Source organism: Dasypus novemcinctus, chromosome 9, assembly GCF_030445035.2.
Source record: "Dasypus novemcinctus isolate mDasNov1 chromosome 9, mDasNov1.1.hap2, whole genome shotgun sequence".
Lineage (NCBI taxonomy): Eukaryota > Metazoa > Chordata > Mammalia > Cingulata > Dasypodidae > Dasypus > Dasypus novemcinctus.
In genome coordinates this window covers 37,733,698-37,805,786 of record NC_080681.1, presented here as the reverse complement: position 1 = coordinate 37,805,786, position 72,089 = coordinate 37,733,698, and the positions used below count along the sequence as shown (strand labels likewise).

The following is a 72,089-nucleotide window of genomic DNA, read 5'->3' as shown; positions in this document are numbered from 1 at the left end:
GTGGTAAGCACCGCAGCTGAGATAATGAGCAAAGTTAAGATGAACAGTGCAACCCCTTTCCATTTTCCAAACTAATTTTCTAGCCATCCTGCGAGTGAATTTTTAATGCCAGAATTCTGTTAATTCCTCAGATAGGGCTGTTAGGCCTTGTAAAGCTTTAGTGATAGTTCCATCAGGGGCAGTGTTATTGGGGATGAATATACAGCAACTACCTCCAATCATAACACAGACTCCCCCTTTCTCAGCAGGTATCATATCTAAGGCTATTCTCTTCTCCCATGCCATTCTGCTAGTAGCATTTAATTGTCTTGCAATTTCCTTAACTGCATTCTTGGTGTAATTAATAAATCTCTGTTGATTATCCAACAGACATTAATCTGTTGGTTAATCAATGTAATCCAATTTACATTTTTATTAATGGTGGCCCACCAGAACAAGAATGACTCAAACCCAGCTGCTACCTGATTTCTAGCCATAAATTCCTCTGGGATTGCTTAGGGAACTCCTATATTGTCTAGAAAGATTAACTCATCAAAAGAACTAAGTAGACTTCTCTTTTCTCTCCTTCTCTGGGATGTTATTTTCACTTCATTTTCAAATACCAAGGTGAATGGGATAGCCAATTGGGCCAGAGCACAGGTTCTGCCCCACCTCTCAGGCAGTATTGGTTGGAGAACACCCTTTCCACAGTACCACCCAGGTCTGCTCAAGGTATGACCAAATTGGAGAAATTGTCAGTACTATCATTGCTCACATTCTACATTCGTGTACACGAGGCCATGGTTCCAACATCTCGGAACCCTTTCCCCTGTCTAGAGAGACAGAGTGATTCCCCAGGCCTAAATAGAAGGCTAGAAAAGCGTTTCTGACTCGTGGGAAGAGAGAGGACAACGCACTACAATTTTTACCAGGTGTAGCCTTCTGAAAGAGGAGTATCATGCACTTAAACTCTCTTTCATGCTTTTTCATACCTAGCAAAAAGGGTATAATATGAGCTGTGGGTTGTCCTGTTGCACAAGTGTAACAGTTGCTTTTGTTCCCACTCTGGACTATGTATTTGATACGTTCTACCCAGGTGTTTGTGTCCCCATACCCTGTCTCTATTTCTATAGTTTGCTTTAAATCTGCCTTAAGTACCCTGACTGCTTTGGGATCATTCTGAATTGGGGAACTGACTTTTGTTTGTTTTTCCTGTGGTGTCTCTGAAGGGTTAGTTGAAGGGGACGTTGATGATGTTATATTTATACGGGGAGGAAGGACTCGGATACAGAACCTCCCAGAGCATCTTTACCTGTAACGTCAGCTCCCATTCCATATACTCTATTAACTACTCGGTTCCTGGTGCTGCTCCCAATTTTTAATTTGTCTGCTCTCTTAATAGTTACTACTACTGGATTGCACTGAAGACTTGTGCAGTCTGGCAGGGTATTACCTTTTTAAAGGGTATATTACCCTTTAATGGTCTTGAATTTGCTGAGACCCATCCTATATTCATGGTCTATCCCTTATGCTAGGTAGTCCACCATACATCATCCTAAGAGGGGGAAAGCTGAGGTTGACTGTAACCATTCCCCACTGGCTCTGGGCATAGGTATTTATTTTCCCCCCTAAGCTATCACTGGTGCTCCAAATTCCCACAGTCTATTATTTGGTAGACATCAAACTGCATGGTTTGGGGCTCCAGACCTTCTGTTATGTTTATAGCTAATTTGATGGGGCTAGTTGCTTCTTGGGTTTGGAACATCATGGCTAGTAAGATTATTTTCACCTGTAACTGAGGGTATGAATTCCTCCTTTGGTAATCCAGTAGGACTAGGACCATTGTTGACTAGAACGATACACAGCTCAACCGCACCCCCCGCCAAATATTGTCATTTCAGTGTGATCTTTTAGGGATCTTGGATTGAAATTATTTTCCAAGATGAAGTTGTTGGGTACTTATTGTCCGGTTCAGATACTGGTCCCTTTATTAGAGCGTAGTGAGTCCAGTCTTTCTGTGCCATTTGGACTGCTGTTTCAGCTTGTTAGCAAGACTTGATAAGGTCTTTCCCAGGTTGGTTGGAGTTTGGACTCCTTCCGTGACTTGATTAGGACCCAGCTGCCAAGTTGGTGATGGTGGACCACAAATTCAAGAGGCAGAGTGTGAGTTAGCAAACCCCAATGCCTGAGGAATGACAAAGTAGAAGACAAGGCCAGTATATAATTTCGAAGAAAGAGATCCTTTGACTCAAAGGAGGGGAGTTTTCCAGACTTCCCAGGGAAGGACAGATGGAAGAGCATTTGGTAAAGAGAAATTCCCAGTTCCTTCTTAGGGGCAGTCTGGATTCTTAACCGAGCTATAGGTAAACATTTAACCCATGGTAGTTTGGTTCTAAGACCAACTTAGAGAGATGTTTTTTTAAGGTTTGTTCACTCTTTTGACTTTCCCTGAGGATGGCGGGTGCCAGGGTGTAGGGAAGTTCCATGTGACACCTAGACCCTGCATAATATTTGCAATACTCTGGCTGTAAAGTGACTACCATTGTCTGCATGTTTATTTTCTACTAACCCATATCAAAGAATGATTTGTTGAAGGATATTTTTTAAAGTTCCCAATGTGTAGCTGAGGCCCACCCTGTGAGGTGATCCACAATAATCAGAACATATTTTAGTGAACCTACAGGGGGCATTTCAGTGTAATTAACTTGAATGCTCTGGAATGGTCTGAGGCAAGGCTCCCTCCTCCCTGGCACTTGCTTTCTTAAAACTTTCTTAATAACTCTCTGACAGATTATGCACCATGCACAGGTGTGCTTGGCTATAGTATAAAGGCCCACACACCCGAAATGCTTGAGGACCACACATGGCTTGTAACCCCCGATAACACCCTTGTTACAAAACCACTAGTACTTTCCTCATTATCTGTTTATTCAACATCTGCCAGCTGTCTGGGAGGAACCATTTCCCTTGGCTATCTAAGGTCACCCCCAATTATTCTAATTTTTTTTTACTTTCTTTTCAGAGAAAACAGAGACTCCAATTTCTTTGAGGATGGAAGGTATCAGGACCATCAGTTCCAGAGAGGAACAGAGGGAAGTCTTTTTGGCCTTTTCATCAGCTAATTGGGTGCCTTTTGCTTAGAAAGTGTGACATTTCTCATGCCCATTTATATGTACCATGGATATTTCTCTTGGGAAGGATAGACTAGCTAACATGTGCTTTACCATTTCCACAGGGACTAATTCCTTCCCTCTGCTATTGATCAATCCCCTTTCTTCCCAATTTTTTCCAAAGATGTGGACCATGCCACGGGCATATTTTGAATCCATGTAGATTGTACCATCTTTTTCCTGTAACATTTTAAGGGCTTGGTTTATTGCATACAGCTCACAAGTCTGAGTCGACCAATCATTGGGCAGTCGGCCAGGTTCTTTCACCTCACAAGTCAGCCCATCAACAACAGCATAGTCATTGTGTCTTTTTCCTTCCAGGACCCTAGAAGAACCATCTATGAACAATTTTTCTCCTGAATGTAAGGGAAGGTCCCCTAGGTCACGCCAGACTGGGGTTTGGTGTTCAAATCCTGCTAAACAATCGTGTTCAGGAGTTCCTACCTGGTTGAACTCTTACGAAAGGAAAGTGATTGCGTTCAGACTATGATCTATTGTCAGTTTTGTTTTGTTTTTAGATTTTTATTTTTTATTTATTTCTCTCCCCTTCCTCTGCCCCAATTGTCTGATCTCTGTGTTTATTCACTGTTTATTCTGTGTCTGCTTGCACCCTCAGGGGCACCAGGAGACTCCATCTCTTTTTTGTTGCATCATCTTACTGGGTCAGCTCTCCATGAGTGCAGTGCCACTCCTGGTGGGCTGTGCTTTTTTCACATGGAGCGGCTCTCCTTGCGGGGCACACTCCTTGTGCATAGGGCACCTTCGGGAGGGGGAATGGCTCTCCTTGCGTGAGGCAGCTCTGCACATGGGCCAGCTCACCACATGGGTCAGGAGGCCCTGGGTATTGAACCCTGGACCCTCCCATATGGTAGGCAGATGCTCTATCAGTTGAGCCACATCTACTTCCCTATTGTCAGTATTAAATTGTCTTTTTCCTTTAGAGTCATCTCATATTTCAGAATTCAGGAATCTGTTGAGGGGTGATAACAGCTAGGGTTCCTCCAGAGGTCAGTTCCTGCTTTCTTCTACTGACAGAGTGGTTGCTGCCATGGCCTGAACACACCCTGGCCATCCCCTGCAGTCCGGGATTCTGGAAAGGAAGGCCACAGGCTTCTTTTGGCCTCTACAGATCTGAGTTAGGACTCCTAAGGGTGTCCCCTTATCTACTGTCACAAACAGATGGAAAGGTTTTTGAGGGAGGTGAAGGCTAGAACAGGGGTTTGCACCAATGCCATTTTGAGCCCCTCTAAGGTCTTTTCTTCCTCCTCCTTCTACTCTAATTTGTGAGGCTCCTCCTCCAACAGTTTTTGGTATAACTGCTTGGTTTGGATGCATAAGAATCTATCCATAATCTACAATATCCCAACAATCTCAAAAATCTTCTTAGTTCTCCTTTTGTTTGGGTAAAAGGTAATTTAGTAATGGCATGAATTCTCTCTGGATTTATGTTCCTCCTTCCCTCACTAATGAGATGACCCAGGTATTTGACTTCCTTATCTACAAATTGTAGCTTACTTTTTGACACTCTTATCCCTTGATCTCCCAGAAAATTCAGTAAGCTGTTTGTAGTTCGGGCCTCCACCTGCCTTTCTTGACCCGATATTAGCAGATCATCTACATATTGTAAAGGGAAATTTCAGATGGGACTGTGAATTTCTCTAATACTTTTTCCAGTTCCTGCCCAAAGGCGTTGTGGGATTCTGTGAAGCCTTGGGATAGAACTCTCCACCTGTGTTGTTGTTTTCTTCTAGTAGAGGGATCCTCCCACTCAAAGGCAGACAAGACCCTAATCTCTGCATCAAAGGGATAGGCCTCGAAGTCATCCTTTAGATCTATTACACTAAACCATTTGTGAAGGTAGGGGATCTTACTAAGGAGAGTATATGGGTTTTGGACTACTGGGTGTTGAACCTGAACAATTTGATTAATTGGCTTTAGATCTTGTGCCATCTTCCAACTACTGTCCAATTTCTGAATGGGCAAGATAGAGGAGAATTGAAGGGGGACATGCAGGGCTCCAAGAGACCATCCCAAAGGAGGCCTTCAATGATGGGTTGAAGTCCCTACCTCCCCTTAAGTGGAATGGGATATTGTCTTTGACAAATAACTTCCCCTTCCTTTTTCAATTTGATCTTAATAGGAGATACCTGCAACCTCTCTCTATTCCCTTCTCTCACCCACACTTCTCTGATATCTTTTTCATTTTCTTCAGTAAGCATGGCAAATGCTCTGCCCATCCCTCACTTTCAAGTCCAGACCCATGAATACTATTAAGTCCCTTCCCAACAAATTACTTCCAGCTTCCAGGATATACAACAAAGGGCCTACAATTTGATTGTCTTCCCAATAAATATTAGTGGGAGAAAGAATGGGATCTCAAATCTTTCTCCTTTTACCCCTGAGACTGTAAGGGAACTGCCAAAGAGTTTTGTCCCTCTGGAGAGATGAGCCATGGGGGATTGGGCTGTCCAGTGTCCACTAAAAATGTAATTTCTTCTTGATATGAGCCCACACTTAGATTTACTAAAGGCTCCCAGTGGGCTTTCGAAGAGATAATCTTCAGACCTCCCTAATCCTCAAAATTCATAAGGGGGGATTACCCAATTTACTTTCTTTAAACTTGGACATTTCCTTTTGAAATGACTAGGCCTCCCACAGTGAGAGCACCCGGCCCGGAACCTTGCATCATACTTCCACCCTTATCTAAATAAGCCCATTTTGCATCTTTATCTCATTTCTGCGTGTTCCCTCCCTGACTCATCTCCAATCTTTTCTTAACCCTGTGGTCAGCTGTGCTTATCATAACCTTTGCTTTCTGTTTCTGCTTTTCTTACTCTCTCCTTACAAACACTTTCTGGGACTCTCTCAATAACTTTCCCAATGGCTTATTCATTCATTCCTCTATTTTCTGAATCTTCTTCTGAATGTCAGGCCAAAACCTCTTCACATAGGTGACTTTTAACATTCTCTGAGCCACAGGATCATCAGGGTCCATCCCTGAATATTTCCTCACTTGGTTCCTCAGTTGCTGCAGATAAGCAGAGGGAGTTTCATCCTTCTCCTGGAGTACTTCAAAGACCTTATTCGAGTTTTGAGATTTGGGTATGGCCAATTTGATCCCCTGTGTAATGAGGTCTCTAAGATCTTTCATCTGTGCTCTGTCCCCCGGATCATTATTATCCCAATTAGGGTCTATATTTGGGAACTTCTGTTCCACTGCCATTACCCAAGGTCCAGGTGGATGCTGCCTTTCCCATTCATTCATAGCTGTCCTCTGCACCATTCCTCTTCTCTCATAAAGAGAATATTCAGTATGGACATAAGTTTGGGACAGGTATATAAACTAGAACCTAGCAATTGATCTACTTGTTCAGCCAGCCCTGCTGGATCTTCCATTTGTGATTTCATCTCCTTTCTTAAGTTCCTTTTTTCAGTACTTGTCAGTGGTGCATTTACATAGCCAATCTCCCCTGGCCCTATTGGTACTTCTCTCAGTGGATACAAAGACCCCGTGGAGTTTTGCTCTTTCACCCTCTCCTCAGTTGCTCTGGGGAATGGAAAATTTTGTATACCTTTCTTACACTGTTCCAATTCTTTCCTCAGCTGTTGGTGGACTGTTACTGGTGGGGCTGTTGGGCCCGCTTGATTCTCCAGTTCCCAAGGGTTTAGAATGGGTTCTTCTGGGTCCTCCAAGTTTAATGACCCTTGTCCCAGGAGGAGAGAGAGAACATAAGTAGGAGGGAGATTCAACAGGAGGCCCCAGGCTTTAGTTTTTGCAGCCTCAGTTTCTGTAGCCTTAGTTTCTGCAGGCTGTTTCTGGGTCTAGATTTTCAGCTTTCAAAGGATACAGAGTGGCACCCTTTCCCTTTAACCAGCGCACGACATAGTCAGACTCTTCTTTGGAGAAGGATGTTTTCCCACGAACGTACAGTACAAGGTCAGCACAAAACCACTTCTCATCTGTCCCGTATTTTGACCAGAATATGCCCAGTAGTAAAATACTTTATTTTCTCCAGAAACAACAGCAGTATCTAATCATTTTCTTCTTGTCTTTTCCCATGGTCTGATCACTATCGGTCCAATGCCTTTACATCTTCCCTAGTGGACTATCCGGAGGAATATCTCCAGGGGGCCCTACAGATACCCTCTTTCCCTTTTTCCCAGTTGGCCAACTGCTTCTATTTCCTATTCTGAATCTTGTCTGGGTCTCTTTCTTTTGAATCTTTCACTTTGTTTGACTCTGGCCCTTTCTCTGGCAGTAGAGGGAAACACGAATTGGGACTCTGCACCCACTTTGTGCAGTATGTCACGCATCTCTTGCTTGTGCAATCAGCCTTAGACTCATCAGAATTTGGCAACCAAAGTAATTCTTAATAGTCCTTGTTCTTGCTTTGGTCTGTGCATAGAGTCGCCTGGTTAATGAGAGGCAGAATTTCCCTTCCCTTTTTCTCATCCAAAATCAGATCTAAGTGTTTATTCTTGGGCCTCCTGGCTGCCAGAGGCGAGGCCCCCACCGGTAGAGTCCAAGACCACTTAAACAGTGGGGCGATCCTCCCCATCATCCACCCCAGGGGTCTACTCTCTGAAGCTTCAGAAACCCAGACAAGCCCCCAAAGTTGTAAGAAAGAAATCTTCTTCTGGAAGAAAATAAGGCTCACCCAATTGTGGAGAAGAGAAGAATTTATTCTCATCTTACAAGAAGGGGCGCACCACCAGAAAACAGGACCGGCACCCAGACAAAGGAAAATGACACAATTTGTACCCCTGACCCTATCACGCAGGCTCTTCCTCTGCTTCTCCATAGAATGGATACTTTAGAGGTACGGCCTATCTGAGAAATCTAACTTTCCTGCACAAGTCCCCCAGTTTTTGATTAACAGTTTCCTCCATCACATTCCAACAATTTGGCTTTTACCTGCTCTTTTTTCCAAATGAGGAATGGAAGTTAGTGCTGAATTGGTGTTGACTTAGCTCTTTCATGTGCATCTTTTTTTTACTGGCTATAGGACTGGCTTAAGCTGGTTTTCTTTGTTCTTGCTTAACCAGGGAGTGGGAGCCTGAGGCAGTGGGCTGCCAGGTTACATTAATTAATATTTTTTTCCTCCCTGCTTTATATTACCTTTATGTGGAAGCTAAACTGATCCCCGTCTCTTACACTGCCACCGAGTCTAACTTCAAGGCCAGTGAACCTGCTCAAGAACCTGACAGCATCTACCTTGCAGTGAACTTCTGCTTCACAGAGAGAAGCATTCACAAGCTGCAGCCAAGTTGTTTAAATATTCTTCTCTGCTTTAAGAAATGTGTGCATATGTGGCAAAATTTAATATAAGGACTTTTTTATTATATCTAATAGTTTAGCATCAAATTTATGGGGCTGATGGTGTCAGCTCCTTGACTTCTAGCCACAAGGGTCTATAATGTTACCCAAAGAAGCCAACATCTGGAAAGGGCCACTTGGTTTCATCAATAAAAAGTGGAGGGAAGGGGGCAGGAGAAACCCCTTGTGGGTGTTGGCAATAGGGTAAGAGTCCAGAGCATTTCAAGAGCTTCAGAAGCCCAGTAAGTGCAAAGAACTTAACCCAGTGAATTCTACATCAGCCCCCCCATCCCTGGCTGTGGGTTGAGTTGAAGAAGGCAGGGTCACAGAGCCACAAGGGGATGGGGTCTAGGGCAAGTTCCCTGAACAGGAACTCTGAAACAAGGATGAAGGCTGAAGGCACATGTTAGGACCTCAGGCAAACAGTGGAAAAGTGGAGCTCAGGGCAGGACCAGGCCCTTCTCCCACTGTTGGTGTTGACAGCGATAACTGAGGGTGGGAAAGGGCCTGAGAACCAGGTCATGGCCTATGGCCCAAGCTGTGTGAATATGGGGAAATGAGGCAGGTCAGAATTAGGAACTGGGAAAGGAAAAAGGAGCGGTGCAGTGAGCACAACTTCTTAGGGGCAACAAAAATCACTACAGACCTGAGGTATTGCATATGAAACTCAGAAAATAAGTGATAGCTTATTCTACCCAGCTAGTGGGGACAGAACTCACTGGCCCTAACCCCTTCCCTACCAACTGAACCACAAGGTGAGACTCTCTGGTTACATTCCTACTTAAGCCCTGGCCCCAAGTCACTGGGGGCACCTCTTCACTAGTAAGAGCACCCACGCACTTTCACTTCTTTCACTTTGCAATAAAATCTATGCTTGCTTGCTTAATTTATGGCATATCTTTTTAAGGAAAATAGGGTGAGATACGAAAATGACCTGTCAGTGTGTCAAAAGAGTTTGGGGCTATCTTGAATTCTAATATAAAAGGACTTGGCCAAGGACCCATAGATTCTACTTGCGTCTCCTCTTGCTTTTTTAACATTTTCAGTTCTTCTGATGAATATTCTGTAAATGATAATGTTACTGGATTTTGTCTAGGTTCTTGACTATGCTGCAGAAATGAATTTCAAGAGCAGCTTGGGTGAGTGAGGCCTGTAATTTATTCAGGCAGGGAAGGATGAGAAATGGGAGAAAAGAATAGATCAGGTGTCTCAGGTAGAGAGGAAGGGGCTGAAAAGTGGTCAAGAGGGCTGATTTACAGATTACAATTCCCCATTATAGATTACAAATGCCCACGTTTTAATTGTGTGGCCACATGGCAACGAAAAAATGGCGAGAGTGGTACACAGAGGGCAGGACTGGGGTCCACAGGTGAAAGAGTGCATGCGTGCCAGAGAGAGCATTCAGGCCTTGCTGTCTGCTTTCTGAACTGTTAATTATTCTGTCCTTTTGCTAATGGCATACAAGGAGCTATAGCTGTTTGCTATTTAGACTGATTACCCCACCTATCAATCCCCCACAATGGTCCAGTGATAAAGTCCTTGGGGAATATCCGGGGCTTCTCCTGGCTTCCAGAAGAAGTCTTTGTTCTGAATGGCAGATTCTTGGGGAGGGTCTTCCAACAGTCATCTTGGGGGTTATTAATGTTCATGTGGTCTCTGCCAGGTTCCAGATCCATCTATTGACTCCCTATCTCACTAACCAGCTTAAATACATTCTAAAGTTTATTTCTACCTTTTTCATGAATGCAATTCTGGTGTCAATCTCAGCACAAAATTTGACACTGTATTTTCTGTTACATAAGTGAGATTATAAATGAAAGGAAACTATACAATTTTCTGAAATGTTAGTTACCTTATGTTTTACATTATGGTTTACACTTTAGCTTATAAACTTTCATACATTTTTGGTGTAACTTAACATGTCTATATCCATGATTGCATGTTCTTCTGGAAAAATTCCATTGCCTCATAGTTACACTGATTCCATTTATTCAATACCTCTTTCCCCCTGAGGAATAAATGGAAGAAATTGTCTTCCCAGTGCACATACAGGGCAACACCTATAGCAGTGATGAAAGGCAAAACATTAAAAACAAAGCTTTTCATTTTTTCATTTTTTGATACCCCAATTTATTTTTACTTTATACGTACTAAATTAGTATGTATTCTATATGTGACCTTTAAACCCATCACTATATTCCATTTTACTATTAATGGAACCTGGCAATACATAAGGCTTCATTTTTAAAGAAGTTTCGGACCACAGAGAGGTTCAACTATGGCAGGGGAGGAACACTGGTGTGGGGTGTTATTGATGGGGAACACATGGTTGGGAGGGAGTTCTCCAGGTCATGTTTACAGGGTACATAAAAATGTTTGGATATTTTCATTGTGGTTTCAGGTAAAAACAACAACTGAGGGTGTGCTGAGTTCCTAGCCAGGGAAGCTCTGTCACAATACCCAGTGGAACAGCAACAATCCCCCAAGTGCAATGTCAAAGATCAGTGAAGACAGATGGTCCAACAATGAGCCCTTGATACTGATGGTGATAATTATGAGCCTGAAATATGAACTAGGTGTAGAGCTGAAGGGTGCCTAACAGTTACCTCCTAAGAGCCACCATGTTGCTCAAATGTGGCCACTCTCTAAGTCAAACTCAGCATGTAAATGCATTAGCCCCTCTCCCTGCCCCAGTGTGGGACATGACTCCCAGGGATTAGCCTCCTTGGCATCGAGGGATTACTACCAAGCACCAGCTGATGATGTAACTAGGAAAAGACCTTGAATTAAAGGGTCAATTCAGATCGGCAGAATCTCTCAGCCTACATGTAATATCTGATGTTAAAAACTGCTTTGTCTTTGGATAAAAGGGGGAAATGGACAGGACAAATGAGTTTATATGGCTATGAGTCTCAAAAAAGAGTTAGGAAGTCACAAAAGGGGTAATGCTTATGCTCCCCTCAGCAGGGTCCCAGAGACAGCCAAAGTAGATGGAAGCCCAGGTACTGGTTCTCCTGAGGGCTTCAGAGACCCACAGATTCTACAGTCATGGCAGATGGCTCTGGAGTTCAGTGCCATGTCAGTTGGCCCTACTTTGGAGTTTGTTTTCCTGAGTGTGATGGAATTGGACTCAGATATGACCTTTCTACACATGCCTCTTCTGTTATTTTTACCAGACCTGTGGTTGGTGCTGGGGTTGGTGGATATTCAGGAGATGTGAATCTCTGGACTGTCCATGTGACAGCCAGGCCCTGAGATTCAACAGACTTGCAGTTCATATCATCTGCTTTATTGGACTTGCCCTAGCCAGCTAACAGGGAGGTGAAACAGGTCAACCACCATACCAGGGAGCCAAGAGTACCTACAACTGCAAGCAGGAGAACTGTATCCCCTCAGGATGTAGAGGGTGAGTGGACACAACCATCCCAGGGTCCATAGGCTGGAGGAATAGAGTATGGATTAGAGTGGACTTACTGATATCTTACTATGGAACTATTGTGATCAGTAATGGAAGAAATTGTAGCATTGATGTGGAGAAAGTGGCCACGGTAGCTGCTGAGGGTAGGGACAGGGAAGAAGAGATATGTTGTGGGAGCATTTTCAGGACTAGGAGTTGTCCTGGGTGGTACTACAGGCACAGACGCTGGACATTGTATGTCCTGCCATGGTCTACTGGGTGGACTGGGGGAGAGTGTAAACTACAATGTAAACCACTATCCATGTCATGCAGCAGTGCTCCAAAATGTATTCACCAAATGCAATGAATGTGCCATGATGATGAAAGTGGTTGTTGATATGGGAAGAGTGGGGTGAGGGGGCTGGGGGGCATATGGGTCTTCATATTTTTTTTAATGTAACATTTAAAAAAGTAAAAGAATGAAATATAATGTGAGTCACAGAAAAAAAAAATGAAAAGAGAACAGAGCAACTTTGATGTTAGAGGTTTGCAATAATTAACAAGCTGTAGCTCAGTTCCCCATGATAAGCATTGGGGAAAGGCAAATCCCCTCCCCCATAAGCCTATGTGTCTGAGGACATGGCATTTCCCCAAAGGTTGAACAAAGAAACCTCACAAAGCTGGGAGTAAAGGGAGATGGAGACCTTCACTACCTGCATATCAATGGTAGATGGAAACTTCACTACCTATATATCAAAGGGAGATTTAAAAAAAATCTTTTATGCCGTACAGATCAAAGAAACACCAGCTCTTCCAGAATTCCAAGAAAACCTAACTCCCTAACCCATTATGCTCTAGCCACCAAGGGAAAATTTTCACCTCTAGGGCTTCCTATTGGCCCCTGCACTTCACTCGGACCCTCGACCCCCTCCCACCAATCATCATTTCCCTGTCTAGGAAAGTTCTGTATAAATTCAAACCCCCCTTCCAGGAATGGGATGAAGTCTCTCTTCAGACCTCCACCATCCTGGTGCGGGGACAGAAGTCTGTTCTTCAGACCTTCTCCATTGAGAGAAATCCCCAATATACTTTCTGCCTGCAATCAGTGTCTGTGTCCCAGTGGGTGCTGTTTTTCTCCAACATTTAATATATAACCAATGTTAATATACCACCTGCTTCTTATTCTGACCAATAAAATCTATTGTTTATCTCAGGAAATCAAAAATTGTTCCAGGGGCAATTGAATATTTTTGAAAACTGTGTACAAAAGAGTTGAATTTCTAGCCTTCAAAAGCCTTTCCAGATAAACTAAAATTATGGTATGTAGATAAATTTTGGAAGCATTGGTTAATGATAATTTATGGTATGTACTGTATGATTCCATTTCTGAAAAATAGTTAAAATCTGTGATAGAAAAAACCTCCAAATACTCTATACCCCCAAATTCACAGCATTTCTACTTCTTTGAAGGAAATAGAGATTTTTTTTTCTTTTTTCAGGTGCTGGTGCAGAGGATTGAACCTGACCTTGTCAGCAGGAAGCCGGCACACAATCTCTGAGCCACACTGACTCCCCTAGAGATTATTTTAAAGGTCATTTCTGTGTATTACAACTATTTGTAATGACCGTGAATTATTTTATTAATCACAGAAACATATAACAAAATGTATTTTACATTTTTAGAAAGAACACCATTTATTCCAAGTACATATTTTGAGTAATTTTATTTTTCAGGTATGGCAATTCAAATGGTGATTTATTTGTTAGTGAAGTACATAATAAATGACTGTACCCAAAATTGCTGTATATTACACCCACTGTGCACATTTGTTTTACTTATTGCAAGAGAGACCAGATAGGAAAGGCTGTTTGGAATGAGTGATTGTACTGGTATCCTTGCATTGGACAATGGCCAGAACTTCTGTAGGGACCAAAAACGGTGTCTTATCCTCCTGAGCAAATAAAGAAGAAAATGTTTCATGCAATAGCAGGTTGAAACTGGGGCAAGTTATTATTTTATCCATGTGGTAATTTACTTTAAACAGTTCAGAATAATCAGTGTGAAATTGATTCCAATCTACACCCATTGTGTGGCTAACAAACATGAATTGCCCTAATCTTTCACTTTAAGAGTTAGTGATTTAGCAGAGTAAGCATTGTATTCTGAAGTAACACAAAGTGTCTGTTAAACAGCCTAAAGTTTAGTAGAAATAACAAAGTAAGTGATGTTTAAATTATCTGTTTGGTTAGGAGAGGTGAAGAGGATGCCGCACCTATTTATGAACAAGGTATAAGATTTGCCAGCGCAATAGCTCTCGCCAGCTGTGCATTGTTTCAGAGCTAGAACCACTGCCCCTCTTCTCACCGCTGCAGAGAGGATCCTGCTAACTAAACCAACTTCAAGGCTAGCCATCCTGCCACAGAACCTCTCTGTGTCTACCATGAAGTGCTTCCCAGACAGGAAACTCCCCAAGTTGCAGATGGGTTATTAAGTGTACTTATTTCTTTGCCTTAAAAAATGTACCTATACATGGCAGAATTTAATACAAAGTTGTTTTTCATTGAACCTGAAAACTTGGCCTCAAGTTTGTGGGGTTGGGAATTTAGGCTCCCTGACTTCTTTTTTTTTTTTTTTTTAACAGTTATTTATTTATTTATTTCTCTCCCCTTCTCCGCCCCCTCCCCCTGCCCTGGTTGTCTGTTCTCTGTGTCTATCTGCTGCATCTTCTTCCCTGTGTGCTTCTCTTGTTGTCAGCCACACTGGAATCTGTGTTTCTTTTTGTTGCATCATCTGGTTGTGTCAACTCTTCATGTGGGTGGTGCCGTTCTTGGGCAGGCTGCACTTTCTTTCACACTGGGCGGCTCTTCTTACGGGGTACACTCCTTGCACGTGGGACTCCCCTACGCAGGGGACACCCCTGTGTGGCACTGCACCCCTTGCGAGCATCAGCACTGTGCATGGGCCAGCTCAACATGGGTCAAGGAGGCCCAGGGTTTGAACCGCGGACCTCCCATCTGGTAGACGGATGCCCTAACCACTGGGTCAATGTTATCAAAAGAACCCAACATCTGCAAAGGCCATTTGGTTTCATCAATAAAAATGGAGGCTAAAGGGCCAAGATGAAGCATTAGAAAGCCCCTGTGGGTGTCAGCAATAGGGTGAGAGTCCAGAGCATTTCAAGAGCTTCAGAAGCCCAGTTAGTGCAATCAGAGCTTAACCCAGTGGATTCTAGGTCAGCTTCCACATCTCTGCCTGTGGGGTTGAATTGAAGAAGGCAGGGTCATCGTCCTACAAGGAGATGGGGTCTAGGGCAAGTTCCCTGAACAGGAACTCTGAAACAAGGATGAAGGCTGAAGCCAAATGTTAGGACCTCAGGCAAACAGTGGAAAAGTGGAGCTCAGGGCAGGACCAGGGTCTTCTCCCACTGTCGGTTTTGACAGCGATAACTGAGGAAAGGATTAGGCCAGAGAACCTGGTCGTGGCCTATGGACTGAGCTGTGAATATGGGGAGAGATTCAGGAGGCGGGGCAGAGGGTGATATAAATGTGAACTAACAAACACGGCTTTCTGAAACTGTTAGAACTTCACAGAATCAGTGCAACCATATTTTCCAATCAATTCTCAGATGACCTAGAACTACTTTGTTTCTTCTCATGAAACTGGTCTGTTGTTTTTGAAGCTGAAAGACAAGCTGAATGGTGGGGGATGGAGGTGGAGATCCAAAATTGAAGTACATGAACCTTCGGTGTGTGTGGGGTGAGGCTGGGTGGAAAGTCCCAAATTACTCCACACCGGACTTGGGAAACAAAGGCTGTTTCCTGCCCAACTCACATATGCCACAGAATCCTTTGATGAGATTTTTGCGGTTGACTTGGGTTTCTATTTCTTGCACAATAAATCTGGAGAACAAGGTGTGGTCGTAAGAAAACTAACTGTATTTTGAGAATTTTTTTAAGTTTTCTTTTACTTTCTTATTTTTCCCCCTTTTTTGTTTTGTTTTGTTTCTTTTGTTTTTATTTCTTTGCATGTGTGTTGAGAGTATTTCAGCATCCTGTTTGGAGGTACTTTTGTCAGGGGAGTGGCTTATATATATCAGGTATTATTTAATATTATTTAAATTTTTTTCTTATTTATTTTCTCCTCCCCAATCTTTAAAAGTATTCTTGTTATTGACATAATGCTTTTTAAATTAATAACAATAAGAATATGTATAGGCATTTATATACACTAATATTATATTCCAGAAATATTCACTACTATTGTTTCCCAGTTTTTTCTGTTTATTCTGGGGAGGATACAGATTTTGGGAGGCCTGAACATTATGTAATTTGGGGGGCCACTTTAAGCAAAATAATGCCAAAATACAGTTTCAGAAATGGTAGACAATATTTTTAAAAACTGAGAAATGATTCAAAGGTTTTCTCTGAGTTTTTGTTTTTACTTCTGTTAGAGTATTTCCTCCTTACCATATTTGAATTTCAGTATGAGCAATAATTCTGGCATATGAATTTGAGGCATACCCATAGCATTTAAATGCATTTAAAATTGCATTCAGTTGTACTGAGATACATAACTACAACTATGCAATCAAACTATGATTTTGCTATATCTGTTGTTTTGTGGATAGATACGTATGTAGCAGATGTGTTATTGGAACACTTGTGGGCTTTCCTTCATAAGCACCTTTTCTCTGCCATGAATATCTGAATGGATTGAAAAGATGAGTGTTAATTCCGTTTTCACCAATTTATTTCAGTGAAATTGGCTCCTTGACAATATTAGTGGAGAAAGCTAAGTATTAATAGTTATATGTTAGAAATTTACTTTTTGTTAACACTATCAAAAGTAAGTTCATAATATGACACACTTGTATGGAGAAAACTGTTACGTACATGTGAAATATCAGAAAACAAACTTTCATTTTGAAAAATTTTTATCTTCCCTTTTCCTTTGGAATGTAATATCGTAGTACCAAACTCATTGTTAATGAAAGTTTTTCTCTTAATATGAATTTAAATCCTTCCATTTTCCCATTTTAAGAGGTAAAATGTACTCTAATGACATCATCATGAAATTGAGTGGTCAGTTTTGAAATTTGTCTTTATTTGGTATTATTAAAATAGGACAATGCTCTTATTTTCCTTCCATTTCTGCTGGATCTTGAAGTGTGACTCTGATTTCAGCACAGTGGAATAAGAGGAAATGCATTTTACCCCACAGAAAAAGAACGGGCAAATATACAGTGGCAGGGAGTAACTACTAGGAATCAGCCAGGGTCCACTGTAGCTAGTGTAACAGGCAGATTGGCGAGGAAGTTGAAAAATCAATTGGTACATACATCATAGACTTTATTCCATGTACAGTGAAGTTAATTGGCATGATCTATGCTGCCCTTGAATTCCACCAGTCTGGTGGCCAAAGAAGAGAGGAATAAGGTGAGCATAATGGAGATAGATATTTAAGAGGTTCTTGCTACAGTTTAGAAGACATATTCCGGCCCTGCCAGTCCAGGGTCATTCAGAGATTTGGGTGACTTCCATGTTATTGTTGTGTACCCATTAAAGGCATTATACTCATCTGCAAGGTCAAAACATGACTACTATTGCCTCTGTGATCCAGACAGTAGGAAGGAGAAAACCGGGGTGGTGGAGCACAAGCTCAAAATTCTCTGGCCCAGACCCAAAAGTGACACACATACATTCTGTTCACATTCCATGTGCAGACTTACTCACATGGCCACACCTTGCTGCAAGAGCTGCTGGAAAAACATAAGGTCTTGCTGGGTTATAGCTCATCTAAGAGAACAATGAAATCCGAACCTGAGAAGTCAGTTATAATTCTAAAAGTATATGCAAGAGTATCAGAGTCCTGAAATAAAACTTGGCGTGTTGAAGAGTTGACTCCAAGCTGGACTAAATATAATGATCCTGTATATTTTCAGCCACAGAGATTAATGTAGGAGAAGCAGAGGTCAAACGACATGAGTGAAATAAAGAGTCCTTCAGCCAACTTCATCAAAAGCTTCTTTATCTCTTTTTTGTTTGTTTTTGAGGGCAGAAGGATATGATTTTAGAGTTGAAGAATTTAAGGCAAGTTAGTTCTTTTTGGATGTTCACTAAGGTTTTAATATTTATTAGCAATTGAAGAAAAAAAACAAATTTGGAGTTTCTTCCTGATTTCATGATTTGCGATTGCTTCTAGGAGAAATATCTTTAAAATTATATTCATATATCTAAGTCATGAGAGAATAATATTGGTTAAGGAACAATTGTAAAAATCATTTCTGTAACTGTTGGGTCGGTAATGAGGCTTGGTCTCACTGAAATTAGTATCTTTCATGTTCTAGAATTTAAGCCCAAGGAAGATAGTCCAACATTTTACATTAGAAAGTATTTTATTTGCGACCTAGTGTTCTCTACTTTGGGGCTTAGTGGAAATTTTCAAACGGAAAATACCTCATTTAAACATCTTGTTACACAGAATTCAGTGAAAAGTCACAAAGCTGTGGCTGTATCAGCTCTTCTGGAGTATGACAAACTTGAAGCAGTTTAAGGTCAGAAAACTGTTGAATGCAATTTTTCAGCAGGGATAAAATTGTGGGTATGCAGGAGTAATGACCTTTTGGAGAAATTCAGGGCTCTGGGAATTCCAGAATAAGAGAGTATCTTCTGTGCTATAAAAGTGAAAACAATCCCAAACTACAAACATCTGGGTTATTTAATGCTGGGAATAAAGAAATCACTGGTGAGGAATAACAATTCAGTGCTACACAAAATATAAGGCCTTGTGAGGCCAGTGTGCTTTAATAAATGTGTCCCCTTGCCTGCAAGCTGGAGTGAAGTTTGCATCCCTAGAGAGATAGTGTACTCTCAATTCAGTCTTGGTGTGCCTGGAACAAAGGGCTTAAACAGAAAACTGAGATAACTGAAGCTTTTAATTTGCAGGCTGTATATTGAGGAGTAAGATCTGGGCATTGGAAAGCAAGTTTTACATGTCTACAAAAGCCAAGAGTTTCACTCATGCTCCTCTGCGAGGTTGAGGTTGGCTCCCTGGACCCTCTCCTCAGAGGTTCAGCTCACACACCCTACCCCCACCCACTTGCCTCTACGTGAGCTAAGATTTGGCTTTGCACCACTTCACTCATGGAAACCACAGGCACTCCCTGGCGCTCAGCCACAGGCTCCTGGCCATTCTTCCTTCAGGAAGACCTCTTCATGGTCTCAGATTGCTCTGACTCTTCTAGGGAGCAGGTCCGGGGATTTACACATGCGCATGTTGGGAAAAAGCACCTCACCCTCTTTCCTGAGCTCAACCTGGAAAACATGTTCAGCATATTTTAACCAGTGGTGTGACCCCCTTCAGTGTCCATGGAATCTGTGTGTGCATGTTGAAAACATTGAAGTACACTGTTGTCAGGCCCTAACTCACAAAGTCCCATATTTACATCATTCCAACACTTATCAGGGATGGTCCTTTCTAACTTGAAGAATTTTTTTTGTTTAATTTCTCACTTGGGTGTGAGGTCTTACTGTTGAACAATTGGTGTTCCCTTTAAAACCTCTTCAGGTTCCATTTATAAAAGAGAAAAAGCTAATCCTGGTCGAATTTTTCCTTTTTACCTTTTCTTGGGTATCAGAGAGTTCAGATAATCAAAGTTCACAAACTCAGATTGCTCTGACTCCGCTGGACAACAGGATCAGTGATTTACACGTGAGCACATTGGGAAAAAGCACCTCACCTTTCTGGCATTTGGAGAGATGTTGTCCATTACAGCCACCCCAGGGGAGAAAGCAGGATCTAATGCAAACCCTGATGGTCTAGGCTCTACACAGCTGTCCTCTCTAATGAAGGCTTCATTCAGTGTGGTGGGTTCCTCTTAGCCTCTTGGAGGTGGACATATATCACCAGCAGGGTTTACTTTCTCGCACTCCTCTGCTACCTTTTCAGAATAATGGAGCCTAATATAAGAGTATAGTGCAACACTTAATGTACATAGTCCTGGTCCATCAAATCTCTGCAGTGGGAGATGGTTTAGATGTCTGCCAGTTAAACTGCAACCCCCTTTGTCTCGACATTACATTTCTTAGTGTATGAGAAAAATGGAAAAGAGTGACATGGCAGAGACCCCTTCTGGTTAGGCACCAACTCTCTCAAGTCAGTGGTGCTCCCACCCTAATAAGAATAACAAGTAAGATAATCTACAAAATGATAATTTTTTAAATCCTTCGGAGTGCTTTGTGATCAGAAGGCATGAGGTAAACTGAATTCCAAATGATGATAATCCCCTTTGGGGAGATGGGTCACCCAAAACTTTTATCTGTGACAGAGGCTGGAGGTAAGAAGAAATCAACTGAAATTCTAACAAATTCTTTAATGACTATATAGGAGCTATTCTGAAAAACTTCATTTCCTGTGAGCTTCTGACACAAGCAGAATTCTACATATTCGTAAACCAGTCTCCACCAGCTTCCATCAGGTGCTTATGAAGATTAGATGCAGGAAGCAGACCTGAGAAAGCCCATTTGCCCCCTTGAGGAGGCTCTGAGGCTTTAGAAATGCAGCAAGAGTTAGCACTTGATTAATAGAGAAATACAAATGCCTTCACCAGGTGCCTTACCCTGGATAATAAGTAATAGCAGCTGACTGTTGGGATAGGGGTAAGAGCACAGAGAAGGAAAGCACCCCAGTGACACAGGTATGCAGGGTCTGCTGAAATGCAAATGTGAAGCAGAATACTGAGGTGCATGGTTTGGTGCTCCAGGCCTTCCACTAAGAACAATGTAGAAGCAGAACTCCATGGAGGAATTTGGAGCTCGTGGTGCACTGAAGGTAGCTGTAGCAACAACAAAACCCAAACCCATGAAACTGCAACTACACTGACTCAGTGCCTATACAGACATCCCAATATAAAAGAAGTATGCTTATTCCAAGCATAAATATTATCTCAATCTCGACTGTTTTGTTTTTTAACAATGGTAGGCATACAAGGAACCAAGTCACACACATGCAAAAAAAGGTAAAAACTATCTATTATCAAGAGAAAAAAAATCAATAACAGAAACAAAACCAGAAACAGAGATCCACCAAATATTAGACCAATCACTCAGGGTTGATCATAAAAACAATTATTATGTTAAAGGATCTTGTTGAAAGGTGAACAACATATATAAACAGATACGGAATTTCAGCAGTAATATGGAAACTATAAATAAACTCAAATGAAAATGCCATAAATGGACAGCACACTATCATTGATAATGAATCCCTTTAATGGGCTTAACTGAACATTGGATATGGACATTACAGGTCAAAGCATCAGAGTACTTGAAATAGTTTAGTAGAAACAAATCAAACTGAAAACAAGAGATACACTTTGATAACTATCCAGTAGCTCAGTACATGACACAGGACGATATCTATGTTTAATATATATGTAATTGAATACCAAAAGTAGAATAGGAAAATAAAAGGCCAGAAAAATATTTGAAAAAAAAAATGGACAAGAATTTTTCTAAAATTGGTGAAAGAAAACAAACCACAGATCCAAAAGTCCAGAGAATCCTATTCAGAGTAAACTCAAAGGAAAAAAACACACTGAAGGAAAAGTTATGAAAAACACATATAAAGAGAAAATCTTGAGGGCAGCTAGGGAAAAGGAAATACAGGAGCAAAGTTAAAAATGTGATCCTGTTCCAGAATATACAAAGAACTATGAATCAAGAAGAAAAAAGACAAATAATCCAATAGAAAAAGCATCAACAGGTATTTCACAATAAAAAGGAAAAAAAAATAGCAAGTAACATAAGGAAAGGAGCTCAACCTCATTTTTAGTGAGGGAAATGCAATTTAAAGTTTTAATGAAATACCAGTACACAGCCATCAGATTAACCTAAGTTTAAAAGTCTGATGAAGAGAATAAATTTATTCTGCTAGTGCATGAATAAATGTCTATAGCAACACTGAAAAAATGTTTAACCTGATGTAGAAAAACTGAAGGGAAGCGGATGTGGCTCAGGCAATTGGGCTCTTGTCTACCATATAGGATGTCCAGGGTTTGATGTGCAGGGCCTCCTTTTGGAGCTAATTTGGCCTGAGTGGCAAGCTGGCCCGTGCAGAATGCTGGCCTGTGCACAGTGCTGCCCATGCAGGAGTGCTGCCCTGTGCGGAGACCTGGCCCACATGGAAAGCTGGCGCAGCAGGATGACGCAACAAAAAGAGACACAGAGGAGAGAGAATAATAGATGCAGCAGGTGGAGGACTTGGCCCAGTGGTTAGGGCATCTGTCTACCACATGGGAGGTCCCTGGTTCAAACCCCGTTTGGAGCTGGTCCATGTGCAATGCTTATGCGTGCAAGGAGTTCCATGCCACGCAGGGGTGTCCCTCACGAAGGGGAGCCCCATGCACAAGGAGTGCGCCCCGTGAAGAGAGCTGCCCAGAGCGAAAGAAAGTGCAGCCTGCCCAGGACTGGCACTGCCCACACAGAGAGCTGACGCAACAAGATGACGCAACAAAACGAGACACAGATTCCCCTGCCACTGACAACAACAGAAGCAGACAAGTCAACGACACAGCAAATAGACACAGAACAGACAACCGGAGTGGGGAGGGGGGAAGGGGAGAGAAATAAATAGATAAATCTTAAAAAAAAAAGAGAGATGCAGCAGATCTGGGAGCTGAGGTGGCGCAAGAGAATGATCGCCTCTCTCCCACTCTAGAAGGCCAAGGATCAGTTCCCGGAGCCACCTAATGAGAATACAAGCAGATAAGCAGACACAGAACACACAGTGAATGGACACAGAAAGCAGACACTGGGGAAGGGGGCAGGGGGATAAATAAATAAATCTTAAAATAAGAAAAAAAAAGAAAGACTGAAGATGTACATCCCCTGTGACCCAGGAAATTCCACTTCTGGGTACATTACATAAGCAGATCTTATATATAGGTATACCAGTGTATGTTAAAAAATATTCTTGGCATTATTTTTCATTTAAGATACAACTGAAACCCAAATATTTATCAATAGGAGAATGAATAAATATTTGTCTATCTTCATACAATAGAATATGTACAGCTTATCACTGCACCAACATTGTGGATAAACCTGTTTTTTTTAGTACCACGCCTTGAACATGGAAGCCAGCACTCAAACACTGAGCCACATTGGCTCCCCTGAATGGGGCTTTTTTTTTTTTTTTTTTTTTTTCATTTCCTTGCTTGTTGTTTCTTTTTAGGAGACACCAGGGACCCAACTTGGGACCTCCCAATGGGGAAGCAGGTGTCAAACCCCTTGAGTAACATCTGCTCTCAAGGATAAATCTTATAACATCTTGTTGGATATAAGAACAAGAAACAAAAGAAAGCATGTAATGTAATCAAATTCCATTTATATGAAGTTTGACAACAGGTGAACTAAATTATATTATTTAGGGATGCACAAGTAGATGATAAAATCTTGGAAAGAGTTGGGATAATAATTGACTCTAGCAGGTTTGTCAGGGCTATAATAAGCAGCTTTGGCAATTAGCAGTGCTCAGTTTCTATACCTAGGTTATGTTTAGGTGTTGATGTTACAATTATTAATTATTCCCTATATTGTTCATTTTATGTTTTATACTCTTCTGTCTGGTTCGTATCCCACAGTTTTGAAAAGCTGGAGAGATCATTTAGAAAAATATGGCTTTGAAAGTGATCAAAAATTGTGTTGTAACTAAATTGAGATATGACATCGAGATCTTTGCCTCTCCCCTTCCCTTTAATTTATTATTTCCTTTTCTCACCTTAAATTGGAAATATTACATAGCATTTATATGCTGATGAGAGGATTTCTACTTCTGGAAACATGAAGCAAAAAAACTTTTCCATATTCTACATGGTAAGTACAACTAAGAACCCTGAACATTAGACATGAAGCAAACATTTGAAAGCCTTCAAGGATAAGGAAGCCCGGCTGAGTATGGATGTTGGGATCCAGGGAAAGACATGGTGGCAAGTTCCATGGGTTTTCTTTTGCCTCTTATTCCAGTCCTGGTTCTGCAGAAGATGACCACAAAGAAATTCCAAGAGTGGAAACAAAAACCCCAGTAAAAGCATACTTTCTGTATCCAAAGAACTGGTAAAGGCATATCCTAGTAAGTCAGAAAGAAAAATTTAGCCAAAACGGCTCTGCTCAAGAGGGTGACACAATGAATATATGACTGAAATAGTAATCAGAGTGCTTTCTCAGATCAAAGGATACTTTTTTCCTCTTTATATGAGATTAGGAGGATGTAAGCATGTGGTTTGAGATGAAACAATGGAAGGTAAAAGAAAAAAATTGGAATACCTTTTTCTGGCTTCACTTAATATGTGAAGAAAGAGATAAAAAAAATTTGGAGTACAATGTTGTGACTGCTACAGGGAACATGATTTTTAAAATATGATATTCAATAATTCTAATTAAAGAAGAGTATATGGATAAGAGGAGAATTATAAACTAAATGTTTCCCTAAACTCAGTCAGCTTGATTGATTTAGAATAATGTTCTTTTGTGACCCACGAATTTAATCCAAATTGGAAAAGCTGGTCTAGGACCTGGATGAGGAATGAGTGGTTATTTGGCACCTTTTGTTCCCAGTGTTGGGGCCTTAGTGGACGTTCCCAGACTGGACAAGTCCCATTTAACATCAGGCAACATAAGGGGAAGGACCATAAAGCAGAATGATATCTGGGTCTTCATGGGATACATTGAACACAGGCTTGAAGCTGTTTCAGCTCAGCAATCTGTTCACTGAAATTCTTCTGCTGGGATAAATCTGGGGCTAAAGGAAGGAATCCTTTTTAGAATCAGGATTCATAGGCTTATGGAATTCTTGAACAGGAAAGTGGGTGAAGACTCCTTTTACTCTGCTTTTATTGTCCTTCACCTCCCTCTCGATCTCTTCCTGATCTCTAAACTGCTATAATTTCAGGTAAACATTCTCTTGTTGCTGGTTGTGCATTTCCATTGCCTCCATAGGCTGCCATGAACTTGCAGCTAGGATGTTTCCTACTGCTTAAGGTATAATGATAAAAGTATGTCCTGAAGGGAGAGGCTGCTCAGTTTTATGCAAATGTATGTGTTTACAGGTGCTGGTCATGTGTGCTGGGGAGATCTGAAGGGGAAGTAGCCCTAACCTCCATTCCTTTATCAATCCTCCAGATGTGTACTATGAAGAGCATTCCTCTGGAGATGGCTAAGTCCCATTTAGGAACTGGCTTACCTGCAGGATTTCTGATTCCAGTGGCTGTGGTTGGTAACGAAGCATTGTTTACCTATCCCCAAGAAAAATCTTACAGGAAAGGAAGAAATGAAAACTGCTGCAAGCATTACTGTCTATGACTCTCTGGACAGGTCCACTGCTCTGACAGCCTGTGGTTATCATTTTCAGTGGTAAACAGATCCTCATATAAAAAGCTTAGCTTTATTTTAGTAGAAACATCCTGAACTGACAGAACTATGGTGGAAGTAAAGTTGCAAGATTCTGGCACTTTCCTGACTATTTTAAACTTCCTATTTGCCCCGAGACAAAGATGGTCAGTTCACTCCTGGATAAGTGTTGAGAGTTCAGGGATACAGAGCTGATGGTGTGACAAGTCTCTAGAAAGAACAGATAGCAACTTCCCGGAAGATGACATCCAAGTAGGTAGGCAGAGCTCAACTCTCTCACAAAGAAGAATGGATAAAGGGCAAAAACCTAGTGGAGAGAGATGCTTTGGAAATCTGCAGAACAGGAAAGTGCTGTGCATCATCCAGGGGGTAGCGGGACAAAGACACAATGAGGCCAAAGGACAGCCATGAGTTACTCTGCCCCTGTGGCTGAGAATGGCACATATACCCTGCCCTCAAGACAAATAACCTCGGTGAAACCCCTGCCTTACTGCATCTAAGTGAGTGGGCAGAACATTCCCTGGGAGGAAGAGGGGCCTGGCAGAAGGTGGAGAGTGGTTTCTTTTTGGTGAGTTTAGCCTCTGAGGCCCCTTTGAATCTCAGGGGAGACCACAGCCAGCACTGAAGTAGCCCCAGGGAAAGGGAGGAGGAGATCTGATCAGACAGGCAGTCACACCCAGTTGCCTTGGGAGAGAGCGGAACTAGGTCCAGAAGGGGGTTGAGACAACCGCCTAGCCAGGCTGGCTCTCCAAACTCTTAGAAGCCCAACTTGCCTGGGATGGGGCAGGAAGAGCCAGAAAACTTTAAAAGCCTTCCTATCTTATGGAGCGGGTGTAGCTCAGTGTAGGAACTCCTGCCTTGCATACATGAGGTCCTTCATTTGATTTCTAATACCTCCTAAGAGAAGAGATCCAGAGAGTGATCCACCTGTTATCAGGCACCAATCTGGCATCTAATGATAGGGAGCACATAGACTGGGGTTTTTTTTGTTTGTTTTAGGTTTTTTGATCTTTAATTTTAAGTTTTTTATAAGATTTTTTCTTTCTTCTTTATTTTATTTGCTAAAACTGGGTCCCTCACCTGTGGAGGGCAGGCTGCAGGGTGATTGACTGAGGAGCACTGGCAGCCTGAGCAGCTCTCTGGCAGCCTAAGAGGGAAACCTGTTTATCCTGGGTTGTTCTTGGTTTCTGTTGTTATTGTTGTTGGTTTGTTCCTTGTTTGTTGTCTTTTCCCTTTCTTTGTTTCCTTTTTTTCTTTTATCTATTTTCACTACCTACTTTAGTTCTTTTCTTTCCTTAATTTTTCCATCTTCTGTCTCCTGTTGCTTTTCTTTCATTCCACGTCTTCTTGCTTGGCCTTCATTTTTTCTTTCTCTCTCTCTCTTTTCTTCTTCTCTACTCATTTCATCTTCCCAGCTTTTTAATTCTTAATTTTTTTTCTATTTTGTTTCTTGTTTCATTTTATTCCAACTTTTATATTCTTATTCTTGTGTATTTTTTATGATTTTTAAGCTGATATTACTTTTTATTTTCCTAGCTCTTATATGGTTCCTTTTCTACCATTTAAAAAATTATTATTGCTATTATTCTTTTTCTCTTCTTTCATTTTCCTTTTCTCTGGTCCTAATTTTCTTTTTCAAGGGAACACAGACAACTGCAAGAATATATAGTTAAGAGGAACTAAAGTAAAAAATGAACCTTACCACACACATATAGAACACAACAAAATAAAACTCTAGAATAGAAAGTAACCAACCTAATAAGCCCATCAAGATAAACAGATGTGTTGACACCAAAAAAAGAAATTACAAGCCATACTAAGAAACAGGAAGAAATGGGCCAGTCTAATGAACAAACTAAAGCACAGGAGGAGAGGCAGGACATGTAACAACTAATCAAGGATGTCCAAACAAATATCATGAATCAACTTAACAAGTGAAGGAAGGGATAAAGCATGTTAAGATGACACTGAGGAAACATACAGAAAAATGTAAACATACATTAAAAGATAATGGATCTGATGGTGATGAATTGGCCAATGCAGGCAATCAAACATACGCTGGAAGCTCATAACAGCAGAAAAAAGAATCAGTGATACTGAAGATACAACAAGAACAGACAATACAGCAGGATAGATAAAAAGACAGAAAAAATCCAGTAGAGACTCAGGGATTTGAATGTAACATGAAATGCACAAACATATGCATTATAGGCATCCCACAGGGAGAAGAGAAGGGAAAAGGGGGCAGAAGGTGTGTTGGAGGAAATAATGGCTGACAATCTCTCAACTCTCTTGTCCAGGAAGCCCAGCACACCCCAAACAGTATAAATCCTAAAAGACCATCCCCAAGATGTATTCTTATCAAATGGTCCAATGCTCAATACTGAAAGCAGCAAGATTATAGAGATCGATCACATCCAAAGGAAGATCAATAAGGACAAGTGTTGATTTCTCATCTGGAACCACGGAGACAAGAAGGCAGTGGTATGACATAGTTAAGGTGCTAAAAGAAAAAAACTCTCTCCAGCAAAGCTTGCATTCAAAATTACTGAAAGTTCAAAATATTCACAGATAAACAGAAATTAAGAGAGTTTGTCAACAAGAAGCATGCCCTTAAAAAAAAACACTAAATGGAGTTCCTCAGGTTGAAATGAAAAAAACAAGACAGAGAGGGTTGGAGGAGAGTGTAGGAAAGAAGGTTATTGGTAAGAATAACTGAAAAGATAAAAGTTAAAACGGAAACAACATATGATATACATAAACCTAAAGAAAATATGGCTAATGCAAGCAATGCCTTGATAGTAATAACATTGAATGTTACTGGATTAAACTTTCCAATCACAAGACACAGATGAGCAGAATGGATAAGGAAAATTAACCCATCTGTATGCTGTCTACCAGAAACTCACCTTAGATCCAGGGATGCAAGGAAGTTGCAAGTGAATGGATGAAAAGCAATGTTACATGTCAACAATAACAAAAAAAGATCGGGAGTAGCTATACTATATTGGGCAATATAGACTTTAAATGCAAAACTATTGTCAGAGACAAAGAAGGACAGTATATATTAATAAAAGGGGTGATCTATCAAGAAGAAATAACAATTATAAATATTTATGCACCTAACTGGGGCACCTCAAAATATATGAGGCAAACATCAGAAAAACTATTACACCATTTTTACCATTACACAGATCATCTCTACAGAGGGTCAATAAAGAAACAGAGACCTTGGATAATGTTAGAGTAGCTTGACCTAATAAACACATACACACACCATTTCATCCAAATACAGTGGGATATATATTCTTCTTGAGCACACATGGATCATTCTCCAGAATAGAACTCATGCTAGGCCATAGAACAACACTGAATAATTTCAGAAAGATTGAAATTATACAAAGCAATTTCTTTGAATACAATGGAAGGAAGCTGGGAATCATTAAGGGGCAGAGAGCCAGATTAGGCACCAAGGTATAAAAGTTAAGCAATACAATCTTAGACAATCAGTGAGTCAAGGAGGAAATTTCAAAAGAAATCAGTAACTACCTTGGAAAGAATGAAAATGAGAACACAGTGTATCAAAAGCTATGGGATGAAACAAAAGCAGTGCTGAGAGAGAAATTTATAGCCATAAATGCCTATATAAAAAAAAGATGAAAGAACTAAAATTAAAGACCTAACTGCACACCTAGAGTAATTAGAAAAGGATCAACAAACTAATCCTGAAGCAAGTTGAAAGAAGGAAAAAACAAAGATTTAAGCAGAGCTGAAAGGAATTGAAAATAAGAAAGTACTAATAAATGAACAAAACCAAAAGATGGCTCTTTGAGAAGATTAATAAATTGACAAACCAATAGCTAGACTAACAAAGAAAAGAAAGAGGATGAAAATACACAAAATAAGAAATGAGGACCACTTATCCCACTGAAATAAAGAGTATCAAAAGAGAATACTTTGAAAAATTGTATACCAAAAAGATGGATAATTTAGATGAAGTGGACAAATTTCTAGAAATACACAAGCAGTCTACACTGATGAAGGAAGACATTGATGAACCCAACAGAGCATTCATGAGTAATGAGATTGAATTAGTCATCAAAATCCTCCCACTAAGAAGAACCCAGGACCAGATGGCTTCACCGGTGAATTCTACCAGTCATTCCAGAGAGAACTAACATAAATTCTGCTTAAACTCTTCCAAAAAATAGATGTGGTGGAAACCTTGCCAAACTCATTCTATGATGCAAACATCACCCCAATACCAAAGCCACATAAAGATGACACAAAAAGGGAAAACCACAGCTCAAGCTCCCTAATGAAACTGGATGCTAAAAGCCTCAACAAAATTCTTGCTAATCATATTCAACATCACATCAAACAAATTATACACACAACCAAGTGTGTTTCATCCCTAGTGTGCAAGATTGGTTCAACATAAGAAAATCAATCAATGTAATACACTACATTAACAGATCAAAAGAAAAAAGTCACATGATCATCTCTATTGATGCAAAAAAGCATTCAACAAAATACAGCATCACTTCTTGTAAAAACACTTCAAAAGATAGGAATAGAAGGAAACTTCCTAAACATGATAGAGGGTATATATGAAAAACCCACAGATAACATCATATTCAGGGGTGAAATGCTAAAGTCTTTCCCTCTAAGATCTGGAACAAGACAAGGATGCCCACTAACTCTACCCTTAGTTAACATTGTGTTAGCAGTACTTGCTCAACTACTTAGGCAAGAAAAAGATATAAAAGTCATCCAATTTGGAAATGCAGAAGTAAAAATTTCACTATTTTGCAAATGTCATGATCCTATACATAGAAAGCCCTGAAAATCCACAACAAAGCTTCTGGAAATGATAAATGAATTCAGTAAAGTAGTAAGATATAAGATCCACATGCAAAAATCAGTAGCATTTCTGTAAAAAGGACGATCTGAGGAGGAAATAGAAAAAAAATTCCATTTACAATAGCAACTAAAAGAATCAAATATCTAGAAATAAACTTCACTAAAGAGGCAAATGACTTGTATACAGAAAACTACACAACACTGTTAAAGAAAATCAAAGAAGACCTAAATAAATAGAAGAATATTCTATGTACATGGATTGGAAAACTAAACATCATTAAGATGTCTGTCCTACCCAAATTGAATTATAGATTTAATGCAATCCTAATAAAAATTAAAACAACTAATTATGAAATTTATATGGAAAGTCATATAATTTATATAAGGGCATATGGAAGGGCAAGGGACCCCATAAGCCAAAAACACATTGAAAAAGAAAAATGCAATGGGAAGAATCACCCTTCCTGTCTTTAAATCATACTACAAAGCTACAGTGGCAAAATTGCATGATATTGGGAAGCGTGCTTGGCCCAGTGGTTAGGGTGTCCGTCTACCACATGGGAGGTCAGAGCTTCAAACCCCAGGCCTCCTTGACCTGTGTGGAGCTGGCCCACGTGCAGTGCTGATGCGTGCAAGGAGTGCCGTGCCATGCAGGGGTGTCCTCATGTAGGGGAGCCCCAAACACAAGGAGTGCGCCCCTTAAGGAGAGCCACCCAGCATGAAAGAAAATGCGGACTGCCCAGGAATGGTGCCGCACACACGGAGAGATGACACAAAAACATGATGCAACAAAAAGAACCACAGATTCCTGTGCTGCTGACAACAACAGAAGTGGACAAAGAAAGAAAACGCAGCAAATAGACACAGAGAATAGACAAAAGGGGCAGGTGGGGGGGAAGGTAAGAAGAATAAATAATAGATCTTAAAAAAAAAAAGAAAAAAAACCTGCATAGTATTGACACAAGGATAGATGTACTGAACAATGGAACAGAACTGAGAGTTCTGATATATGTCCTTTCATATACGATCAACTGATATTCGACAAGGCCACCAAGCCCACTCAAGTGGGAGAGAATGGCCTCTACAACAAATGGTTCTTGGAGAAATAGATATCCATTTCCAAAAGAATGAGAGAGGGTTGGCATCTCACACCCTATACAAAAATTAATTCAAGATGGATTAAAGATCTAATTATAAGAGACAAGACCATAAAACTCCTAGAAGATAATGTAGGGAAACATCTAGAAGACCGTGTAGTAGGAAATGGTACCCCTCAAAATTAAAAACTTTTGCACTTCGAAGAAGTTTGTTGAGAAAGTGAAAAGGTAGTCTACTCAATGGGAGAAAATATTTGGGAACCATCTATCCTATAAGGGACTAATATCCTGCATATAGAAAGAAATCCTACATCTTAAAAATGAAAGGACAACTCATTTGAAAATGGATTAAGAGATTTGAATCAACACTTCTCCAAAGAAGAAATACAAATGGCTAAAACTCATATGAAAAGATGCTCAACATCACTAACTACTAGGGAAATGCAGATCACAACTACAATAAGATATCATCTTACACCATTAGACTAGTGATTATTAAAAAAAAAATAGAGAACTAAAGTGTTGGAGAAGATATGGAGGAAAGGGAACACTTATTCATTGCTGGTAGGAATGTACAATGGTGCAACCTTTCTGGAGGACAGTTTGGCAGTTCGTCAGGAAGCTAACTATAGAATTACTGTATGATCCAAAAATTCCACTGCTGGGCATATACCCAGAAGAATTACAAGCAGGGACACAAACAGGTATACGCACACGAATGTTCATAGTGGCATTATTCACTATTGCCAAAAGTTGGAAGCAACCGAAATGTCCATCAATAGATGAATGGATAAGAAAACTGTAGTATATATGTACAATGGAATATCATTCTGGTGTCAGAAGGAATGCAGTATTAACACATGGGAGAATATGAATGAATCTTGAGGACCTTATGTTAAGTGAAGTAAGTCAAACATTGAAGAACATATATTACATGATCTCACTGAAATAACTTGAGCAAATTGATTAGATCACAGACCTATAGTCTGGAAGACAGGTTTACAGAAGACAGAAAGGGAGTAGAGGGTGGTGAACCATTGGCTGTATGGACAAAATCTATGATGACGTGGTTGTGCTTGGGCAGTGGATGAGCACAAGAGTGGCTCAATGATGTGATTGGGATCAGTGGTGCATGTCTGTGAAGGGGAGTAGGGTGGAGGAGTTGGGGTAAACTATCCACGGAACTGGGGTAGTATTGGGGGATTGAGCAGGTGAACTCTGGGGATTTGCAGGTCTGTAGTTAAAACTACAATGTTGGGAATGTTGTTTTGGCAAATATGGATGGAAGGGTTATTGGTATAGGGCATTGGGTGTGGGGGGATATATGGGATAGGGTACACCTGGAACATGCTTCTGTGGAATATGTAAGTGTTCATCTTACTATGGTGCATTATCTCAGTAGGTGGAGACCCACACAATACACAAGAAAATATTAAACTCCCATTGCGGGGAGTCCTGCTGTGTTCTCAATTAGAAGGACAAGAATTCCTTGAGGACATAGGCAGTACTCAATAAAAGAAAAGAACCAATGTGTCAAGAGCTCCATATTATTGCAAGTAACTATGAATCTTATACTTCAAAAATTGAAACTTAGTGGTTACTATAGGTTCTGAGGGGAAAAGGAGGGAAGAATAGAATAGATGAAACATAGGGCATTTTGGGGGCATTAGAATTATTCCACATGATTTTCCAATAATTGATACAGGCCATTTAAAATTTCATCAAAGCCTATAAAAGTGTACAGTCTAAAAGGAAAACCATAATGTAAACCATTGACCATGGTTAGTAGCAATGCTTCAATATTTGTATTTCAGTTGTAACAATGTACCATCCACATATAAAATATTATTAAGAGGGAGGGAGTGGAAAAGGGGTAGGGCATGGGGTATACGGGAATCCCCTATATTTTTCTATATGACTTTTCTGTAAGCTAAATCTTCTTTGAAGAAAAGATGGAAAAAAATAAGACACTGGGGGAATATATAGCAGAAATTATTAGTGTACATACAGGACAAGAGATCTTACAGTAATGAAAGACACAGTCTAAAATTTTTTAATATTATTTCAATTAGAAAATTGTTTATATTTTATTTATTTTTAATATTCTTATTATTTCATATTCTTATTAATTTCATTTGACTATTTTGTTGGCTTCATTTTTGGAGAGCTTTTTGTTCAAAGAGAGGTCACAAAGTGGCAGGGGAGGATCACTAGTGTAGGGTGTCAGTGATGGGGTGATGAGTGGAAAGTGGTGCACCTGCGGCATGCCTCTAAGGCAGATGAATGCGTTCAAATGTTTATAGGGTGTTTTCTCAGTGGTAGAAGACCCGCACGATAACCAAAAGAGCACTGAATTCCCATCCTGGGGAGTCCTGCTACATTCTCTAATAAAATGGCAAGAATCTACCAAGTACAAGGGCAGTGCCTAGTGAAGGAATACAGACCATTAGGCCAGGCCCTTGATATTGATGATTGCACTTATGATTCTTTTCTTGCAAAATGGAAACTCAGTCTAGTATTACATATTTCCTAAGAGCTACTTCCTGAAAGCCTCCTTGTTACTCAAATGTGGCCACTCTGTAAGGCAAACTCAGCATATAAGTGCACTACCTCCTCCTCTGTGTAGGACATGACTCCTAGTAATACCTCCTTGACACCAGTGGATTATAACCAAGTACCAACTAGCTATGCATCCAGAAAAATACCTTGGCCAAAAGGGGGAAATATTAAATACAAATGAGTTTTTAAGAGATATTAAAGTGAGTCAGGAGGTCATTCCAGAGGTTACCCTTCTGCACATCTCAGCAGGATCTCATTGACTACCACCGAAGACAGTGTCTCCAACAGCAGGGCTCTGGAGGGCTCTAGAGACATCCAGACACTATAAGCAGGACAGACAAGCTCTAGACTTTGGTACGCTGTCAGTGGGCCTTACTCTGGTATATATGCTCTCCAATGTAACAGAGTTAAATTCATTTATAGTTTCTCTACACATGGTTCATTGGCCCCTTTTTATTTGAACCTATAATTTAATTAGCACTATGCTTGTTAAATATTTGTCCCAGAGACTTAATCTTTAGTCTGTTCATGTGCCAGTTGAGTCCTGAATCTCAGCAGAGTTGCAACTTTCTAGTTGATTGGACTCATTCAGGAAAGCCAACAAGGAGATGATGATGGACAATGCCCATCCCATGGAACAGAGTGTCTGCAACTGCAAGCAAGATAGTTCCATCCATCTGCCCTATGGTATTTAGGTCCCTCTCGATTAGAAACAGAATTGGCATCACCAACCTCAAATCCTCAATACTGGGAAAGGAAGAATGGACTAAAGTAGACTTGTGATTATTCTATTATAGACATTTTATTTTGCAACGGAAGAAATTTTATCATTAATATAAAGGCAGGGGCGGCGAGAGGTTCTGAAGGGAGGGAGAGGGAAGAATAGATATAACATGGGGCATTTGGGGACACTAGAATTGTCCTGCATGACATTGCAATGATGGATACAGGCCATTGTCAGGGAAAGAATGTAAACCATAATGTAAACTATAGTCCATGGTTAGTAGCAATGCTTCAATAAGTGTTCATCAATTTTAGCAAATGTACCACACTAATGAGGGTTGTTGTTAATATAGAAAAGTGTAGAAGGGGGAGTGGATGGGGCATATGGGAATTCCCTATATTTTTTATGTAACATTTATATAATCTAAAACTTTTTTAACAATAAAAATAAAGATAAAATTAAGAAGGAAAGAGCAGGCCGCAGGTCAGAAGCACAGACATGTCCTCTCTGCTTAATGGTGTCCCTTCTGCCCTAGTTCCTAAAGCTATGTCCTTTGTTTTTAGGACCCTAGAGATCAATGAATATAGCAAAGACATGGCAAGCTGGAGCCCTATTGGATGGCAGCTTGTGTATTTATTCAGCCAACATATTTTGAACTCCTGATGTTTATGTGAAGGGCTCTGTCCTAGGAGATAAAGATGATGATGAAGACGACCAAGTTCCTGAGACCCTGAGGTGGTAGGGGAGACAGAAGTAAACATGTAATTTCAGTTTCCTAATAGGATAAATATGCTATGGTAGGAATGACAAGTCAGCACAAAGGCAGCACATAAAACTGGCACCTCATCCAACCCGGGGATCAAGAAAGAGACTTAGGAGGAGCAGAGTTTGGCAAGTAAAGGGTATGGATTTGAGGAAGCAGGGTTGTTTCAAAATTAAGCAGTGCATAATTTTATAGGTTTTTACAAAATGTATAATGACTTGTATCTGTCATTGCAATATCATGCAGAACAATTCCAATGTCCCTCAAATGCCCTATGTTACACCTGTTTTTCCCTCTCCCTCCCCTCAGAACCTCTAGTTACCACTGTCTCTATCAATGTTACAAGTTCTTCCATTACTATATAATAATGTCTATTTTAGTCCATAGTTGCATTCTCCACCTTATGTTTCTGCTTTCCTAATCTTCAGGCTTTTTGGATGATGATACCTACTCTGCTTCCAATTGACAGGAGGCTTAAATCCTATGGGGCACATGGACATATCTATCTTGCTTGCAGTTGTAGATACTCTTTGCTTCTTGGCACAGGCATTGTCCATCATCATCCTTTTGTTAGTTGTCTTGGGTAAGTCTGATAAACTGTGGAGTACGTGTTAGCTGCAACTCTGCTGAGACTCAGGGCTCAACTGACGTATGTGCAGTCAGAAGATTTTGCATATCTGGGACATATATTTAACAGGTATATTGCTAATTATATTTTCAAATAAATGGGGCAGAAGAGCCATGTGTAGGAAAATTATAAATGAGTCTAACTCTTATACATTGGGGTGATAGGTTATCATATATTTCAAGGTAAGCCCACTAACAGGGTGGCAATTTCCTGTGGTTTTCTGCCCTGACTATAGTGTCTAGATGTCTCTCTAGAGCCCTCAGAAGCACCGCTGCTTGAGGTGTTGTTTACCTGTGGCAGTTAGTGTGATCCTCCTAAGACGTGCATAAACTTAACCTCTCCATTGACCTCCACTCACATTGAAATCTTTTAGCCATAAAAATTGGTATGTATTTAATATTTCCCCCTTTGGGTCAAGGTCTTTCTCCAGACGCATTGCCAACTGGTGCTCAGTAATAATCCCTCAATGCCAGGGAGGCTCATCCCTTGGAGTTATGCCCCATGCTGGTGGAGGAAGGTAGTACATTTATATGCTCAGTTTGGCACAAAGAGAGGCCACATTTGAGCAACAAGGAGGCTTTCAGGAGTAACTCTTAGGCAATATATATTACTAGGCTAAGTTTCAATTTCACAAGAAGGAAGTTTACAGGTACAATCATCAATATCCATGGCCTTGTGTATTGGTCTGTTCTCCTTCATTAGTCCCTGCCTATGTACTCTAGAGATTCTTGCCATTGTATTAGAGAATGTAGCAGTAATCCCCAGGATGGGAATTCAATATTTCTTTGGTTATTTTGTGGGTCTCCACCCACCAAGACAATGCCACATGACCACATGAACACATTCGTGTTCCATAGAGACAATTCCCCAGTGCACCCCTACTCACACATCTCCCCACCACCAACACTTCGCAATCATGATCCTCCCCTGCTACAGTTGCAAGCCTTCTGCAATCCAAAATCTCCCCCCAAATAAAGCAAAAAATTAAGAATTAAGAAGTTTATTTGCATTGTGCCACTGTAAGATCTGGTATGTTCTGTATGTTTCCCCATTGTTTTGTTTTTTTTTTCAGTTTATTTTCCAAGAAGCTTTAGTTATAGAAAAGCCACATAGCAAATATATGGATTCCTATATTTCCATCCCCTTTTCTTCCCCTATCAATAATATCCTACAGGAATATGGTACATTTGTTACAGTTGAAGAGAAAATATCAAAGCATTGCTACTAACCATGGTCAATGGTTTATATTATGGTTTACATTTTGCACCTTATACTTTCATAGGTTTTGACAAAATGTATAATGGCCTATGTACGTCATTGCAGGAGCAAACAAAACAATTCCAATACTCCCATAAATGCCGTGTTCCCCACATTCTTCCTAATACTTTGTTTTATCAGATGTCTATCGGTAGGGTGTGAACACAATTTACTGAAAATCCAGATTCCTTCACCAATGGCAAAAGCCAAATTTACCATGTATGAATTTCTGTGTAAATTTGCATCAATTTCTAAACTTTCAAGTCTATTTTATCATTGTTTGGATATTCAGGTCCCAGTACTCTTGTGCTAATTGTTAGGATTTTTTTAAGGCATGGGTAGAGCTAGTCCCTCATTAATTGTCTTTCTTCAGAATTGCATTGAATATATTTTAGTTTTCCATATATACTTTAAAAGAAATTTGTGTAGTCTAAAAATATCTTGATGTATTTCCATTTCATAATTTATTAAATCTGTACATTGACTTAAAGAACTGATATTTTTCTGTCTGTCCATTTACATGCATTTTTGTGTTTTTCCAATAATATTTTGAAGACGGTTTCATAAGAAACTGAAGTACTCAATTTGTTTTAATTATTATTAATAATTGTTATTGCAAATTGTTTTTTCCTCATAACTTGTAAGTTATTTCCAATTACTTTAAATAAATTAATTCAATGAAAATTAAGCTTGTTTTTTGTATGTGTTGGAGAAAAGGCAGTGCTCACTGGGATGCAGAGACTGATAATTGGAAGCAGAAAGTTTATTGGGAAATTCTCCCAATGGAGGGAGTCTAAAAAATGGACTTTGGCCTGTTCCTTAAAGAGGAAATATGAATTTATACAGTACCTTCCTAGGTGAGGAAATGATAGTAGATGGGAGGGGGTAGAGTGTCCGAGTGAGGTGCAGGGGCCAGTAGGAAGCCCTAGAGGTGAACATTTTTCCTTTGTTTGGCTAGAGGGTAGTGGGTTAGGGAGTTAACATTTTCTTGGAATGCTCAAGGATCAAGTGGTGCTTTGATTTGAAGGGAGTGAATGTCTCGATCTCACTTTACTCCTGTCTCCACGTGATTTCTTTATTCAACCTTAGGGGAAGTGCCATGCTTTCAGACACATAGGCTGGTGGGAGGGGGAGAGGGAGGCTTGTCTTTACTTAATGCATGTCAGAAGAAACTTAGTTACAGCTTGTTACTTATTGCAAACCTAGTAAGGGCAATCCTCTACCACTATGTCAAACTGATATTCTTTGGTAATCACTTTTTATTTAAAAATTTTTGTTGAATGAAACTAGAATGGTACATATACTTCACAAATGAGATACAGCATTAATCTATTAAAGAAAAGAAACTTTATTTTATAATTTCCTAACAAGAATTCTAAGCCTATTTCTTTTGTGAGGCAAGAATTTTCATCGCTAAACCAATTAGCTTACCAGCAGCAGGCGGTACTACCATTAAAATGTTCCCAGCTATATCAAGGAACTTTAGCAAATGTGAGGGGTCATTTTTTTCAGTTTCAATCTCTCTTTTGAGTTGATTTATCTCTTCACCTAACTCTGCAGATTTCTTTTTAAATCCTTCCTTAAGTAGTTCTTCTTGGACCTATACAAGAGAAAGAATATTCTTTTGAGAATCCCTAATTGTCAAGAGTCAGGATTTTGTATTTTACAACTTCAGCAGCTAAGTGCATGAGTATACTCTCTACCAACACAGAGAGTAGTAAGTGGGACTGTCCAATCTCCACGGGGTTGAACATTGATATTGAGGGTATCAATGATTTTCACCTTCCTAGAATTCCTCAGAACCATCTCAGTGAGGAAAAGCTGGGGTTGCAAAAGGCCAACTTTGAGAATTATACTTGCAATGTATTTCAGTCACAAGGTTGCCCTTTGGGAAGTAATGTAGGTTTGATGCTGATTATTACTTATGTCCACTTGTGGTAGAATGGCCACACACATATAACAAATAACAGGAATCTTGCTGCTGTTCATAAAATTGGATATCAGGATCGAGGTAGGCTTAGTAAAAGAATTTTCGTCTACGCTTGATAGGGTGCATCAGGCAACTCAGAAAAGAAAGGCAGTAAATTTGAAAGCTTTCAGCATCCTGCACTTGTTATCAAGGCAATCTGATACTTTAAACTCCAGTGGGGTTAATTTCAGGTATCTTTTTGGTTGCATCCCAAATCCTGAGAATTATAGGACCATAGAATTGAGACTCTATTCAATTGGGGAACAATGAGAATATCGGATTACAGCAAATGGCAGCCCAATGCCTTGGGGATGTTATTTGTTCTTCCAAAGGCTAATGCCAAGGAAGGTGCTGCAGACTTGTGGACATAAGGTCCTATTAAGGATCCAGAAGGATCTGAGGCATTAAGTGAATCATATGCCTTTTGTCCTTCCCTCTGGGATCACGACTTGGTTCAAATTTTGGTCCATACCTTCCTAAAGCACCTGGGCACTGTCCAGGCCTGACTTACCTTCAGCTTATGCTCCAGCATCCTTTCCTGCTCCCTCAGAATGTTTTCTCTTTCCTCCTTCATCTTCTTTATCAGTTGGGTCATGCTTTCCTCGAAGCTTCTCTCTAGGGCCTCCATCTTCAGCAGCTGCTCTTCCTGTTTCTGTTTTAGCAGATCGTTTTCCTTCTCGGCTGCCTCCTTTCGCACACGCTCCACTGCCCCATGAAGGTTCGAGAAATGGAAAAAAAATAACAGTCATGCCTGAGCCCAACACTGCTTAACACCTTACTCCTGCTCAGACACAAAACCAATTTGAAATCAGAAAATAACTGATTCCGTGTGGTGCCCACACCATCAAGAACATGTTTCAGAATGGGGTGGACAGGCACTGCCTGTCTGGTTCACATACATTCACAGTATGTTATTTTCTGATTTGGTTGAAGTGTGTGTTCTGCAGGAAAATAGAAAACCCATTGTCTCAGGATGATCTTTGTGTCCGATTTTCCACATAACTGCAGAAATCTCCCTGCCCTGCTGTGAGCTGAGGCCTGCCCCTGTACCTGCAATGGCCTTCTCTCCATCAGTGAGGGCTCTGTCTGACTGTAGGATGGATTCCTCTAACACCATCTGTGACTGCAAGAAGTTCTGGAGGACCTCATTTGCCTGAGAATCAAAGAAATGTTAGATAGCAAAGATCTAGTCTCTTGCTGGGTGTGGCAGTTTGAGATTATTTATGAGTCTCCAAAAGACAGATGATGTTTGTCAACTGGTCTATTCCTCTGGGTGTCATACCTTTTGAGTGCATTAGATTCAGCTGGCATGTCTTGATTAAATTTCCTGTTAAGATGACCTTTATTTGATGAGTTCAGTAGGGTTTGACTCAGGTTGGGTTCCCACCCCCTTGGTGGGCTGATATAAACAGATATTCACTCAAGAAGACACACCAGAAGAGAGAGAGAGAGCTCCGTAAATGCTGAAGGATAGAAGACTCAAATAGCTAAAGCCCAGGGAGAAATGAGCCTTTCACCTCATAGTTTGCAGCTGAAGAGAACAGAGCAGCCAAGCAGCTGATAAGGCCTGGAAAGAAACTAGCCCTACCGCAGCTTACAGCTGAGATCGGAAGAAGCTGGGCCCATGGAGCCTTAAGAGGAAGAAGGAAGGAGAGACCAGGAAGAGATTGCCTACCATCTTACTTCAACACGTGGCAACTGACTTTGATGAGAAAGCAACCTTGATTTGATTTAGGGCCTTGGGACTATAAGCTTTTACCCCCAATAAATACCCTTTATAAAAGCTAACAGATTTCTGGTACTACGCATCAGCACCCCTTTGACTAGTACACTGGAGAAATGATAATTCTATCAAATCCTAAATAGGGCCCTGTAAACTTTGCATTCTACTAAGCGTCCCCCAGTTGGTTACTTTCCTTCCATGGTTACAATATAAAGTCCAGGCCCATTTTGGGATATGAAGTCCTTCAAGCATTCTTCCTAGCTCTCCAACCTCCTCTTCTAGGTTGCCTTCCACCCCAGTCAACAAGATTTATCTACTCACACATATCCTCTTTTGATTGTACATATTTGCACATTCTTTTCTTCTGTAAGGGAACTCTTGTAACCTCTCTCAAATAGAATAACATCTATCTATACCTCAACTTGTTACTCTCATTTCCTCTGGGCTGCCTAATCAGTTTCTGCTGGCTATGTGACCTTGTCAAACTATTAACTACTCTGTTCAATCCACTTCTCAACTGTATGAAGTGGATAACAATAATACCTAATTCATATTATACTGAGGATTACATTGATTAAAATGCTCAGTATGTGTTACACTCTGTACTTAGCCCAAAAAGTCTCTAATTTTTTAATAAATAAAACAGTGTTCTCTCTCACCTGATTCCCAGTTTTAAACCATTTCTTTGGGAAGGAATATTTTCACCCTCTTCAAGAGTGTCTAAGTAATTGTAGATATAAAAGCTGAAATGCCAAAATATAACTATGCTCTGCTTCCGCCCACCACACCTGGGGCTCTGGTCTTACATTTTAAGGAACAGGAATAAATAAGATTGTCTGTCTAATCTAATCTGCTAATCTTCCCATGTAGGCCTTTATTCCTTACCTTAACTCCTTTTCTGGGTATGACCTTATAGTCCTGTTCAACCTTGGTCTTTGCTTCTAAGTAGAGCTTGTGCCCTCCAGGAATGAAGAAAATGCCTCTTGAAATATGTTCCATTAGGGGCTCTGAAAGTTGCTGAAGCTCAGCCTGGCAATATTTGACAGATGCCTCTTCATTCTGTAGGAATAAATTCTCCTTCTTTTTCTCTATGGTGACCTGTTAGGGAAATGTAGAGAAATACAACCAAAAGACACTTTTAGGTGGGAGGTGATCCTCTTGGAGAAAGCAGTCAGCCAGCCTCAGAGTGGAGTGGGACATGTTGTGGGCCAGGAGTCAGGAGATGTATTTTATTCCCAGTTTGGACCAATGTCTATGTATGACCTTTGGAACAGAAAATCTCCCTTTGACATCTGGCTTGTCATCTGTAAAATGATGGGAGAGGCCTCCAGGAATTCCATGGTTACTTCAGCTGTAGTATGGTTTCAGTGATACAGTAATCAACAATAAGGCACAGAATGTTGAATTGTGGCTTGATGTTGAGTTTCCTCATAGAAACTAGTTTGAGATGGATTAAAATGTGTTTAACAAAAAAAGCAAACTGCTCAATATGGACTAAATATCTGAGTACAATTCAGAACTCTTTATGAACACTCTCAGTGAGGATTTGAGTCTTTGAGAATATAGGAATAGAAAGTTTTTGGTTGCAGCTGGATATGAAAACCCACCTGCTTTTGTGTCACTTCTTCAATATGAAATATTATTTTTGTCTTAGTTTCAGACAGACGGAAAGACAGAACTTCGGTGAAGGGGCAAGCAGAATTAAAATTTTCCCCAATATTTCTCTCCCCTGCTGTCCGCACTCTGCATGTTCCTGAGCATGTGATATGGTGGATTTTATTCTCATGGTTAAATTATGTTATGTGGCACAAGCCAACTAGGAATTGCAGAGGACCTCAGTGGACTCTATCTAAACACATAAGCCCTTTAAAAGCAGAGAGTTTACTTCAACTTTTGGCAGAAAATGAAGTCAAAACTATTAAAGCTCAAGGTCCATACATAATTGCTAGTTTGAAGATAGAGTGGGGCACATGGAAACAACTGAAAGAGGTATCCAGGAGGTAGCAGTGACCCCAGCCAACAACCAGTAAGAAAATGGGACATGGATCCTATATCCACAAGGAATTGATTCAGTCAATACCTGAATGAATTTGCAAGTCCCCCAGATTCTCAAAGGAGAGCTCAGTCCAGCCAACACCTCGTTTCCATCCTGTTATCATTAGCAGAGCACCCAGTCCCCTGGTGACAGACTTCTGGCCCACAAAACTTTGAGCTAATAATTGGGTGTTGTTTACAGGTGTTAAATTTTAATCTATTATGGAGGAATAGTAAACTAAAAATGGCCCTATTTTAGAAAGAGGGTGAATTGTAGCCCTGTAGTTCCCTGCCATTCATGAGACTGTAGGCTCCTTCTACAATAAGGAGATGGCCCATGGGTTCAAAAAGGTAGACTCCAAGCAGTCTTCTAGAAGACCAGGAATCAAAAAGAATTAATTCAAAGATACAGCACCAGAAGCTCCTTGTAGAACTTCTGCTTGTCATCCTTGAAGGAGTGCTCCATGAAGATGGCAGTGGCTTCCTTCTCACAGCCCATGTGCACATCCAGCAGCTCCTGGAGCGTGTCTGTGGGGAGCTTTACTAGCTGGGCCATCTGCTCGCTGTAGTGGTCAGCTGCCTTCTGCACGGCCACCGAGTTCTCACGCTGGGCCAGCGTTGTCACCGCATTCTCCAAACAAGGCACCGCTCCACTGTTGATGGTATCCACGTAGGTCACCACCAGAGTCCCCAGCCCTGAATGAGGCAAAGTATTTCAAAATAAATAGGAAGTTCTTTTACATCAGCTTACAAGACTACGAATCATGCTCTGAATATCACAAAACCTTATTTGATATAAATATACTTTTCTATTTTTATGAACCCATTTTTTCTAATATTATTTTTGTTTTTTCTTTTCACATTATTGTCTATTTCTCCTATTGTATAATTACAATTTTAAACTAATCTTCATGGCCAATATGCTTGGGGACTTCTTGGAGAAATACTTTCCCTTTATAATAAAAAAGGAGTCTATTGACAGGCAAAGAAAGTGTATAAATAAGACAGCTTGGTAATTTGTGTGGCCCCTTACAAGAGGAAAATGAGGGCCCTTGTTGAAAATAATCATGAATTTCAAAGACAGTGACACAGAGCATGGGGAGATGTTTTGAGAATAGCGCCCTGTGTGACTGTGACGATCACATGCTGTGGAGTCCAGTGGGTCCTTGGGCCCTGGTTCCCCCTCCCTAAGGGAAGCTCAGCAGGCAGCAGGTAGCTGCCTGTGTGCCCCAGGACACAAGGTGAAATTTACCATACCTCGCCACTGGGAAACAGTGTGCCCATGGCGTTGTAAGTTGTTCTCTTATCAAAACTTTATACTCCCTTCCTGCAATAACTTCATTAGACCCCTTCTGTGGGTTTCATGTGATACTATGAAAAACTCTGCCCTCATACCCCTTATATTGACTCTCATTTTCCTGCTTCTTTGCAGAGCACTCACTACTTCAAATCTCTGAACAGCTGATTTTGGAAACCCTCTTTTCTATGTAAGTCCCAATAAAGCTGGTGTCTGACACTGTGCAGAGTACATTCTTTCATCTTGTAGCTGCCCGGACCTGTGCCCTCCAGAAGTCGGGTTGTAACATATGCCCAGGAAGCCTGCGCTCTGTGTGTGTGTATTATAGGAGGTCCCAGGGATTGAACCCAGAACCTCATACATGTGAAGCGCGCACTCAACCACTGAGCTATACCTACTCCACATATACATGGATTATATTTAATTATGTTTCTTGGACTCTAATAGGCTGGCAGGAACTCATGGTCTGCTTTTTATTCCTGACTTACATAAATTCACAAAGTAGTCTTTATACCCTCTCTGAGAAGCACTTATCCATAAGAGTTCTCACAAGACAGATATTTTCTCTTAACCTATTTTGATTTTTTAGAATTACTGGTTTAGGCTCTTGACATATATTAAGTCTCAATAAATTTTAATTTACTAGAATTTAATTAATAAACCTGCATTTTAAAATGTGGCTTGAACATATGCTTCACTACATTCTCGTACAGGTACATACAAAACTCCTGACAAACCATAATCACAGATTCATCACATACACTGATCACAGAAGGACGCGCTTTGGGGCAAAGGTGACTCACGTTTTCCTGTGACAGTGATTCCCTCTCTCAGGGTCTTTACCTTCACATGGGTGAAGATATAGGAGCAGAAATTTTTTACTTGCAACTGGAAAGTATGATCTAGCTGGTCTTGTGGCAAGTCTTCAAGATGAGCTAAGAGATTTTTGTCACTTGTGGGCCAGTCAAAGACAAAGCACTTCCGTTTTGGAAAGAACTGCCTGATACACTCTCTAGGCATATTGGACTTTTGGTTTTTGTGACTTCTTCCTACAGAAGTGAAAAAGGAGCAATCGTTGAATGTATAGCCTTCAGACAAGGGGGCCGAGGAGTTTTGGTTCCAGGAATTTTTGCATTATTACAGGTCTTGTAACTGTTAAGTTGCATTTAATCCAAACAAATGGCAACTAGTCACAAATCAACATTGTGCCAATCTAGCAAAGGAAAGGAAAATCCATTTTGCACTGTTTAGAGATTTAGGGAAGTACTGGTGGAGAGAAAGGAAGACATTCATCTCAAGTGAAGAGACACATTGTTGGTTCCCTCAGCAGTTGGGTCATATCCTATAGGTTAATTTTTATTGATTGATTGAGTAATTGATTGATTTAATATTTAATGTTTATTGACTGATTAATTAATGGAAAAACAGTGAGAAGTACTTTTCTGATGTTATTGTCTCTATGTCATAAATGAGACGTGGTCCTTAAAGTAATTTTTTTCTTTTTTTTACGTATAGGGGATTGAATTGAGGACCTTGTTCATGTGAAGCAGGCATTCAACCACTTTAGCTATACTCACTCGCCCTTAACGTAAGTTTATGCTAGAAATAAGGATAAGATGTTGCTTATAAAATATCAGAGGGAAGACAGATGATACCAAGGTTAGTAAAGAAAAACTTATAAATTAGAGCCAAAAAATACACACAAGGAGCAGATGTGGCTCAAGCATTTGGGAACCTGCCTCCCACGTGGGAGGTCTCACATTTGGTTCCCAATGCCTCCTGAAAAAAATAAAAAGCAAACAACAAGCAAAATAAGTATGGGAGTCAACTCAGGGAAGCCGATGTGGCTCAGCGCTTGGGCACTAGCTTCCCACATATGAGGAGCAGGGTTCAATCCCCAGCCCCAGGTACCTCAAAAAACAAAAAACAAAAACAAAAAAATGCACATAATAACTATGTTTAGGTTTTCTTTAGCATAAACCTCAAAACTGTCTGTTTTCCCAAATGTAATTTGGTGGTGAGGCTGTGAATCTTCTCAGGTAAAACATGGCTAAAAGCTTACAGGGTCAGTGGAAAAGGAAGATGCATGCTGAAAAGAGAAAAAAGAATGCCCCAAAGGAGCTCAGCAGACTTAAAAGTATTCTCAAAGTAGATGGTGATGTTTTAATGAAAGACGTTCAAGAGATCGCAGTGGTGTTTGTACCCACATATTACCAAGACAAAATGCAGTGTGTGGTGAAAGAGGAAAAAGATGACATGAAAATGGAGACTGATATTAAGAGAAACAAAAGAGTCATCTAGACCAGCATGGACAATACCCAGTATGGATGAACCAGAGGCAAAGAAAAAGACTGAAGGCAAAGCGAGAGAAAGGAAAGGGAAAAGGCAAAGCAAAAGCAGTGAAGGCAGTAAAGGGTTTGATCTGGTAGACTAAAAGAAACGTGAAAAATGACACATTGGACAGATGTTTGATTAGAATATATACATCAATTTCACTTTCCAATTTGTTTTCCTATTTGTTTCTATATTTTAACTTGGTCTTTTTCTTCAATTCCAACCCATCATTCTCCTTAATTTTTAATGGAAATGTAAATAAAATGTTTTCTTCCATGAAAAAAGCAAAAAACAAAAAGAAACATAATTGGGAGATACCACCACTTTTCTATATCATATCAAACTTGGTAGTCTTCTCAAAGTAAATAGTTGGCATGGATCAGCTGCTCAATAATGTTGAAAGAATGAATAAATAAATTAATAATTAATAAAAAGGGATAGTCCCTGTAGCTGCTATCAGTCATCCATCCTCCTAAATAAGATCCATGTAGTAAACTTACAATGTTAAATTTGTATCATGTTGTGGATGTGTAAGGCCATAAGAATCAAGAAGGTGATACCATAAGAAAGCTCTCATGAAGGACTTGATAGTCTAACTAGAAAGATTTGTCATGATTTTTTTCTGGATCATTTTGCATATGAATACTCTTTCCTGAAAAATGTGACTATCCTGGCACTAGTAAAATATACTGCATAGAATATACTTTCAAAATTAGGTCATTTTATTTCATTGTGATTCTGTGCTTACCGACTTCCAATCTAATTAGCTGTTTTCCTCAATATCAAACAAGATGAGCACTTAATATGGAACAAAAGTCTACGGACTTTAGGAACTTATAGCACTGGTTGTAATCTGCAATTGGTCTCAGATCATTTGGTCCAACATTAAGTTTAAACTCCAGCTGCTCTGGTTCCTCATGTAGTAATAACTGGCAACAAACCATGCCTACCTTTCAATCACCATTCAACTTTTTCATCCAGTTTCAAAAATAAATGGAAGTCAAGTCATCCTCAACCTGGCTTAGTTGATCCACCTCTTCCTGAAACTTCTACCACCCTGCCCATACTCTGATACCTGGAATCAGCTTCAAGGCATTCTCCAGGTACTCATCTTCGGTGATGGGGGATTCCTCAAACTTCAGTTCCAGGGTGAAATCCCGTATAGTCCAAATGAAATCTGGAAAGAAACTGACAAACTCGGTGGAGTCATCGAATTCATCAGAATTGGAAAAGGATTTTGCCTTGATTAGGTCTGTTAGTTCAATAACATAGCTGGGAACTTGGTTAAGGAAGGAGAAACACCATTCGCCATGTTTTCCAAATCCAACTTAAAAACAAATTTTTATAATCATTCACTTTTCTCTGTGTACCTTCCACTTCAACCATGATAGCTGAGTCATGAAAAGAAGAAATATTCTGTTTCCCTTCCCGTAAACCAGTGACCTTGGGCTGGTCCTGAAGGATACTGAAGCTGCTCCAGGGCCTGGTGGTTGATGGTGCTCACGCTGTTGTAGACTAAGGCGCTGCTCAGAAGCACGGCCAGCGCGAAGATCCAGGAGTCGTTCTTAGGGTCACCCTGGAGCGCACAGCAGAGCGGGGGACTTAGGAGGCCACGTTTCATTCCACTGTTTGCCCATTCACTCTTTTAGCTGTACTATATGTAGTTGAGTTGGGACACATAAATTTTGGAGATGATCCTAATTTCAAACCTCACTTTTGGTATTTATATTAACCCTGTCAGGGCTTTGGTGTTTCAGCTATTCAAGTGAGTGAGAATGTGCAAACTGTGGAAAATGTTTAAAATAAAGTAAAAGAAGTATATGTTTTCACACATGCTTGTATGTGCTTAAAACAACTCTGACAGATATATTAATTAAGTTAAAAAAAAAAAAAGAAAGGATGGAATAGGCTAAACTAGGTTGAGTGAGACCTGGGAGGATGGGAGCAGGGTATCTAGTAGGATTTTACACTGTATAGGTATTCTTTTTATTGGGATAACCTTATTACTATATAATTTGTTTTCATTGTAATTATATATTATATATATTTAACATAATTCTGAGAAAGAGTCAGTAGGCTTCACCAGGTTTCCAAAGGCATCCATGGCACAAAAAAAGTTAAGAATCCTGTTCTAAAGGATCACATCTTTCCATTGTTGCCCTTCCTTAAAAAAAAATTGTGGTAACATAAATATAAAATAAAATTAGCCATTTTAACCACTTTAAAATGTTTATTTTAGTGGCATTAATTACATTCACAATATCACATTCACCATCAATTACAATTTACCACTGAATAAAAAAACTTTTTCAGCACCCCACACAGAAACTGTATCCATTAAGCAATCATTCCTCATACGCCTTAACTCAACTCCTGGTAACTTCTAATCTACCAACTTCTTCCCCACCACAAGCAAAAAACATATAATACAGCTTGTAGAATACAGTAGATGAGAAGATACAAGCAGGCGATTTTTCCTTTGACAAATTTTTATAGATCATGGTCTATATTAAGGACACATATGCTATTCAAATTTATTCAACAACTATTCATTAGACATCTTGAAATGTCAGACACTACATTAGGTTGTGTGGATGCCAAGTTCCATACACTAGTCTCTTCCCTAGAAAGTATGACTTTCTGTAATGGCAACTGTGCAAACATGTGCATGAAACCTAGATGATAATCATGGTAGAAGTGGAGCCAAAATCATAGTGTAAAAGAAAAAGGTATAATTTCAATAAATGGGAACAAGTAACTTGAGATTTCAGAGGAAGAAAGGACTTCATCTGACTGGGGTTCGATTCCCATAGGTAGCTGGGCTTTAAGAATTGATAAAATGTAGACATAAGAGAGTTGAAGGGATGATGCAGATGGAATACAAGCCACATCTGAAATGTTAGAAATCTCAGGTCATAGAAGTTATTTTAGAAGTATTACATTTGATTGAAGCAGTGGATTCACATGCAAAAGGGGAAGGTGAGGCTGGAAACAAGACAGGAAGGGCTTTAAAGCTGCACAAATGGAAGTAGATACTAGTCAGTTCACACCATAATAAATTCTGTAGTCAGCAAGTAGTTCTACTTCCATCATTAATTTATAAGATGGTATATTACAGTTCCTTGAACAAATGTAGCATCTGGATTCTATGCTTGACAGACATGACCTTGAAGACTGCAAACAATTTTTATAGTTTAAAGAAAATCTTCCTGAACTCTTTGTATATTATTACCCAAAACACCCAATTTATATTTTTAACAAGTAGGAATTGACTAAACAGAAGTCCCACTTTAAACTCAAGAACCCACCTTTTTTTAATACTGAGATTGCTATTGAGAACTTTAAAATTGAAGACAGAGTTTCTAAATTCTTTTTTTTAAATTTTAAGTGAGGGGTGGATACCAACAGTTTAATGCTGTAATGTGAAAAAAAGGAATAATAGTTTATTGCACCTAATACAATAAAAACACAATCCCTAACACCATATTTTCAGTTAGTGAAGCTGAAACTTTCATAAAAGGTGGGTAAAGAATTAATCTCCAAAGCTGAGAAACTGGAACCAAATTTTACAAATGCTCAAGCCTTTCTGTAAAGCTCAAGGTTTTTGAAAACTGTATTTAAGTTGGTTACTTCACTGAGACTCCACTTTCAAGGCTTCTACCTCCATCTCTACACACAGTTTAACTGGTAGCTCCCATTAATCCCACATGTGAACCTTTAGCTGTTACTCTAGGAAGTTTCTCTAACCTCTTGGACTGGATTAAGTGCCCATTTCTCACATCTACACCACACTGTGTGTCCTTGTTGTCTCTCCAACTTGCCTCCAGCACTTTTTCTTTGCTCACTGTTGTTATCTATAGTACTTGGCTCAGAGCCCTGGAATTCAGCCATGCAATAAGTATTTATTATATTGTATCATCTACCCTAGTGTTAAATGTAAGAAGATCTTGCCTTTATACCAAACTACTGAGTTTACCAAGGGAGAAAGATTTAAAAAATCAAGTTTGCAGGAATAGGTCAGCAAAGTTCAAGTGGCCAATAAAAGGTAAGTGGAGAATCTTGGACAAAGAAAATGTTTCTACAACTCTGTGCCTTACCTTTTCCACATCCCCCAGCCCCTCAGTGTCCAGAAGGACCAGGGTGTGGTTCTCCTTGTAGGGGTGAGGCACACACCACATCCAGATGCCCTTGGTTTCAGACCTCACTGTGGAACCCAGGTGGAAGCCTGCAAAGGAAGAGGAGAAACCAATATGGATGATTTGGGGGCTTGAGAAACGAGTATTTTGAGGTCCTACCCCAGTGGACCTGAGCCAAAGTGGAAGAAAGGCATTATATTTAAAAAAATGCTTTTTGTTTTATATAGATAGAGAAGCCTAACAGGACAATGACAAATTTTCCTAAAAGTCAATAAGATCCAAGAGAGACAACAAAGGGAAAAAGAAAGACTGGTAATGGAATTTAAAACCATAGGAAATACTAATGGCAAATACATATGTGAAAAGGAACTCAACCTTAGATTTAGTGAGGCAAATAACATGCAACTATGTAATCACCAGCTCAGCAAAATTACATGCTGTTGCCCAATTTTTGTAAGGAATTGGAAAGTTCTCAATTACTGCTAAGAAGCATACAAATTTCACAAAAGTTTGAAGGGTTATTTGATATCACTGTGAATCCTGAGATACACATAACTTCTCATCTAGCAATTCCCCTTCTGGAATAGTATACAAGGGAAGCTTATGGATATGTGTACCAGGATAAAAATAAAAGAATATTCATGTTCATAAAAGATAAAAATGAGAGCTAATACATAAGTTCATCAGTTACAAAGGGATAAAGAAATTGTGGTATCTTCATACAATTGCCTACTATAAAGCTGTGAAAATATATAAATTACAGGAACATATGAGGAATTGAATAAAGCTTATAGACTATTTGTTGAGCAAAAGTATCAAGCCATCCAAAGAATACTTACAATAGAATTCCATTTACATAAAGTTTAAAAACACGACAAACTAAATTGTTTTTAAGAAATACCAAAGTGGATTGTAACCAGATTTGAAAATGTGGGGAAGGTATGTCCTGAAATATCAAAATATTGGTGAACTCTACTGAGGGTGTGTGACGGTGATTTGGGCCTTTGTGTATTGACAATGGTTTATGTCTTACTTGGGCAGAAATAACAAAGGTGTTCACTTTATATTTATTAATTTTACTGCACATTTGTGCTTTCTGCACTTGTCTATATGTGTAATAGTTAACCTATTTGAAAAATGTTAATAAGAGAGTAAAAAGCTATACTTTACCAATATTTTGCTATGAAAAGGAACAGAAAAATCACATCATAACTCCATTGAGAAATAAGATATAAAAAGACCCTTCTTTCCTCTTTCCCACCCTCCCTCCCTTCCATCATTCTTTCTTCTTTACAGTTTAAAAAATAAGATATATTAGACTAAATTGGTATGTTACTTGGAATAACCCTATATTTTAGGGAAAAGTGATTTGGAAGAAAGAAAATGAAAAATGATGGGAACTGAGTATATAATCAGGTAAGAAAGGGTGGGATCCAAAAGACTAGTAGGGTTTTGATAAGGTTTGGGAGAACTCTTCTATCTTACTGGAGAAAATATTGGTATTTTGTGGTGAGATGAGTTGAGGTTGTAAATTTGGTGGTAAGAATTAGGTTCCTTCACTGAAATGAGCTGGGCCCTTCCTTACGCTGAAACTCTTGGAGGTGTGCTCAGCCTGCACTATCACCAGTTTCAGGCAAAAGGCCCCTGCCTGCCCTGGGAAAGCACTCACCGTGGTTCTGTCCTGCTAGGAGGTTCATCAGGTAGGACTTTCCAGTACGATACAGCCCCACAATGGTCACCACAATCACAGGTTGTGCTATCTCATCAAGAATCTTTAATGCTTCTGGGTTCACTGTTAGTTTCTCTTTCACATTTTCCACCAGACAAATTGGGGCTGTCATGCTGGGTCCAGATGCCATGGTGATCTACAGATCCAGAGGAGCCACTTGTAGCAATCTGATAATATTTGTGAATTTCAAAAAAAAGAGACTTGATTATGTTTGTAAACTGGTCTGTTTCCTTGGGTGTGTTATCCTTTGATTGTATTAAATCAGTCTTAGTGCTTTGATTAGACCACATCATTATGGTGTACAGCATTGAGCCCCTGCAACCTTGGTTGGGATAAAACAGATTCTCACACAGAAGTAAAATACACAGAAGCAGATAAGCAAGAAGAGAGAGTCCACCATAGACATGGTCCCAGGAAGAGAGATGAGCCTGAAAGTCTACAGCTCACCTTATGGAGAGAGCAGAGCAGCAGAGCCTGGAAAGAAACAAGCCCTGGGGAGAAAGATGAGCCTTATGCCAGCTTACAGCTAAGATCAGAAGAAACTGGGACCATGGAGCCTCAAGAGGAAGGAGGAACGCTGAACTCTCATAGACATTGCCTGCCATCTTGTGTTATCATGTGGCAACAGACTTTGGTGAGATAGTACCTCTTATGATAACTTGAGTTGGACTTTTAAGGCCTGGTAACTGTAAGCTTCTACCCTAAATGAATATCCTTTATAAAAGCTAACACACTATTGGTACTTTGCATTGGCACCACTTTGGCTGACTAATACACCACTCAATAGAACAACAGATTCCAAAGTCCTCTCTATTTGTATTGAATGCATATGCATATTAGCATTTCTCTTGTTTGAGTATGTTTATCATCTTCTGACTGTTTGTACATTTCTAAATGAAAAGTATGTAGCATAGCAATGGTAGACCATGGAACCCATCTTCTATCATCCCATAATCTCTTATGATATTGATTATGAAACAAGGGATATAATCGGTCTCCAATTACTCATTTCCCTAAAAATAATAACCTAGTTAATGAATTCCTGTGTGTGAAGGCCTTGTACAGAGATCTTATGTATAATATCTTATTAATGCTTACAAGAACTTTAAAGGTTAAGGAATTTTATCTTTCCTAGTTGATAAAGTAAAGGAAGTATGAATAGGCAGAATGATTTATTAGAGGATTAATAGTCATTTGGTGGAAGAAGCAGTATTTGAACATCAATCTCTCTGTATTGCTATAGTACCTGCTACAAACACTGACCTGTTCACTAGATCTACTGGACATACATGGAGAAGCTTATCTACATCAGGAAATACATATTCTTCTCAAGTACACATGGATAATTTTCTAAAATACACCACACTTGCATCAAAAAACAAGTCTCAATAAATTTAAAAAGATTGAAATCATGAAAAGTATCTTCTCTGATCAAAATGGAATTATACTTAAATTTACAAATATGTGGAAATTAAACAATACACTCTTAAACATCCAATGTATCAAAGAAGGCATCACAAGGGAAATTTGGACATATCTTGTGATGAATGAAAATGAGAACACTCACACCCAAATCAATGGGATGGAGTAAATGCAGTTTTCAGAGAAAAATTTATAGTTCTAATAGCTTACATTAAAAAAGATGAAAGTACTCAAATGAGAACATAACTTCAGATCTGGAGGAAGTAGAAAAATAAGATCAAACTAAACCCAAAATGAGCAGAATGAAGAACATAATAACAACTAGAGCAGAGATAAATGAATAGAAAAGCCCTCAGGAGGCTCAACCAAACTGAAAATTAGTTCTTGAAATGAGTAATAAAATTGACAAACCTTTAGCTAGACAGACAAATGAAAAGAGAGAGAGGACACAAATAACAAAAATCAGAAATGAATACGGTGACAGAAATACCAACCTTACAGAAAAAAAATGAGGACACTATGAATAAATATTCTAGATGAACAATTTCATGTAGACAGCCTCTAAGAAATTGACAAATTCATAGAAACAAATTGCCTAAACTCTCTCAAGAAGAAATAGAAGACCAAAAATTAGTAGGGCTTGAACCAGCTAACAAAAATCTCCCAATAAATAAAATTCTAGGACATGATGGCTTCCGTGGTGAATTCTCCCAAACATTCCAAGAAGAATTAACTCCAAACCCTACCAAACTCTTCCAAAAATGTTAGAGGGAATACTTCCTAGTTCATTCTGTTAGGCCAGCATCACCCTAATACCAAAGTCTGATAGAGATATCAGAAGGAAATAAAATTACAGAAAAATTACAATATGATTTATGAGTATAGATGTAAAAATCCTTAACAATATACTAGGAAACAGAATGCAACTGCATATTAATAGGATAACCAGTTGGGATTTATCCCAGGAATGCAAAGTTTGCTCAACATAAGAAAATCAATCAATATAATAAACCTCAGAAATAGAATGAGAGAAAAAAAAAGCCACACGTTCATTTCAATTGATACAGATAAGGCATGGCAAAATTCAGCATCCTTTCTTTACAAAAACACTTTGAAAATTAGGAACAGAAGGGAAATTTCTGAACATGGCATATATGGAAAAGCTACAGCTAACATTTTACTCAATGATGAAGTCTGAAAGTCTTCATGCTGGGACAGGAACAAGACAAGAATGCCCTCTATTACCATTACTATTCAACATTGTACTAGAAGTGCTAATCAGAGCAAGGAGGCAAGAAAAAGAAATATAAGGCATCCAAATTGGAAAGGAAGAAGTAAAACTATTACTATTCACAGATGCTGTGATCCTCTATATAGAATATTCTAAGGAATTTACAAGAAAGCTAATAGAGCTAATAAATGAATTCAGCAAAGTGGCAATACACAAAAATCAGTGTTATATTTCTATATACAAACAAATAATAGGAAGAATAAATCAAGAAAAAATTCCACTTATAATAGCAATTAATAGTAAAATACCTAGGAATAATTTATCCAAGGATATAAATGATTTGTACACAGAAAACTATAAATAATTACTGGATGAAATTAATGAAGACATAAATAAATGGAAATATATTGGAAGATCATATCATTAAGATGTCATCACTACCCAAGCAGTTTCCAGATTTAATGCAATCCCAACAAAAATTCTAACATCTTTCTCTGCAGAAGTGGAAAAGCCAATCATCAAACTCATATGGAAGGGTAAGAGGACCCAAATAGCCAAATCATCTTGAGAAAGAAGTTGAAGGACTAATACTCAATGTAGATAGCTGACACTGAGAAAAGTATTTTGAACCAAGCAATTTATTGGCAATATTATATTTTTTAAAGACTTTTTTTTTTTTTATCTTATTTCCCCTTTCCCCTTCTCCCTGCTGTTGTGTGCTCTCTGTGTCCATTCGCTGTGTGTTCTTCTCTGGCTGCTTGCATTCTTGTCAGCAGCACCAGGAATCGGTGTCTTTTTTTGTTGCGTCATCTTGGTGCATCAGCTCTCTGTGTGTGTGGTGCCACTCCTGGGCAGGCTGCACTTTTTTCATGCAGGGTGGCTCTTCTTGCAGGGCACATTCCTTTCATAGGTCTCCCCTATGCATGGGATGCCCCTGCGTGGCATGGTACTCCTTTTACATATCAGCACTGCACATGGGCCTGCTCACCATATGGGTCAGGAGGCCCTGGGTTTGAACCCTGGACCTCCCATATGGTAGGTGGATGCTGTATCAGTTGAGTCACAATCCACTTCCCTGTAATATCATTTTAGCAGCTTTCATTTCTTCTTTTATTTTATAGTATTTTCCCTTTTCAAGATATAAATTCACCAAGAATGAGAACTTTGCTTTGTTCATCTTTAAGGAAACACTAATAATGAGTCCCCTGTTTGGAATACATATACCAGTTAAATGTGTTCCCAAGTAATGCAGGAAGAAAATAGCATTGCCCAGGTTTAACAATACCAAGTAAAGACAATTTAAAAAACTGACCACCTAATTTCAGTGTGGTTGCATAAAAGAAGGGCATACTTTATTATGTAAAATTAGGAAAGTCAGGATATAAAATATTAAAAGTCAAACTTTACATTGATAAGATGGTTAGAGCTATTCATTACATATCAAAGGAAGATTTTAAAATGTCAATATACACATATTTTCTGATATTTTATGTTAACTTCTTTCCTTGAGACAAGTGTGTCATATTAAGAATTTATTTTTGATATTGTTATAAAAGTGAATCCCTAACATGTAACAGTTTTTACCACTTACATTGTCAAAAAGCCAATTTCACACAACCATGTGGGTGAAAATGGAGTTATGATTACAATGTCCTTCCATTTTTTCAGAACATTCTGGGCAGAGAAAAACACCTAAAGAACCAAAGCCTACAAGGGCTTAGTAACTCAGCTCCTACGTCTAGTCAGAAGGAATGTCCACTAAAGGAGTAACTTGATTATTCAGTTGTAATTTTGTAGCACAGACAATAAAAAGGAACACACTATTAATTACATGGCAAATATTCATGAGTTTTCTGCTTCTAAAACAGATTTGTTTGAAGGCCTTGATAATAGACTGTTAGACTGGGAGAGCTCCAATAGAGACAGAACGAGAGTCAAAGTAAATGAGAAGAAAGAAAGAGAAAGACAGAGTGAGAGAGAGATTAAAGATTCCAAAAGAGGCGTGACTAATGGAAAGAAAGCATCAGCATGATGCTTCATGATCCAACTACTAGGATCCAATACAGGATCTTTTCTTTTCTAGCTGTGGGATCAGGGAACTGATACTTAATCTTTCTGCTCCTCAGTTTCTTTCTCTGTGAAAGTAACTTATTATCTGTTAGACCTTGAAAAGTAACTTAACTCTAAGCTTCACTTTCTCTGTGAAAGTAACTTATTATCTGTTAGACCTTGAAAAGTAACTTAACTCTAAGCTTCAACTTTCTTATAGGTATTATAATTCCTGCTTTATGATTACTGTAGAGGCTAATAACAAATAGTCTCTCAATAATTTATCTTTACTTTTCCAGTATTAATGTCCTGAGGAAGTTAATTCACAAATTAAATATCTGTTCATGAATTTTTCAAGATGAAATTACCAAGGTATACCATGTGAAAAAATCCTTTTTGTATAAAGAACCCATCTCCTCTGTACAATTTATTTTCTTTTTTTAATAAGTGTTTGGGAGTAGAGATGTTACAGTATAATATGAGCCTTTTGCTGTTGTAAAAAAAAGTAGTAGGAATTGTACTTTTATTAGATTGGATATTTTTTAAAAGACTTGGGAAGGTATCAAATGAAATATTTTAATTTCAAGTTAAACAAGTAGAATGAAATAAGTCTATTACATCAGGAAGATGATCAACAGATTCTAAAACTTACTGTCAATAGGGTTGAAAGTTAAAAATGCACAAGAATCCTTATTTTCAGCACATACCATGGGTTATTCTAATGCAGTTTGTGTATGGATCGCACATTTAGAAACAGTGAATGATAACCAGGCTTTGACCTTAAAGATATTTTAAACAGTTGACTACTGAGATTGAGAGTGTTTGAATCTATATTAATTAATTATTATTTATATTATATTAATATTATAATCTATCCTATATAATATAATTAATATTTAATATATAATATAATTAATAATAATAATTAATAATTCTATATAATAAATGTTAATACAACTTTGAGGTGTCTTTGGAAAATTAAATGTGCTTAGTACAAATTTAAGGAAAGGATAATCATTAAGTATTTGAATGGTCTTGTTCCAGCCAGATGTTCTGGAAGAGTTTTGCTGCCCCAGGGTACAGAGAGGGTGGAGCACATTCTCCAAGCATTAGGGCAGTTAAGGTCAGCACCGCACAGGTCTGAGAGGGGTGGACCTGTTCCCCAGGATTAGGGAAGGCCAGCTGGTCAACTGGTTACACTGAGTGGGTTGAGCCTGTTTGCCAAAGGTTAGGGGGAATGTTGTCTTTCCATCACTACTGGGGGGTTAAGACTCTAACCCAAAGATTGGGTAAGGTGTGGCAATTACCCCAACACTCTTGGAGGGAGAGGTCTGCAGCTTGGTTGACACCCAGATCCTTGATGAGGGTGGAACCAAGAAAATGGCTGTTGGGTAAGCATGTGAAAAGGGTGGGTTCCCATAAGGCCCCAAGGAGAAGAAACCATCATCTTAAGAATGACTTTCAGACTGAAATCCAATGGAGGATGCCCTGTAGGTTTACTGAACTGTAGAGGACATGTGACTCATGTTTCCCTCCCAATTTCTCCTTATTGTAATGAAAATGTTAATTCTTTGTCCATTTGTGTTTTGGAAACAGATAAATTGTTTTGTAAGTTTCAGAGGTCTATAGCAAACAGGACTTTGCCCCAACACAAAATGTATTTCTTTAAATTGCGATATGATTTAGTACTTGTATTGTTACTGACTTAAGGTTTTTTCAAATATTTGTAGGGTAAGGCCACATTGGGAAAATAGGAATAGAACTACATTAGGAAATAGGAATTGCAAGTGCCTTCAGATAAATAACTTAGGCTGCTCCCAAGAAGAGTGCCAATAAATAACTTAGTGCTGCTCCCAAGAAAAGTGCCAAGAAATAACAAGGTGCTGCTCACAAGAAAGGGCTTTTAAAAAAGAAAAAATTTGATATGCTATCTTCAGCTAACTGCAGTGTTCTGCTTCTGTGCCTGCTTGCTTGCTCGCTTACTAGTAGACCCCCCCCCTTCATAAAAAGCTATAAAACCACCCCTTCCCTCAGACTTGGGGCTGCTCTGCTCTGCGCAGGTGGAGGCAGTCGCCGCGCAGCTAATAAAAGCTCTCTAATTGGCTTCCAGTCCTGAGTTTGAGTGTGATCAATATCATCGGGCTACAACATTTGGAGGTCCCAGCGAGATTGATCGATGACATCCCCCACTCCAGCGGGGTTGATCTCCTCAGACTCAGGGAGACGTGTATGTTCTGGGGATGACCGGCAGTCTGTGGGAAGGCCTCAGAGAGACGTTCCTCTGCCCGGGATGCCCCCTGGCCCTGGAACTTTGTCTCCACCTAAATTCTATCCGGAGAGCATCAGGAGTTCCTGGACCCAGGATCAGCAAACGGGACATCCCTAGGTGAGTCTGTTTTCTGGAAAACCTCTGCAGAGTCTTTGGATTGTGGGGAAGTGGATCTGTTGGATGCAGCAAATAGATCCCACCCACTGGTCAGAGCAAGATGTCGCTCTTGACCCCGGTTCAGGTTGTCTGGTTTGTCTTTTCATCTGTCTTGTTTCTCTTTTTATATTTCTGTTCTGTGTAATTTGTGAAAAATTATGAGTCAATTATAAACTGTATGTTTCTGCTAATGTGTTGTAATTATTTTGTATTTGTCTGTTTGTTCAATGTCAGTGTGTATTTTGATACCTCCGGATGGTGATATAAATTAATAAAGATTTTTTAAAAGAGCTCTATTCAAATGGCCAAATATTAAATAAGTGCTTATATTAATGCATAAGTTTGAATGTTAATGGGATTTCCAGAATGAAAAAAATTGTGTCTTAACAGAATTACTGTATTTTCATTAAAAAAATAGTTCTTGCCTAAATTGAAATGGTTTATTTTTCCTCACAGAATAAAATGAAAGATGTAAAACTTAAATGAATATTAAAGAAAGTTAAAAGTTTGTGGGAATGCTAACTGAAATTTAATAAGTTTTTCAAAAAGGTGTGTTTTGCCCTAAAATAGAATGGCTAATATTAAAAAACTCATGAAACTTAAATGCATGTGGTGAGTTGTAGAAAATATTGTTGTAATTTTAATTAAGAAAATGTGTTCTGTGAAAATAAAATTTGTCTTAAAGTAGTATAATTATAGTCTATATGGTTATAAATAATTATAAGGAGTTTAACAAAGCATTGTTTAAATTAAAGTGTTTAAATGACTAACTCCAAAAAGTCATTATTAAACAAAACCTGAATTAATAAAAATAATAATAAAAAGTAATTTTATAACAGGAAAACTTGTCAGCGGTCAGCCTCCCCTGCCAACTTGCTGCTAAGAGACTGTTTTTGGTATTGCATGCTACTAAGTTTAGAGTGAAGAAAAGTTTAATATTTGCGGTCACCCCTCGGGCTGAAGTGTGGTTTGCTGGCCTGGCAGGGGAGCGGCCGCGGTAGGCCTAATTCCGCTGCCCCCATAATAGGGTGGTTGGTCGGGCCCACCGCCACCCCTGAAGGAAGCTCGGCATGGGCGCAGAGTGCCCTCGGGTCTCCCCTTCTCGGCAGCCATGCTTCCGCGGCCGCCCCTCCTCCCAGATGGCGCCACCCGATGCCTTGTGGGGCGGCACCCTTCTTCTTCCTTCTCCCTGCGCAGGCGCAGGGCAGAAAATTCCAGTCTGCCCTTTTCCCCTCCCCCGACAGCAGCAACAGCCAGGTGTGGGTTGAAAAATCCAGCCCGCCCTTTTCCCTTCCCCCGACAGCAGCAACAGCCAGGCGTGGGCGGAAAAATCCAGCCCGCCCTTTTCCCTTCCCCCGACAGCAGCAACAGCCAGGCGTGGGCGGGAAACTCAAGTCTGCCCTCCACCCCAGCAACAGCAGCCACCAATCCCTAAACCCTGCCCCTTCCCCCAGCAACAGCGACAGCCAATCCCTAACCACCACCCCTCCCCCGTCCAGTACCGCCCACTGACCTTTCGCCGGCAACCAATCAGAACAGGGCGTGGCTTCGACCAATCAGCCTTCCCTAGCCCCTATAAAACTGTTGCCTCTCCCTCAGTAAAGTGGACTTGCGTGTTTACCTTGTCTCCATGGTAGTTCTTCTGCCATGCGCCCTCCAGTCCTGAGAGCCCCCGACAAGGGCCTGGCCTCCCTTGTCCCCAGTTCGTCGCCTGCTTCTCCGGGCGACCCCTTCGTCGCCTGCTTCTCCGGGCGACCTCTTTGTCCCCGGCTTCGCCGGGTGACCCCGTCAGCCGAACCGCGCAACCCCTTGTGAGACCGATCCCTCGTCTGCTGCCAGACTGACCCCTCGTCCCAAGTGGGACCGACCCCTCGTCCAGAGCTGGACCGACCCCTCGTCCGCAGCCAGACCCCACCTCTACCGACCGAGCAAGCTGCCGCAAATATTGATGGTAATTATACATTGTAAGAGGTTTGCCTGGTAACTTATGTATGTGGGATGTATAGAATGTGTTTTTATTGTTAGGGAAACAGGAGAAGATTTTGTCTTAAGATAAAATGATTGATTATTGGGAACAGTAGAGTGTGGGACAAAACCTGAATAAATGCTGAAAGTGTAGAAGGTTTGTGGAAGAGAAATTTTTATGATTAAAATTGAGTAAGATTTGATGGGTCTGCCTATAAAGTTTTAAAAGGTTTAGTATCAAGTAGTATACTAATGCAAAGTTAAAAACTTTGTTCTTTCTCAGTTTCTGAAGTCATTAGTCTCTTTTAGTAAAAGTTTCCTGAATAATCAATATACAAAGAAAGTCTGTTTTATCAAAATAGCTTCTTGTGCTTTAACCTCATCATTTCCTCAGTGTTTGAAGAAGAAAGGGTCTTATCTCTTACAAGAACAATATGTTCTAGAAATCAAATTCTGAAAAGTAGCTTTTTATTTCAAACTAACAGCAAGAGACTTGTTCTTTTACCTTAAAAGAAAAATTAAGGTAATGGCTAAGTTCATTTAATATGTTATAAGTCAAATGAATGTTGTTTAAAAGTGTTATAAAATTAACAGGTTTAAAAAAATTAATAAAAACTGTAACTAAGAGTTAAAACCTTTATAAATGCATTTATATTATAAAACAGTGGAAAAATAATAACTGAAATTATAACTGAATAAATTTAGCCTGAAACTATTATTGTAAGTATAAATTCTAAACTAACCTTTCCTTCACTTATGGTTGCTTCAAGCCTGACCTCACCCCTTGTCTTTGCCTATAGTTATTTCATGATAGCTTCTGCCCCTACAGTCCAGAGAAGAGCTGGAACATCCCTGTCCCCTGTCCTGGTATTAGTAACCCTGCTTTCTCTCATGAATCCAAGTGTAAACTAAATTGCTGCCTGGTGGAATTCTTAGCCCTTGACGTTAAACGACCATTGGAGTTTTATTATCTCCAAGGACTGGGGAAAAAAAGAAATAAGTCTCCTGCCTTAACTGTCAGTGTTCCTAAGAGTGGCAGTTCATGAGAGAAACCAGTCTGTTTCCCTGAGGCTTCGAATAGCCTAGATAAATATACATAGAATTAATCTTATTGCTTATCCGAAATTCTGCTAAATTCAAAGTAAAATATAAAGTTCTGAAACAAAAGAAAATGGTGCTAAAGCATTGGAAACATTTTGGTTACAAGCCATTAGTAAAAAACAAAATTCTTGTGCAAAACTGCACAGTCACAGTGCAAATTTAAAAAGTTTCAGGAGTCTGAAATGTTTCGCAGTCACACTTTTTTGTAAAAAATGGAAGTTTTAAGTAACTAAAGTTATGTTTTTGTGTCAAACTATTCATGTCTGCCTATTTACTCAAATTGTTGAGGTTAAATATGCAATTATATAAGTAATATATATTTCTGGCCCCCAAATTAAGGTAAATAGTATATAAAATAATGCAAATTATAAGTAATATCAGTGAGTTGTGTTTCTGTGTCTAACTCAATTTGTGTCTGCCCATTTGCTCAGTGTATGTCTTCATACATCAGGATGATAATATCAAATTAACAAGTGAAAATTCCTAAAAGAGCTCTATTTAAATTGTTAAAAATTAAATATGCAGTTATATATAAAAATAAGTATACTTGGAGTCTAAATTAACCTAAGCAAGATGGAAAAGTCATATAAAAATCTAATTATAGGAACTATTGGAAAGGGCCTCTTCTTTGCAAGAGCTTTGAAGGCAGAACTAGATGTAGCAGATTAAACCTATCTACTAGGCTGGGAAATTAAGAATCAGTTTGCCCTGTAATTTCCCAGTTTAAACCTTTTAACAGCCATAAAATAAGGGTAATTACTGGCTCTTTTAACAAATTTCAATAAGTAAAGAAAAGTCCATAAAAACTATGGAGAGATCTTTCCTGGATTATAATGAAAAAAATTAAGTAATTGTGTAATGTATTTTAAAACCTGCTAATCAGTATGCTTTTAAAAATTATTCATTTTCATAACTTAAAAAAATTTAGTGTCCTGTAAAGAAAAAAAGAACATTCCTTTCATAAACTATAGTGGTTTCGATTTTGTTTACCTCAGGTGTAATCTCCCTCAGTTTATAAAGTGCCCATTAAATAAATTAGCATTGTATGTATAGGGTTTTTCAAGTAATAAAAATTATAAGTTTACATTGATAAAATTAAGCTTAAGAAGAAAGACTGTAGATATGCTCTCTTAAATATATAAATTTCTTTGGTTAGTAATTGTAATTTAATAAGTTTTTTTAAACTTAAGATAACTAGTCAGTGTAGTTGTAGTCAATTATGAAGAGTTTATAAAACATCTTCCAAACTGAAAATGTTTAAATAATTCTAGTTCTAGAAGTCATTGTTAACTAAAACTTGGATTTGTATTAGTGGCAAAGAATAACTTCATGATAATAAAGCCTGTCTGAAGGCCACCACAAGGTGCATATTTAAATAAATGGTAATAAAAAATCTTGATTCTACTGGGAATCTTCTGTTTTCATTTTAACAATAAAAATAGTTTTTTCCCTCTATTACTGAAGTAATATACCTACTATTACCCTCATAGTAAAATTGTATAAGTAAACAGTCATTTAATATATGATGTGTTGCATTAAATTGCTTAAAATATATATAAAAACAAGGAATAAACTTTAACATTGTCAAACTCTCTTGTGCATTCAAACCAGGCCTTGAATACATTACAAGTTGACTCTCCATGTGAGTTATTGGGTAGGCTGGTCACTGACCCCTCAGTTAGAAATATTTGCTATATCAGCCTCTGGTTCTGCTCTTGAAGTCTATGGAAACTACGTTGCAGTTTCAAGCTCCTGCAGCAGCCAATGATGATTCAGTACAGCCAAGTGTACAATGGATAGTGCCTCCAAACTGGCACTGTTCCATAGTGCCAGAGAGCACTATGCACCAGGCTGCTAGAATACTGGAAACTCTCTAGAATAATGATGCTGTGACTTGCTCACTGTGTGAAGAACATGCTAAGTGGAGCCATGAAACCAAGATACTGTAAGTAAAACTTAAACACAATTGGCATTATGACCTGCTTCCATGGAGAGATAACATGTAAAGTATTACAATCCTGAAATTTAAAACTATTAATTGCAACTCAGAATCCTAATACATTAATTAATATTAAAGTGCTGTACTTTTATCCTGTACTAAATATAGGCCTAATAATTATAACATTATCTTTTCTATTCTGGATCAGGTACAAAAGTATATTAGACATGTTAAATTCCTGTAACTTTATTTTCTAAATAATTAATAAACATGTCTATAAAATAAGGCAATGGTCTTAGCCAGGCTCAGCCAACTTACTATTCTAGTGTACTCTACTGTGCAGCAAAAATGAAGCTTGCTTGCTAATAAGAGTCACCGATTAAAAAGTCAAAATTACCAGAAATTGTACAATTAAAACTAAAATGTAGAAAAACTTTATTCTGTAATTCTGATCCACTCCCATAGTTAAAAACTAAGAAAATTTCCATCTTAGTGCAGTAATTCAGAATGAAACCAACTGTCCAAAAAGTGCCAGTTCACCAGGAGCATCTAACAGAACATGAGTGCCAATTATTAAACAGCCTGAAATGCGTCTTCAAAACAAAGCTACGTATCTATTGCAATTTCTCTCTGAAAATAAATGACTTAGAAAATATATATATATATACTGTTTCCACCAGCTTTTAAAAAGGGGTATCATCTTTATAGGCACCTAACCTTGCCTACCTCTGTAATCCAATGTCCTCTTTTAAAACCGGGTATTCCAAATTTTTAATTAAGTTTGTTTCTTTCAGAATGAACATCTTATTAACCATATGAAAACTTCATCCAACTTCATACAGAAGGCCAGATCCATCTTCCTCCAGTTAAAATAGAGTTTTACACCTTGTTAGGCAATAACTACAGCCCATGGCCAGCAGGAAGCAGTTACAGAATAGAGATCATCTCCCTTCAGCACCTCTTTAAGATTAAAGGTGTAAAGTCTTTAAGGGTAGAACAAGATTGATAGATGGATCTGGAGCCTGGCTGGAGATGTACGTGGGCGCCGGTGGCCCCAGGCTGACTGCAGGGGGGCCCCTGCCCTAGAATTCTGCTGTCCAGAGTAAAAACTTCTAAACTTCTGAGAACAAGCTCCTAGATGCTACACTGAAAATTGATAAGTAAAGTAATCAGTCAAAACAAGAAACTGCTATCCACCTCATAGCTCCGACAATAATTATGCCAAAGCTTAGCAAATTAAGCTTCAGCATAAAAAAAAAATAATGTAATCTATGAGTGGAAGGCTCTTTGTCTCTTCAAAAATAGCCTTAACCTAAGCTCTCTGTCCTAACTTATAGGTGTAGAATAATGAAAAGCTGCACCCCTGCCCTTAGTGGCCGTGACAACAACTCCCGTCCCTAGAAGCGGTTTAGCAGTGCAAGCTCTATAAGCTTTAAGTGTTTGGGAAAAGATTCACTCAACAACGGCAGTTGCCACGACCACCCCACCCCCCAAGCAACCCTAGAAAATCTGCAAAGGCAAGGATTGTGCCTTATAATTGGAAATTATTCCCTGACTTCTTCCCTGTATGCTGCCTCCTGTGGACACTGGGCAGCTATACACCGAACAAATTCAACAAATCCTGGGTGTTGGTTGCCCCCCTACCCACCCGGAACTTGGTTTGCTTGCATCTCAGAACTAACCCCTTGTATTCTCCCCAACTCCAACGATCTCTGTGTCCTACTAAATATAATCCCCCAGGTTTATTACTATCCGGCGCTTAAGGGCAGGGAGCTCTTTGACGTGCTAGAAGTACCAAAACCAAGTCACCAAATATATAAGAGCCCCATTTCTTGTTCTGCTGCTAGTGGGTCTAGGAGTAGTCGGCTCTGTCGCAGTAGGATCAGCAGCCCTAATAAAAAGAAACAACGACTTAAACACCCTGTCCTACTTAGTTACCCAGAACATTAAAAACCTTGAATATCAAATAGGCCATCTGGAACAAGCCTTAGACTCCGTCGCTGAAGTAGATCTCCAAAATAGGCGAAGATTAAATTTACTGTTCCTCTGGCAGGGAAGCCTGTGTGTAGCCCTAGGCAAAACCTGCTGTTTTTATGAACCATTCGGGAGTTATTAAAGAAAGCCTAGGGCGGTGGACTTGGCACAGTGGTTAGGGGGTCCATCTACCAAATGGGAGGTCTGCGGTTCAAACCACGGGTCTCCTTGACCCATGTGGAGCTGGCCCATGCGCAGTGCTGATGCACTCAAGAAGTGCCGTGCCATGTGGGGGTGTCCCCCGTGTAGGGGAGCCCCATGCACAAGGAGTGTGCCCCGTAAGGAGAGCCGCCCAGAGTGAAAGAAAGTGCAGTCTGCCCAGGAATGGCACCGCACACAGGGAAAGATGACACAACAAGATGATGCAACACAAAAAAACACAGATTCCCATGCTGCTGACAAAAGCAGACAAAGAAGATGTAGCAAATAGACACAGAGAACAGACAACCGGGGTGGGGGGGAGGGGAGAGAAATAAATAAATACATAAATATAAATTTTAAAAAAGCCTAGCCTTAGTTCACAGGCAATTAAGAGCATAACAAAGCCCGAGAAATGCCCACCAACTGGTATCACAGCCCTTTTAACTAGTCGCCTTGGCTCACAACCCTCATCACTGCTTTAGCAAGGCCCCTGTTTACCCTCCTTGTATTGCTTATCTGCGGCCCATATATAATCAGTAATTTAAAAAATTAGTATAAAAGATTCCAAACTGTTAAACTTATAATTTTAATGCCCCCTACCAGTTAGTGCCTACCCACGAAGAAATTCAAAGATTTGAATTACCATAAAGGAAAGGGAGAAATGTAAGGGTAAGGCCACATTGGGAAAATAGGAATAGAACTACATTAGGAAATAGGAATTGCAAGTTCCTTCAGATAAATAAATAACTTAGGGTTGCTCCTAAGAAGAGTGCCAATGAATAACTTAGGGGTGCTCCCAAGAAGAGTGCCAATAAATAACTTAGGGCTGCTCACAAGAAAAGTGCCAAGAAATAACAAGGAGCTGCTCACAAGAAAGAGCTTTAAAAAAGAAAAAAATAGATATGCTACCTTCAGCTAACGGCAGTGTTCTGCTTCTGTGCCTGCTTGCTTGCTCGCTTACTAGCAGACTCCCCCTTCCTAAAAAGCTATAAAACCACCCCTTCCCTTAGACTCAGGGCTGCTCTCTCCTCTGCACAGGTAGCAGCAGTCACTGCACAGCTAATAAGAGTTCTCTAATTGGCTTCCAATCCCGAGTTTGAGTGTGATCAATATCGTTGGGCTATAAGATATTGTAATTTGTTTTGGAATTCAGTGGGTCGAGTGTAGCAGCTTGATACATTATGAATTTCAAAAATATATATTAGATTATGTTTGTAATCTGGTCTGTACCTGGGCATGATTATGATTAGGGCTTTGATCGGTCCATGTCATCAGGGCGTTGAGTCCCTAATGTTCTAATGTGGGTGGAGACTCACAGATAAAACACATAGCAAAGGACAGAGTTGAGGGTTTTTAATGTTGGAGTTTGATGCTGAAGGCTTAAGCTGGAGCCCTGGGAAGGAAGCTCACAGAGGAAAGAGAAGCCAGCCCCAGGAAGAGAGGAAACCTGAGCCCAGGAAGAAGCAAGCCCTGGGAAGAAAGGAACCTTGAACCCAGAGAGAAGCAAGACCTTGCAAGGTAGGAACCCAGGAAGCCTGAACCCTCACAGCCACTGGCAGCCATCTTCCTCCAACACATGAAAGTAGACTTTGGTGAGGGAAGTAATTTATGCTTTATGGCCTGTTATCTGTAAGCTCCTACCCCAAAAATAAACACGCTTTCTAAAAACCAACCAATTTTTGGTGTTTTGGCTGACTGATACAGGTCTGTAGTGTAAAGACTGCATTTTTTTCCCTCTATTTTTCCAGGGCAGTCAGGAGACAGTCTGGAAATGCTGAGGAAGGGAATCCCACAGTAGTGCTCCAGGAGGACATCAGGGTTGTGTCCCTCCTTCTGAGAACAGACTTCACCACTCTTTGGGGCATAAAAACATACCATTATTTTAGCAGTTGATTAGAGATGATTAAGAATAATTTAGGAAGAATGCGACTGAATTACTTCGTATGCTGCATCTTGTGTATCTCTGAAATACTGAATATAAAAAGAATCGGTTTTCCTGGTAAGCCTTTATCTGCTCCTCCACTGCCTCACAAGGGGGAGTCGGAAGCTCTGAGGAAGGGGGAGAGGCAGGAAGAAGCGATCCACAGCGGCACCTCCACCGGGAGGGAGGTGGAGCTGGGTCCCTGGGTCTGAGAATGGACTCTGGCCACCCTTCCAGGTGGTGAGGGTAGAGGCACGCCTCCATCTTAGATCCGGGTCTTCCCGGCACCACCAGCTGCAGCGCCGCGTGGGGCCTGCGGAGGAGCAGTGCACCCTGGGACAGGGGCCTTGCCGCTGCCTGTCAGCTGCCTCTGGCCCTGGAGGAGCCGCGGCACCGCCCTGAGCAGAGTGCCCGAGGCCGGACAGCAAGCGCCACCGGGCTCCTCACCACCTCCACTCCTCCACCCCGTTCCGCTCCCCATACCTGCTGTTTAGCTCACCTGTGAGAGTGGGGTCTGCTCTTGCCAGTGTGGCGTCTGTGCTGGAGAATGTGGTATTGTAGTTCGTAAATTAATTAACGGGATTTGCCTGGAAGACAGTCTAAGAGGGCACTTACCTGGCTCGTCCCTGCGCGCCAGGACCTGGAGGACAATCTCTCAGCGCACCCCCTGCGCTCTCTTCCTACGTGTGCCACTTGATGAAACCAGGCTATTCTTTTTAGAAGCTAAAAATGAAGGTGGACAGTATAATGTTCAGCTGAGGACAGGATGAAGAGAATGAAGCTGACAGTACAAACACTTCTTGGGCTATTAATGTTGAAGCTTTGCCCTATTTTCGCAGAGGTAGCAGACGGGAGTGTGGGGGTCAGGCGAGTGGAAAACCCGCGGTTTTGCCGCACCTGGCTTCAGAAACCGAGGCTGGTCTCTTTTAGGATTCCTTGGTCCCCACAATGAATATGGAGCAGGAGGCATATATGTTAATAAAGTAACAGTAGGTAGAGACTAGTTCAACAGTCTGAATCAGGAAGGAGCACTGATGCCTTATAGGAAACTATGACCCTACCCTTCTGGAACTCAGGCAGGAAGTCCACTTCTTAAAAGGGTTAAGGAGCGAGTGACACAATGCAACTGGACCTAGTTAGTATGGACTATTTATAAAGGAGGAAATCTATTTGCAAACAAAGTACATGTATATGATTAAAAAGTATTCTATTTCCATGAATCTTCCTCATCTTTTACAAAAGGTTTTTTCTTTTGGCCTTGTTTGCACTGCACCTCATTTACTGTTCTTTCCTTGCCAGAAAAATAACACATTTGTAGTTTATTAAATTTTTAGCTGCAATCAGAAAAGGACTAAGCAATTCCATCAAATACAATGGTAATTTAATCATGTCCCCAGTTAATACCATTGATAATAAGGGGAAAAAAAAGACATTCCTACTGCATTTCAAAGTCTGTTTATGTCCCACCTCTGATTGCTCCTAACTCAACATCAAGCAGAGTAGTGGGCACTTAGGGACAAGCTGCCTGCCTCCTAACACCAGGATTTTCATCTGAACTGGTGTCCCATATCAGCTCAGCTGCAGTCTATCTGGTGATGGCCGTTTTTAAGTAAAGGGACCTTTTTAAATCCCTTCCCTCCACTGCCCCAACCTCTTCACAGGATCCTGGAGCAGCACCCTTTAGAGCTGGGAAGAAAGCAGCTTTGTTGAGAAAGTAGTAGTAAAAATTCTTACCTGCTTTTTCTCCTGAGCTGTGGTAGAATGATTTCTGTTACTCCTCTGACTCTCACTGGATCTTTGCACTTTGATTTCACTGTCCCAGTGAGCTGGGGTTTTCCTTCAGACACCAGCTAATCAGGAGTAAAGACAACAAGCAACCTCTCTCAGGTATTTAGAGCAATATGAAACTGAAAGCACTGAGTGCAACGAAGTGAGCCAATAACAACAGTAAGAATTACAGAGCTGTGCTGGTGGGAGGGAGGATGAGTTTCACATAATTTCTCAAGTAGATCCTTCAAAATGCACTTTTGGAAGAGCTCTTGAATTGGAATGTAATGAAATTTATCTGCAGTTTGACAGTCAAGTTGAGAAGTCTAGAATGAGGGAACATATTATTTTTTAGGTCAAATTCTTGAAGTAATGGACACACATTTGAACCGGTTAAACCTTTAAGATGCAGCAAGTGAGGGAAATGGCATGTCTTATGCCTTCGGAACGCCCAGGACCCAGACCTGGACTTGGCACTTACTACCAAATACCCCCTGAGGAGGGAAGCATCCCAGTACTGTACAGTTGTTCCAGGCTCAAAAATGACTTCTGTACATGGATTAAATCTCAATATTTTATAAGTAATCATTAAACAATAAATAGTTTCTAATGATTTATAGAAATGAAAACACAGAAAGCTTTGATCACTTGTCCAAAATCAAGGCACTGTAAGTCATCTAGAGCAAAGCAGTTTTCACCCAAACCCTCTTTTTGAGTCACTTTACTACACTGCCACTCTCTGTTTGCTAAGTGACTAATAAGAAAAGAGCCTCTTTTATTGTTCGTTTTCTAAAAGCTAGCTATGTTACAGGTCTCATTCCATTTTGACTACTTTCATGCAAAGTAAGCGATATTGTCTCCATTTTACAGTGAAAACAAGGAGGCTGAGGGAGAGTAAGCAAAATGTTTGCTCCAATTCACTGGGTAAGTCACAGAAATGGGATGAAAATATTAAAGTCTGTTTAACTTTAAACTCTGTGCTGTTTCTCCCCCTCCTCATTGCTTTTTTTAAGGAAGGAAGAGGGACAGAAAACAGAAGGGGGAAATTTACTAGGTTCCTTGTTGATCCCACTGTACTAGATTCACAAGAGGAAGTCAATATCTGAAATTCGACAACTAGAGATAGATCCTCTCTTCACTTTTCCCTTTTTTCCATTGCCTTTATGAAATATAACTGAGTAAATAGCACTTTAATTTGCTTTGGAAATTATGATGTATCTGAGTCTTTCAGCTATTGTGACACACCAAGTTCTTGCCTATGGGTTTTTGCATCAGCAATTTTCCTCACCTGAAATTTTCTCTCCCGGATCCTGGCAAATTTGGTTCCTTCTCATCTTTCCAGTCTGACCTAATTGGCACCTTCTCAGAAAGATCTACCATGATGCCTCTATCAATTTCCATTGCACCACCTTGTTTTTTTCCCCCTCATTTCTCTTATGTGTATCTATAATTCATGTTTATGAAGGCTGGGACCTCATATATTTATGAATGTAGCCCCAACACTTAGACCAGGAATTGACACAGAGTAGTAGCTCAATGAATATTATATGTGGCTTAATATACAATCATGGTGAATATGAGATTAATCCTACACATTTGCCAATTTGAATATATAAGCATTTTAAAAATTGCATAGTAAAGTGTCTACATAAAACATTTAATTTTTAACTTAGTTACCCACTACTGTAATATATGTTGAGTTCCATCCTCC

At 39.7% G+C, this 72,089-nt stretch overlaps 1 protein-coding gene across 3 annotated transcripts; it reads right to left on the bottom strand.

The window, feature by feature from the left end:
- Positions 1-38,491: 38,491 nt before the first annotated feature.
- LOC101427812 (guanylate-binding protein 4) lies at positions 38,492-70,526 on the bottom strand. Of its 3 annotated transcripts, none has more exons than XM_004469681.4 (12): positions 70,346-70,526; positions 69,227-69,334; positions 52,324-52,519; positions 50,616-50,743; positions 47,985-48,094; positions 47,594-47,790; positions 44,988-45,233; positions 43,303-43,583; positions 41,739-41,951; positions 40,181-40,283; positions 39,642-39,835; positions 38,492-38,761 (listed from the first exon to the last, which is right to left on the bottom strand). In XM_004469681.4, exons 3-12 carry the CDS (start codon positions 52,511-52,513, stop codon positions 38,543-38,545), a joined length of 1,881 nt encoding a protein of 626 aa, XP_004469738.1. In that variant the 5' UTR covers positions 52,514-52,519; positions 69,227-69,334; positions 70,346-70,526; the 3' UTR covers positions 38,492-38,542. The 3 variants fall into 3 exon arrangements, with proteins under 3 accessions (XP_004469738.1, XP_004469737.1, XP_004469739.1); XM_004469680.5 differs by having other exon boundaries at positions 52,324-52,550; positions 70,346-70,520; XM_004469682.4 differs by lacking the exon at positions 44,988-45,233 and having other exon boundaries at positions 52,324-52,550; positions 70,346-70,479.
- Between the last annotated feature and the right edge of the window lie 1,563 nt (positions 70,527-72,089).

What these genes read in the sequence shown, in the direction of transcription:
- LOC101427812 (XM_004469681.4), bottom strand. Translation starts at nt 52,513, where the DNA reads ATGGCATCTGGACCCAGCATGACAGCCCCAATTTGTCTGGTGGAAAAT. An exon ending in CAGGCCCTGGAGCAGCTTCA is followed by an intron (nt 47,791 to 47,984) that starts GTATCCTTCAGG and finishes CCAAGTTCCCAG; the next exon opens with CTATGTTATTGAACTAACAG. An exon ending in AGTTCTACAAGGAGCTTCTG is followed by an intron (nt 41,952 to 43,302) that starts GTGCTGTATCTT and finishes TTTCCCTAACAG; the next exon opens with GTCACCATAGAGAAAAAGAA.